General features: G+C 41.1%; 1 pseudogene; it reads left to right on the top strand.

The window, feature by feature from the left end:
• Window positions 1–36,800: 36,800 nt before the first annotated feature.
• Window positions 36,801–36,918, top strand: LOC134913016 (5S ribosomal RNA; annotated as a pseudogene).
• Window positions 36,919–72,089: the final 35,171 nt, after the last annotated feature.

Below are 72,089 nucleotides of genomic sequence, written 5' to 3' on the forward strand. Positions count from 1 at the left end.
ACAGCAGTCTCAAGAGAGGTAAATATAGAAATTGGTGAGTGCAGTTGTTGCAGAGAGATGGAAAGTTGTTAAAATGTAATAGTGTTAGTAGTTTTGCAGGTTAGAGGAGGCTTGCTTGATTTCAGTGTCATACAGTTTGGAGTAATGGAAGACATTGAGAAGGTGAGAAGGTTGTGATAAGAGAAAGGGAAAGGAGTGTTAATGAATACAGAAGCTGAGCAGAGCCTGGTGAGTAGAGGAGTTAGACCATTGTGTGAGGCCAAGAGAGGAGGTTAAAGAAAGGAGTTTGGAGGCATGAGGAGATTGTGGACTGTTAATAGCAATATTGAAATCACCCATGATGATGGTGGAGAGGTCAGATGATAAGAAGTGTGGGGGCCATGCAGAAAAATATTCTAGGAATTGTTGTTTGGGTAGCCCAGGTGGGTGATAGATATCTGCAACATGCAGAGAGAAAGGGGTGGAAATCCTGATAGAGTGAACTTCAAATGATGTGAATGTGAGTGATGGAACCAGTGGTAGAACTGTGTATGTGAAAAATTGGGACAGTAATATTCCAATCCCACCTCCTTTACGGTTAACAATCCTGAAGGTGTGTGTGAACTGGAGACCACTATGTGACAGTGCTGCAGGGGAGGCTTTGTTTGATTGTGTGAGCCATGTTTCTGTTATTGCCAGCAGGTTGAAGTGGTCAGAGATGATATAACTGGAAAGACAGTGACAAGAAGTGGCTGTCCAGAATTAGATATACAGAAATGCTGCATATAATGGAATCTATTTTTGATAATTGTTTAAGTTTACACGTACAGATTTTCATAATGTCACCATCACTATTAAAATGTGTTGTACAGGAGCATAGCGGTGATAATTGAATGAAGACTTGAAACCTTGTCTTCATGCAGTCAGAATTTTGCTTTGGAATACAATTTTGATTTGGTAGTACAGGAAACTACACTTTTCTAGCTAAAGTGCCTACAACTGTTATGCTGTATAATAAAAGGACATGTACAGTTTTAAAAAACAATGCACTCCAGTGACAGGGGTTGCCATTTTTGTGACTGAAGTGCTTGTTTTTTTGTAATATGTGGAAAAGGTATTTCTCATAGAATTTTTAAAATAGCCTCCCACGCCAATAATTTACAAGGTTCACAGCTGTGCTAAAACAATTTTCTAGTATACACTAGGCCACTTATGTAAACTAAAGATAGTATGTACATTTGGCTCCAAATTGTCTTTTTTATTCAAAGATGCTAATTTGTACATTGTTATTATAGTTATCCTTCACCATAAAATTTATGTTTTCTGCATCACATTGAGTTTCTGTAGAGGTGTCAATATATGTGAGCATTTATTTTAAGCCTGAGTAGGTGTAATAATGTTTCACTCTGGTGACTCATCATCATCATCAACAACAGTGAGTCTCTTATTTTCCTGGCAGCAGAATTTGCTGGAGAAACTGAACTAAGATATATAGCTGGCGACTTACTCATAAGGAGATAATTGTATCTTTTAAGATCTGTGCCAGTTGGAAAGAAATTCATTATGTACAAACTAAACCAACAGTAGGATAAGAAATGGTTGTCAACATGTAGTGATCCAATTGCACAATATTGCAAACCCTTAGTCCTGTAGAAGTTTGCAAAGAACTTGATAAATAAGTCCAACATAATTAGCGGAATCATCTAGTTTAATCTCTTCCTTCAGCTTCTCCAGCTGCTTTTACAGTAGTTCAATTAAGAGTATTACATGACTCAGACTGACATTATCTGAAATCAGTTTAATGGTTACAATTTCAAATGGTTTCAGTAGATGGCATAAAACCAAGAGTATTTCCCTGTGTGCTTCATTAAGGTAACACATTCTCCTCTATCCCTATCCCTGCTGCTGTTCCCTCCATCACTCATTACTACCTCTTGCTTTAGTTGGTGACATGGCAAAGGAAACTTTTCTTGAAGCTGCAGCATACTTCTATATGCCACTGCTGAATGCCAAAAATGCCCAGAAAATTTACGGGTCACAGCCAGCATCTCCTGCACAGGACTGTCAATTTAAAGATATTCTGAACACAAAGTTTATTATGTGACCAAAACATGGTATGTGTTGAAATTCACCAAGTCATAATGCTCCTACCATATTACTTGCAGAACTGAAGATGACAACTACTATGGAAAGTCTTAGCAACGTAAGCCATTTTGCAGTCACATCCAACTGATTGAGTCCGGTTTGCTTCTTAGTGAAGCTAGTGATAGAGAGAGTAGCCTGTCTGTGAATGAGCTGACATTGAGTTTTAGACACTGCTGTAGGTGATACACCAACCCAGTTGGCTGTATCAGTCATGTCATTTTTATTTTGACCAGTACCACTTGCCACATGTCTACAGTTAAGTGGCTAGTTGGTACAATGGCATTTTGTAGGCAAAACATATTTATTGTTTAACATCCTGATACTGGTGAGGAACTGCTGTTCTATTAAAATAAATTAAATATGGGATTTGGTAGCATGGACATATGACCTCAACTAATCAGCTTCACCCACATGCATTGATAGTGTTTAGTGATGAAGATCTTATGCTAACATAGCCATCATGGCTTCAGTGATCACAGCACAGTATATAATAAAGACTGTTCTACTGGTTGTATAAAATTATAGTCATTTTTCTGGACCATTTCTGAGATGAAAATTCACCCACAGCAGTAGCAGCAGCAGCAGCAGTACTAGTGTGCATAGATTATTTTTGCAAAATCTAAATAGGGGAGGAGTCTCATAAATCCCCCCACCCATCTGTCCATGCCAGAAAAGTTTGAATATTCACATCACTTCCTGCCCCAGTGGAGCTTATAATCTATATTTCCTGCCACACGCACACACACTCATTCTTGGGTTAATTTTATTGGGAGCCAATTAACATACCAGTATAATTTTGAATTGTGGGAGGAAACAGGAGTACCCAGAGTAAACTCACACAATCACATGAAGGATATACAAACTCCACACAGTTTGGTCCATGGTGGGAATTGAACCCATGACCTCAGTGCTGAGAGATACTGTCCCTTTCCCACATTAGCAAGACTGAGGTTTATACAGGAGAGCCTGATTTAATAGCAGTAATGGGACAGCAACACCATGATCAACTAGTGTGGAGTAAGAGACGAGGAATAAGATACTCCCGGGGACAGCTGCTGCTGTTAGACCCAGGAAGTGTAAGCTGATTACAGCACTCTGGATTTTGTAACACACTCAACCTTATCTAAAATGAATTGTAATGAACAACTGCCTGTGTTTTCATTTTATCCACGGGCTGGCTCCTTCAGCTAAAGCTGCATGACCTAGCATCCTCCTAGTATGATAGTGCATGCACCAGGAGGACGCTGAAGATTTCTGCCATTACCGGCAGTGTTTTCAAGTACCCCTGACCAGTCCACTGCATACCCCCGGGGGTACGCGTACCTTAGGTTGGGAACTGCTGTTCTAGAAGATAATACCTGGAATCTTATTGGTTGCTATGGGCATCATCCCATCTTAAATAGAACTCCCATCTTTGTAAATTTACCCCTTAGTCGCAGACAGATATACAAATGTTGCATATCAAATTAATCAGAACATTCTCCTGGTGCACCTTAGCCAGATTGCATTGTGAATAAGATGTCTTATGCCAGCATAGTCTCGTGGAACCGAGGGCTCTTTTGCGCCACTGCAGCAAAGATGTATGAGGACACATCTGTACCCATAATCATTAATGAGGAGTTTTACAATAAGAGGGTTGAAGGTGGAGATTGTACAGTATGTGCTGGTATTTATCCATGGAGCTGGTAGGTTAACGTGGATTTCTTGATATTATTTTAGATGACTTTCAAGGTTTTGATAAATAATTTGAATGAACTTGCTGCAAATGACATAGCAGAGAGAAGGTTGCCACAAATGGTATAGATGCCTTAACAAATGTTGTCAGGATTTGGATCAACATTTTTTGGTCTTTTGCCCATGCATGAGAATGTACTTCTTGTTATCACTGGCAAGAACTGCTGCCACTGCTGTCTGTTCTACTTTGATACAAGCAACATCAGCCTCATGAATTTTATCAGATTGTTCTTGTCCAACACATTCACCACCAAAATCTTCATTATTGTCAGATACACAAATAAACCCTCATCCAGTTGCACTTCCAAAGTAGCACCCTCAATTTCTATGTATAAACTTTTACTATCACACATCTTCCTTACATTTTCAGAGGGCTCACAAATGGTGGAAGGAGACTTCTCTAGAATTATAGTGTCTGAATAAAAAATGTGAGACTCACACATAGCACTTATAGACAGCCTTATACTCTCCTCAGGAATCTGTGATGTTTGTGAACACCATGTACACAGATGTATCCATTTACATCTAGCCTCCCTGCATGTTAAACAGCCCTTCTAGTCATAAAATGACATATTGTGATGTGGTAGCGCTGAGTTCCTTTCAGGCAACTTTTTCTATTAAAATGTGTCTTATTTGCAAAATGTTGTGAATAGAAAGCACAAGTAGCTTTTGCTGGTTAAAAGGCTATGCAGCATGCCTATATTCTTTGCACATATGCAGCTGTATCTGCATACAAAATGGTAAGTTACAGTGTTTTCCTAGAAAACATTGTAACGTAGCATTTCGCATGCAGATACAGGTACAATTGCACATAGAAAATAGACATGACGCATAACATTTTAATGAGCAGAGTCTGATTGTGTGTCTTATTCACATAGCAATGTGAATAAGATGCATTTTCAGCAAAAAAAAAAACAATGTCTGATGCTAACAGAGTTGCAAGGGACATGTCAGCTTACTCACGACAGTCATCTCCCACTGTTTGGCATATTAAGGCAAGATATATGAGGGGATATAGTTAAAATGACGGCTGTTGGGATCTTGGCATTCAGGTTACCAATGCCAAATCCTGACAGGCGACAATGCCAACAGCCAGAATCCTGGAGCAGTAGGGTTATTCCCCTTCGTGGGTGTCCATGACACCCATAGAGTTGTAATAGATCCTGTGGCAAGTGCAGCGAGCAAGAGGACTCTTATCACTCGCCCCACTGACAGCATTCTGGCAGCCGGGATGCCTCTGTCTGGATATTGACAGCTGGCATCCCGTCCGCCGGTATTATGTATAACATCCTGTATGAGGACACATCTGCATTAATGTGCTTTATGTGCACTGATAAATGTGATTTCTGTGCACTGATTTGACAGTTTTGGAAGTGACACATCTAGACTCTGAGGGGTCCTCTCTAGTAAATACTGTTGAAAAAAACTCATTTAGTGTGTCCGCTATGTCATTATAATTTTTGCTTAAGACTCCCAACTTGTCTTTTAAAGGGCCTATACTCTCCTTCTTTAATCTCTTGCTATTAATGAATTGAAATAATGTTTTGGGATTTGCTTTGCTTTCCTTTGCTACTAGTTTTTCAGTTTCTACTTTAGCCGCTCTTTTTTCCTTTTTGCATATTTTGTTACATTCCTTATAGTGCTGAAATGACTCTGCTTCCCCGTCAGATTTGTATTTTTTAAATGCTCGCCTTTTCTTGCCCATAAATTCCTTAATCTTTTTGTTAAGCCACATCGGTTTATGATTTTTATTCCTTTTTTTGCTGCTCGTAGGAATAAATTTGAGTGTATTTTTACTTAGCTAGCAAGAATTTTAGTACCTCCCATTTCTCCGTAGTATTTTTTCCTAAAAACAAACCTTCCCATTCAATACCCCTGAAAAATACCCTCATCTTATCAAAATTTGCTTTGCTAAAGTTTAGAGTCCTAATTGAGCCAGTATAGGGCTGTTTATGGAAACTAATATTGAATGTGACCATATTGTGGTCGCTGTTTCCTATGGGTTCCCCTACTATAATACCTGATACCAAATCCCCATTGTTTGTTAATACCAGGGGGTAAATTTACTAAGGTGGGAGATTTTTAGAACTGGTGATGTTGCCCATGGCAACCAATCAGATTCTACTTACCATTTATCTAGCTGCTTCTAGCAGATAATAGATACAATCTGATTGGTTGCTATTGGCAACATCAACAGTTTTAAAATTCTCCCACCTTAGTAAATTTACCCCTGAGTGAGAAGGTGATGTATACAAGGTTACAGAAGATGCCTGACTGCCATTATATTGCATGAAAAACAAGTAGCAGGACCACCACTCACAAAGAAAGACAATTGTCTGAGCCTTACCTTGCCACTGCTTGTTGTGTGTGCAGTGGAAAATTTCTCATTAGACAAATAAGCACATGCCTAGGGGTGGTACTTGTTTGGGGGTGGCACTTGGATGCTTATGTTGGTACTGTCAGTCCAAAAAGTAGCAGTAACTGCAAAATAGCATAAATGGGTACGACCTACACATACTGCCCCTGTAAGCTGTCCTACTTAGTAAATATATATACATAATTAAAAATAAAAATTTGTCATAGTTAGTGGTGTTTTTACTATTCTATTAAATTGTCTTTCATCAAATATATAACCAACCAATAAAAGTAATAAAATTAGTCATGCTGGGGGCGGCCATTACTATTGTGCCTAGGGGTGCCCTCAACTCTAAATCTGCCCCTGCATGTGTGCATGTTGGCAATTTTACATTTTCAGCAGTAACTTTTCCCTTTATAGTTAGAGGTGATTCTTTTTAAAATTGAGAACAGTGTTTAGATTTGAGGTGAACTTTCTTTCAGTTTCCCCTTGACCTCTTTTAAAGGTAGATGTCTAAGAAGTACTACAGCATGATGGACAGTGCTAGTATTGGGTGTGGATCACAGGATCAACCACACATAGGTCGACAGTTATTAGGTCAACCACTATTGGTCAACAGTGACTAGGTCGACCCCTGAAATAGGTTGTCACGGTCATTAGGTTGATATGAATAAGGTCAACATGGAAAAAGGTCGACATGATTTTTATTTTTTTGGGTGTTGTTTTCTTCGCAAAGTGTCCAGGAACCCCAATTACTGCACCATGTGCCCTCGAATGGCTTGTTTCATTCACCATGCTTCGGGCAAGGTGCCTCACTTCACTACCACAGTGCTCAGCACAGGTTACTATTCCCAATCGTAGCCCACGTGGATCGTGAAGTATTAAAAAGTTCAAAAAATGATTACAAAATGTGAAAAACTCATGTCGACCATTTTCCATGTCAGCCTAGTGATCATGTCAACCCAATACATGTCGACCAATTGTGGTTGACCTAATGACTGTTAACCCAAGTGTGGTCGACCTAAAAACCGCTAGTACTTGGTTGCTCCTGCTCTTCTATCAATTGATTTGGACAATTGTAAAGCTACTCTAGCTGAAGTGAGCTGCCACCAGACCACGTGAACATACAGTGAGATATTGAAATGAGGGACGGTTACACTTACCATGCAGTTTTATTAAAAGACTGGAGATTTTGTTTTTTGACACCAGTCTTTTTTTCACTTACTATTTTTTTGGCACCGCTGATGGAGACACGTCCACACCCAGTAATTACTTTAATAGACGCTGTCTCTCCAACACACACACTCTTGAGAAAATACTATTCAAATTGTAATATAAAAAACTTGTTACTTTTTTTGACACTGCCTAAAAAAATGTTTTTACACTTATAATATTTAGTGTGCAGCTTAAGGGGAAACATCTACAGCATAGTGTATAGTAATACTTGCTTTCTCTCCACAGCACACTCTCCTGAAACAATATAATTTAAATAAAATTATATAAGATTTGAAATGTTTTTTGACAGTGGAAAAAAATTATAATATTTGTTTACTTATTACCTTGGGGTGCAGCTGATGGGGACACATCCAGACCCAATGAGTACAGTAATATATGCTGCTTGTCCAAAACACATATTGAAAACACATACAGTATTTATGAATGAATTATAAAACAATGAAGATAAAAAATGATATTTTTTTGTAACATGAAAAGATGTCTTCTTTGGGATGCAGCTCACTCAAGCACAGGGCAATATGTTTCAGACCAAAAATCTTTAAATCACATTGCTTCTGCCCTTATACACATATTTAAATATATATACATTTATAGATCTACAGTATATCTATCTACAGTATCATCTATCTACATTTAGTTGTATATATATATATATATATATACAGTATACATATATAGGCACTCACTTTCTTTTTCCAGCACACGGCAAAAGTAAAAGTACAGCACTAATGTTTTAATGAAAAAAGAAGTTCTTTTTATTCTTACAGATCCATAGAAGTCTGTATGTCAGCTGCAGATCGACAGCTGTTTCAACCACAACACAATGGTTTTCTTCAGTGTGTTGTGGTTGAAACAGCTGTTGGCTTCAGCTGACATACGGACTTCTATGGATCTGTAAGAATAAAAATAACTTCTTTTTCCATAAAAATATGAGTGCTGTTTTCTTTCTTTTTCTGTGTGCTGGAAAAAGTGAGTGCCTATATTCAACCCCTTCTGGACCCTGCACCATCATACTTAATTTTCATTACAGTGTGCTGTATTGTTTAAAAATAAATAAATATATATATATATATATATATATATATGTAAATATATACTGTATATATATATATATATATATATATATTTACACATGAGCAACTATAGCCTACGCTGTGAAATGGAATGGTGCCTGATTACAAGGAAGGTACTTGGTTGCAATTGAAAACATGCAACATCCGAGATCTCCAGTTAAATTATGTTTTGCCTCATTCTAAGATCCGAACTTGCCAGGAAGACCTGAGCTGGGAATCGGTTTCACATTTAGAAACCTCAAGTTCAGGTGTGTTCAGATTGACGTACTGTAAAACCGAACTGTATAGAAAAACAAGGTAGATAATGTTTCATTGCACAATAAATTCCAGGGATTAGCCAGCAGAGACAAAAAAGGGTTGTGTCACCTGTCTTCCAAAGGAAAGTCTTGCATGCGGTGTAGTGTTATGTCCCCACTCAGGCGCTCCCAAGCATTACCATGTACATTTCATTCTTTATAAATGTAGATGATATCCAGACTATCAACCCATCATATAGATATTTGGAGTGCAGAGATCCTTGGATAAAATGACAATGTAATATCACACAATGCACTCATGTCTTTACTGCATCATATGCTTGTAAATATTGTTATCATGTGAGCGCATTGTGTGATATTAAATTGTTATTTTATCCAAGTATCTCTGAACTACTGGTCTAATTTTCTCTTGTGCCTTTGCTCTACATCCACCTTTAATGGGTGTGGATAGCAGGGTGGCACTTTCTTATTTGAAGGAGAGAGTGAAGGATTACGGAATTCTCCTAATATCTATATGACTGTGATATTATGGATATCATTTACATTTATAAAGATTGATACGTACATGTTAATCCTTGGGAGCACCTGAGTAGGGACATAACAATACACTGTATGTACAGATGGAACCACGCTAGTCGTGACTCTGTCTGTGTCTGGGAATATAATGACGAGAGCGTCTCCTTCCAGGTGGGCGCGCACTCCCGTGACAGAGACTCACCGCATTCACTAGAACGGGAGAGCGTTTCAGTCCGGGGTGCATGCGTGTCCGTGACGGAGATGCTGATGGAGACGCGCCCCATTCTAGTAAATGAGATAGTGTCTCTGTGTACTCCCGGCGGGGCTAGGCGGATGGATTGCTTAGTCATGCCAAGAGGGCACTCCTGTACTGGAGCCACCTCAGATGAGTGCGGCTTCATCTGTAAAACCGATCTGCTCATCTCTATCTAGAACTAGAACATACTTTACCTAATACCTCAGAATAAAAATAGATCTAAAAGGTGTTTTTCCCTTTACTTTCATTTCACTTTTTGTTTATGACTAAGAACAGGCAACAGAATGAACAAAGGATCACATGTTTTTAAGCCTAATAGTGTTTATAAAAAGATTAGTAAAGTATAAATTGATGGTAGTCCTGCACTGTGTAATAGGCTTTGCAGAATTTATATGTTTGAAGTGGAAAATAAAAAAGATATCTTAGAATATTGTTGCAAAAGAGCGAAGGTTTCAATATTTTAGTAGTCCCTCAACTTATTCCTTCTGTAAACTTAAGGTTACGTGGTAGAAATGTTCTCCTACTGGAGATCTTGTTTCTTCATCTCACTGACTTGCAAAGTATTTTTTTTTTGTATAATTGTCTATAATGGAACCACAGGAAAGAGTTCAACAAAAACCTGCCCCAGTTATTACATGGATGAAGGTGGCTGAGCAGGAAAATTGTACCTTGGACTCAACTTTCTCCCATGTTATAGACACACATACAGCGAACACACAACGTTACATAACCTTGATCTCATACTGAGTGACAAATAGCAAATTTTGACCAGAATTTTCTTTGCATGTTTTTGACATCCTTGTTATTTAGACTGTAAATGAAAGGGTTCAATGTGGGGCATAAAATACTAGTAAATAATTCTATATATTTTCCTTGTGTTTTTGAATACTGTGTTGATGACCCAAAGTAGGTTATGATGGTTACGCCAAAGTATAAAGCCACCACAGTGACATGGGAGCTACATGTGGAAAATGCTTTGGATCTTCCCGCTGCTTGAATCTTCATTACCGAGGATATAATACAAACATATGACACAATAATAAGGATAAAAGGCATTAAGACACCTATAAAACACAGCATAAATATCATAATGTCACTGGATTGGATATAATCATCACAAGCCAACTGTATGACAGCTACGACATCGCACATAAAATGATTGACCTGATTCGGGTAACAAAGAGCCATAGGGCTAGCAAATGATGGGACAATGAACATCATGAAACTCAGTATCCATATAAAGGCTGTAAGACGATAGCAAACACTCCATCTCATCAGCACCGGGTAGAGGAGAGGGTGACAGATGGCAGCATATCGATCATACGCCATGAGGGCAAGAAGGTGATATTCCGTACCTGCCACAAGCAGTATGGTGTGGAACTGTGCACTGCAGGCGCTGTATGAAATAGACCTATGGAAAGAAACGAGGTCTGCAAGCATTCTAGGAACAACAGTTGTTACAAAACAGAGGTCCAGAAAGGACAATATGCAGAGAAAAAAGTACATAGGAATGTGTAATTGGGGGTTATTAATGATCATAAATATTATAAACGCGTTAGCATTAGCAGCAATAAGATAAATCAGCAAAAATAGAACAAACAGAACAATGTTAATCTTAAAGTCATTTGAAAATCCCAGCAGTATGAATTCCGTGGCCAGTGTCCGGTTCTTGGTGTCCATCAGAGAGTAGGCTATTTACAAAATAATGACAATGTACAATTCGTTAGACAATTACTTGCAATTATTTAGACTGTAAAAGTTTAAAAAAGAAAGAAAACAGTAGTCCTCTTTATTAAAACCTTAATTTCTAGAATAAGTAACTTCCATCAGAGTGGTTGGGTGAAAGGTTTAGCGTAATTCCATTTTTAAATAATTATTTATAATAATAATAATAATAAGAAGAAGAAGAAGAAGAATAGCAATTTTTTAGTTATTTATTTGAATTACATTTGAGTTAGTTTATCCCTTATTTAATAATAACAGTTATATCATTAATGTGTGTGGCCATGCATATTGTTTTTAAGCCAAACTAAAATTTTAAACCATTTTTCCATCATTGGAGTTATAGTTCTGCTCAGGACTGGTTGCTGCCACAGATATACATACAAAGAGCAAATGCTACCAATCGGGCATCCTAAACCTTTGCCTACAGTGCCAACTTTATGGGGTGCCCAAACACAGAATGAATCACATGATGTCCGTCATACGGCTATATTAATACCTGCACACAGATCACCAGTGACTGACATGGGGAAGATGCAGATGGTAGCTTCTTACCTGTGCAACCGAAGTAGACCTTGATAGACGTGCATAGAAACCTGCGAGGAGGTGTATTTCTTGCTGTCATGGAGAACTGGGATAAAGATACACATGATATTTATGGAGATTTCTCATGCACTTCTTTCTTTTCTCATGATAATGTTATATTATTTACCAGCTGTACATATATATATAGATATATATATATATATATATATATACACATAAACACACACACACACACACACACACATAGGGTTACAATTACATTTGACTATATTACACTATGAGATTTTTTCTCTCCTGAATTTTACGACTGTGTTGGAAATTAAGTCACCCTCTTATTGGGGACTCTATAGTGATTCATAAATATAATTTATAGTACCACGCCATAATATATTTTTCTCCCATATATTGGACAAGTGGAATTTTGCCATTTCCACTTAAACCATGAGGTCTATCCATTATCAAGTAAATACTAATTTTCATTTAAAACAACAAAGGTGACAAATGCAGATGAATGTCCTGCATTATTGTTTATATGCTAGAAAAGTTGCTGGCATTTAAAAAAAAAACATTTCCATCATCGAGAATACTGTCTATATGTAAATACAGTAGGTGAATACAGTAGGGTTTAAATTAACTGAACTTTGGTTTCTAAGCATTTAACCTTGAAAGAAAATGATTCCATGAGATGCTTAGGGAAACAGGAGAAACAGGAAAGGCACAAATGGAATATTTTATCACATTCAAAATAAAAAAATAAAAATAAAATGAATACTATGCTACCACAATTTGTTTTCAGCACTGATGTCAATAGTTATGAAAATGTGTAAAACTAGGAGTGCTTGGAGAGGGCCCCAAAATGCCTGAAAGGCATCTATAGTCATTTATAGTCACCATGGATTATTTAAATTGTTTTTTTTAAAGATTTTGAAAAACATATTTTGTAAGGTCTGTTATTACAAAAATAAAAATCTTAAAATAAAAAAAACTATTTAAATGGGCGCGATAACAAATATTTAGCCCATGTATTTAAAGTGGCAATAATTTAAAAGGCAGAACAAGTTGTTTTTGCCTTTTAAATCTACAGAAAATAGAGATGGGTGTAATATATGGGCAATTAGTCCTACAGTTTAGCCAGTGGAAATAACAATGGAAGCTTTACCATAACTTCCCAGTGATATCCTTTTGTATGTGATGGATGTATTCCAGTGCAGGTATTCTGTCGCATAACATGCAATCCTTCCCAATACTGAGTGATGACTTTAAATAAATCCTCCTCTCTCAACAATATGTGTGTCCGTCTTGAGTTGAGTGAAAGAGAAGTGGAAACTGAGTTTTATTAGCTTCATCTGGATTAAGAAAGACACATAGAATTCTGAGAGAGAAGGATGGTTTTTAAAGACATCACGACACTCAATATAGAAAAGGATTGTAGGTTATCCGACAGAGAAACTCATTGGGAATACATATAATATTCAAAAAATATAAAATTTACAGGCCAGGGCTTATATTTACAAAGAGTCGATTTGAGTCGATTTTGTAGTTCAGGTTCTCAATCCCACATGTACTAACAGATTATTTTTTACATGTTTTTTAAACAATGTCAAAAATACTCCATTCGTAAATGTGTGAGTTATGCCCTGAAACAAAAAAATCAATCACAAATCGACCAAACAGCTACCATAAATCGATCAACATTGACCCAAATCGACTTTTAGTAAATATACCCCCAAATTACCAAAATCGTAGGAGTCCCTTAAACTCACAAGCAGTCTTTCACAAAAGGGGCATTTAATCTAATGATGTTAAAACATAACTATTAAACAGTGTGGTCAATGCCTATTCCTAGTGTAGCAGTACAGTATACAATACATATACCTCATTAAGTAAAAAAAAAAGTGTTTATTGCTTACAAATGGGAGTGTTGCAGAGATACAGAGATAAGCAGAATGTACATATCAGTTATTAAAAGTCACACTTACTCTAGATTAGCCCCATTGTACTTAGGTGTCAATTTTTAATGAATAATGCATTTTCTTTAACTTTGTAATTGGCACAACTACTGATTGCTTGCCATCTTTTTCTGCAAATTTGCACCTGACAAGTAAATAACTTCCAATGTATTTTTATATATTCTCCGAATATTGCAAACCTTTAATAAGATACCATATTTTTGTACATTAAACAGTCTTCTTAAATGCATATGTAAAAGGTACACAGTAAGAACAGCATTCAGTATTGTGTTCTGCAGCTGTCCAAGTGTAACATACCAATGATTTGTCAAAACAGTTCTAGGAAGAGGAGATATATTTACTAAAGTGCGGGATTTCAGAAGTGGAGCTTTTGCCCATAACAGCCAATCAGATTCAAGCTATTATCTTCTAGAACCGGGGTGGGGAACCTTTGGCCCTCCAGCTGTTGTTGAACTACATATACCAGCATGCCCTGCTTCAGGAATCTCTTGCTTAGCTTAAGATAAATGTAATAATGAATTCAGCTTGAAGGGAGAGTTTTTATACTGGGAGGAAAGGGTCAGGATGAAGAGTTTGGCTGTTTGGCAACATCTCCACTACTGAGAACTTGCACTTTTGTAAATATACCCCTAAAAAACTAAGTAACACTGGCCAAAAACAGGGGAACATGTGAAGTAGAGAAGACAGGGAAGACGGGTGAGTGGCAGACATAGGATGCTCAGAAGTCCTATAGTATATAATGGATGTCAGAGAAGAGAGAACATATGATAATTTGTACATAGAATGTTAGTGAATATGGGGGATGTCTGACACTGTATTATCAGCAGCTATAGCAGAATATAAAACTGTGAAAGAGAATGTTCCATAGGAATATAAGTGTCAGCAGCAAACATCAATAAGAAGAGACAAAAGTGGATTGTTCTGAGTACAGACCAGGCATTGGGCTGACTACATGGAACTGTGTTTCCATATTTCATATTCTAGGTGTGTACTTACTGTGCAGGTGTAACTGAGATCACTCACCTGTAATATGGAGACTAGGAAATCACTGAGACACACACCCACATGTCTCTCAATCCTAGGATCAGGTCCATCCACATGCAGCAATTTATCCATGCAAAAAATTTCATGGGACCAAAAGCTCTTGAGATCAATTATTCCTCCACAATTCAGTCAACAGATTTAATAAGAGGTCAGGGATTATTAATGATGTACATTTTATTTATATTTGTTCCTTCATATTCTTTCAATGAAACTTAATTTTATTTTCAAAGTTTATTTGCTCACAGTGTATTTTCCGAATAGCTTAAATTTGGTGGTGATTTTTTGATTTTCTGGTAATTTTAGTTTGACTCTAAAAATTAGATTATATTTTTTAAATAGTGCAATTGTAAGTTACTGTGTGATTTGCTCTTTCAGATCCTTCCTGTCATTTACACCATTACCAGTTAGTAACATTATGGCTTCCAGTGAGCGGGCTGAAAGAAAATGTTACAATAACTTCCTGCAATATTAAATGGGTTTTCTAACAGGTACTAAAAATGAGGTTTACCTCTATATTAAACCCACTGTACTGGGAATGTTTTACCAAAGGCCACATTTCCTACCTCAAGTAGCATCGGGCCTGTTTAGAGTCACACAATAGCAATATTTAAATAAGTGAGGGGTATTTTGTGTGGAAGCCAATAGAAACTCTTATGGTACATGCGAAGTCACTACGGTGAGGTACCAGACATGAAACTCAGGTAGACAAACCATACCTGCGCTGGTGCAAGTATTGATGGTGCAGCTGATTGTGGGTATTGCAGCATGTACTGTACGTATGCTGAAAGGGGGTGTCTCAATCCTAGCACATTATTATGACTGGAAGAACACATAGGAAGGACTCTGTAGTCGCCTTTGAATAAAGTTATCTGTACACCTCTGATCTCATTATCTCTTTCTGCTACAACAAGATGGATTTGGACACAAAGGAAACAGAGTCACAGATCATTCCCTATGAAATCGATGGCATTTTAATAAAAACTGTTTACTACTTATTTGCCCCTTGCACCATATTATGGTCACACAGTAATGCCCCTTGTCCCTTATTATGCCCCACACAGTAATACCCCATGCAACATATTAAGACCCACACAGTGATGCCCATTGCACCGTATTATGTTCCACACAGTAATGCACCCTAGTACCATGCCACACTTAAAATTGGCATTGTACAGGCTTATTGTCAAGGCGTTGTTTCATGTTGCTGGTCATGCCTGATCCCTCTGCTGTCGCAACTGCATCACCGTCACTGCTGTGCCATTTTCTGCCTCCTCCTACACCATACGGGCTCCATCTCTGAGATGTCCCTCCAAAAATGGGCGCTGCCTCCTCTAGCATCTTTAAAATATGTACTTGCTTGGACGGCTGACATTTTGGGAACTACGTTTTTACCGTATTCTATGTGGCCAGCCAGGCCACACATAGTACTGCCACAGTGCCTTCACAATGGCTGTGGGCCAGCACCTGTGCGATTGCATAGCACTGATTATATCCAGCAAACCAGCAACAAATCACTTACATTGAGGCAGCTCTTTAAATCAGTTGGTGCCAATCAATGAGACCATCTGCCCAATATATTGAAGAACACTTAAAAATCATGTGACCGCAAGTGTCTGTGACACACAAAGATGCAGCATCTGGTGAACCTCGCGGCCATCAGTCACAATAGTCACACCGCTCGACCAATGTGCATAAGCCAAAGCTTAATCAGTCTGGCCATTAGAACCGGTCAGCCAGGTCCAGGAAGTTTGTGTCTGATGGTGCAGCCCATTGGCAGAGTACACCTACAAAATAGGGGCAATACACCCCCATTTTGTAAGTTAGACCCAGTCATTTCAATAAGTGGGGAATGCGAGGAATATTGCAAGACCCATTCTGTATAAGTATAGAATGGATCTTGAATATGTGTAGACCACCAGCAATTGGATTTGTATGTAAGCCATTGATATTATGATGAGGAATGTGGTGTAAACATGGAGTGGTATAACAAGCCTAATGAAGAAATGCAGAAATATCTAACACCCTGCAGTTCAGCATTGCGTTTTTCAACAGGGTCCTGCCAGATAAGCGCTGGTACCTGTAGAAGATACACTATTGGATCCCCTCCGATGTTTTTAAACACAGGAGACAAACAAATCTAAATACAAAGGGTCTTTCTCATCACCAAGAGCACTCCCAAATACTGTAGCCCCTTCTGTTTTAGGGGGCAGATTCAACAATTTAGGGGTGCCAATCTGAAAATGTTGTGGCACCGCTGGTTACACTGGCTGTCAGTGGGTATAAATATTATGTGGGCTTCTGCATGTAATATTGTCTGAGTTTTCTGTATCAGTGCAATAACTGCAATCGCAGCTGCAGATTTAAAGCAGCAATGATTTAAAGGGTAAAAGCTGGCTGGGGATCAATGTCCCATGTATACTATAGCTTATCATTGGCTTAATACATTGCAATAAATATTCACTATGCACTACCTTTTATTTCTCCGGCAGGGTCCACAGGTTATCCACAAGATAACATTGAGATATGATGAAGCGACAGCGGATTTGAACCAACTGGTCAAAGCTTTTTGGCCTCCCAGCATGCGACGGGCCCGCCTCCTGGCTCAGGCAAATCAGTTTTTTGTTTGGTGCTGCAGGAGCCGGACCATGGTCAGAGGGCTGCTGGTTTTTAGCAGCCCTAAGCTTTCTTATTTTATTTTTATAGTCTTACTATTTTTTCTTGAGTGATCTTTCTTAAAAGTGTCTTATACGTACCTCAGAAAGAGTCGCACCAACAACTGTGTTGGATATACTAGCAGGTCCAGCAGACGTTACCAGGCTGTGGCCAGGGCACGGGGAGTAGGTAGGGCACAGCCACACTGTTTTGGGAGGAGACTACCAAACAGTTGCTGATGTGGCTGTCACCTCGGGTGCACCAGCGCTAGGCCTTAGGGATCACAAGCTTCAGGAATAGTATGAGGCCGCGATCCCTAGGGTTGATGTCAGCAGTGGTGAGTCAGACTCTCTCCTGGTCACCCCTCCCTCCTGTTCATGACCAGTTTCCTCCGAGTCTCCCGCCATGAACTGTTTTCCTGCTTCCATCTGAGACGCTGTATACGAAGGGGACCCAATCGCAGCATAGGCAGCTGTGTGACTGGTGCGTCTGTATTCACTGAGCATCTGTGTTCACAATAGGTTCATGGAGCGGCAGTGTACACTAGTAGCGTCTGGATCCACTCATCATTAGCAAACGTATTGATCGGTCCTGGAAGCGGGGTGAGTCTTTCTATATCCCACTCTACTGAGTATGGGTAATACAGCACTAAGTCTCTGTCTACCTTTTGAGTTTGAATAGTTAGATACTGTAAGTGCCTATTGCATATGAGTCTGTATACTATTAATGTGGTTTCTTTCGCTATGCGTCTGAATACGTTAGATCTGTTTAAACATGATTCAGTAATATGTTCTCCTACATACTTGAAATGTAGTTGTAGTTGATGATGTGCTCATATTGCTTATTATTCTAATGTATAACAATTGACTGACTGCTTGTGTGATTGCTGTATATTCTGTCAGTTTTTTTCTATTCTGATCCTGAATGCTGGTGCATGGGTAGGGTCAAATTGTATGTCACTTAAAAAAGCTTAAAGTGATAACAGTCACAAATTGTGTAGTACACTGTGGAAGTGTTGATTATCATGTCTAAGAGCGGCAAAGGTGAGGAAGATACACTCACAGCAACACCAACACTCATATCATGTTTGTCTTGCAAAGATGGGTTGACCTCTTAGGATCTGGTTCAGGATGGTTTGTGATCAAATTGTTTTAGCTTTCACCAGGGTCTCTTGAAAAATACAAGGCAGATTCAGGTGCAGGTTGATCCACTTTGGGCTATGTTTGCACAGAAATTATCCAGTATAGCTGAACGGATAATTCCAACTCCTGTACCAGGGATAGGTTACACGATTAACCCTTTCATACAGATTCCCACCTGCAGTTTATCACTTTCAGCGGCAGCCTCTTAAAAGAAACAGGCTGATAAGCCAGTGGTAAGTAAATCTTAATCCACACAGGCTACACATGTTTCAGATGAGGATTCATCGGAGGATGAAAGCTCAATTAACTCTGCTTTGGCATACGAAGAAGAGGAGGAAGGTGCCAGCTCAGTGGATATAGCTGAGTTAATTAAAGCAACCAAAGCCTTTCTATCCTTAAAGGATTCAGCAGAGCCTGTGTTAAAAACCAAGGCACCTGTGTTTAAACATCCCAAAACAGTTAAGACTGAGTTTCCGGTGTCAGATCACTGGCGGAAACCATGAAAGAGGCTTGGGCTATGCCCAATAAGAAGTTTAGAATTCCTAGGAAATGGAATTCCAATTATCCTCTTCCAGCTGGGTATTGTTTAAAAAGGGAGGTGGCTCCTAAGGTAGATACGCATGTGATTCGATTAGTGCAAAAATCTACATTACCTTTTCCTTAAACATCATTAAATGATGTCACAGAAAGGAGAGTGGATGTTTTTAAAAAAAAAAACATTTTTTTCCCCTGTCTGGGGCAGTCATAAGGCCAGCCATGGCTTCAGCTTGGATAGCAAAGGCAGTGGCTGCCTGGGCTGATGCATTGGAGGGGGATTTTTCAAAGGCATCTAGAGAGCAAAAATTCCACATAGTACATATAAAACAGGCTGCAATGTTCTTGGAAGAAACAGCATTGGATATGGGTACTATTGCCTCCAGGGCATCAGCTTCAACAATAGCTGCTCGCAGAGCAGTTTGGCTACGTACGTGGAAAGCTGATTCAGAATCTAAGAAGGTTTTGGAATCTTTGCCTTTTTCTGGAGATATTCTTTTTGGTAAAGAATTGACAGATATTTTGGAGTCAGAAGCAGACTCCAAAAAGGTAAAGTTTCCTTCCATATACAATTTCAAACCTAAAGTCCAAGCTTTTCGGCCATTTCGGTCTCAAAGAAAAGCTAAAGGAAAAAGTGATGGCAGGCAGTCCCAATACAACAACTCTGGTAAGACTAAAAAGCATTGGGCTACCAGAGGACTGGTTGGTAAAACAGATAATAAGCCATCAGCCTGATGGTGCGGGCCTCCACCTGGGGGATCCCAGAGTGGGGGCCTGACTTCTTCAGATTGCACAGGTCTGGCAGCAGTCTACACCAGATGCCTCGGTGCAGGAAGCTGTATATCTAGGTTATGCCTTTGCCTTCAAGAAGCACCCTTCTCAAAGGTTTTTTTTACCAGCACATCTCGAGTAGAGACGAAGTCCTGGGCTTTGCAAGAGGCAGTTCAGAAATTGCTTCAGTCAGGTGTAGTCATTCCAGTTCCTCCTGCACAACGAGGACAGTATTTTTACTCAAACCTGTTTCTAGTTCAGAAAACAAATGGGTCATTCCGGCCCTTTCTCTATCTCAAAGTGCTGAACAAATACATTTGGGTACGTCGGTTTTATATGGAGACTTTATGTTCCATCATGTGGGCCATGGAGCCAGGGGTTTATATGGTATCCCTGGATATTCAGGATGCTTACCTACATGTTCCTATAGCACTGTCCAATCAGTGTTATCTCAGGTTCGCTATCCTCCAACAGCATTTTCAGTTCCCGGCCCTACCTTTTGGGTTAGCCACAGCCCCCATAGTATTTACCAAAATGATGGTGGTAATGACAGCTTATCTCCGCCAGCAGGGGATAAGAATTTTTCCATACTTTGATGATCTTTTAATCCTGGAACAGTCACCAGAATTGCTCCTAGGTCATCTTCAACAGACAATAATGTGTCTGCAAAGGCACGGGTGGCTCATAAATTGGGCAAAATCATCCCTGGTTCCGTCACAGCGGATGACTCACTTGGGGACTGTACTGGATTCAAGCCTTCAGAGAGTAATTTTACCTCTGATTAATATATCCAAGGTTCAGTCAAGGATTCAGGAGTTGCTACACAGTCAAAAGGTATCCATTCATGCAGCAATGCACGTGATGGGTTTGATGGTCAACATTCGACATGGTGGAGTATGCACACTTCTACTTGAGGCCTCTGCAGCATCTGATCCTTGCCAAATGTTTTGGGTTACATCAGACAAAAAAAATGCAGACTATGGTTCTTAAGATGGAAGTAAGAAGGTCATTAGCCTGGTCGCTACAGACATCCCATCTAGACAAGGGGAGACCCTTCTGGATATCAGATTGGGAAATTCTGACAATGGATGCCAGTCTCCAGGGCTGGGGAGCAGTGTCAGGAAGGTTGTGTTTTCAGGGGTAATGGACCAAGGAACAAGGTTGCCTGTCAATAAATATATTGGAACTTTGGGCCATATACATGGGGGTTCACTACGGCTGGCCGGCGGTCGGGCTCCCGGCGACCAGCATCCCGGCGCCGGGAGCCCGACCGCCGGCTTACCGACAGCTTGGCGAGCGCAAATGAGCCCCTTGCGGGCTTGCTGCGCTCGCCACGCTACGGGCACGGTGGCGCGCTACTCGTGCCACACTATTTTATTCTCCCTCTATGGGGGTCGTGGACCCCCACGAGGGAAAATAAGTGTCGGGATGCTGGCTGTCGGGCTCCCGGCGCCGGTATACTGAGCGCCGGGAGCCCGACCGCCGGCAAACAGAAGACCACCCATACATGGCACTGATTCAGGCAAAGGACATTCTTCGGGGAAAACCAGTTCAGATCCACTCGGACAATGCGACGGCTGTAGCGTACATCAACCATCAGGGATGAACTTGCAGCCAAAAAGCGATAATGGAGGTAAGTCACACACTAAAGTGGGCAGAACTTCAGCATCCTGTTCATTCCAGGAGTCCTAAAATGTGAAGCAGATTTTCTCAGTCGACACACCATTCAAGCAAGCTAATGGGCTCTACATCTGGAGATCTTCCAAACTCTACTAGACAAGTGGGGGTTGCCACAGATAGATCTCATGGCGTCCCATCAGAACAACAAAGTTCTCACATATGGGTCAAGAACAAAGGATCCCAGAGCGATCTTTGTGGATGCCCTGTCGGTGAGATGGGACTTTCATCTGGCCTATGTGTTTCCTCCAATCACCCTATTACCCAGGGTGGTGAGAAAAATAAAGCAAGGAAAGTGTGCTATGATACTTATCGCTCTTGCTTGGCCCAGAAGACATTGGTACACAGATCTCCATAAAATGTTGATGGTTGCTCCACTCCTGCTCCCTCAACTGATGCAGGGTCCTTGTTATCACAGACATCTGGATTGACTGTCTTTGATGGTGTGGCTCTTGAATCCTCTATCCTGAAGTCGAGGGGATTCTCACAACAGGTAATTCTAACAATGCTCAGAGCAAGGAAACCTTCCTCAGCTCGCATTTATCACCGAATATGGCAAAACTATATTCATTGGTGCAGTGAATGGAAAATGCAACCTAAGTCTTTCAGGGTATCCAGAGTCTTAGCATTCCTTCAGGCAGGAAGGGATAATGGTTTGAAGGTGGCTTCCTTGAGAGTGCAAGTGTCAGCATTGACTGTATGGTTCCAAAAGAAAATTGCCAACTTACAGGGTGTGCGTACTTTTTTCCAGGGAATGCTGCACATTCTACCTCCTTTTGTTCCTCCTACAGTGCCTTGAGACTTAAATTTAGTCCTAAATGCTCTTCAAGTTGGCCCATTTGAACCACTTAATAAAGTGGATCTTAAATGATTGACAGCTAAAGTTCTCTTTCTACTGGCCATGGCGTCAGCTAGAAGAGTGTCAGATTTAGGGGCATTGACATGTCATTCCTCATTTCAGATTTTTTATCCAGATAAAGCGGTTTTCAGAACTAGATCTGGGTATCTTCCTAAGGTGCTGTCTAAATTCCACCTTAATGAAGAAATTGTAGTTCCAGCTTTCCAGGTATCGGGCCTTTCTGCGGGAAATGCATTGATGGATGTGGTCCGTGCCTTAAGGATGTACGTGGATCGTACCAGTGCCATCAGAAAGACAGATTCTCTCTTCATTCTCTACAGATTTTACAATAGATGATGGCCTGCTGATAAGCAGACCAATGCAAGGTGTCTTCGGATGATGATTTCAGAAGCATATTCTCAGGCTGATCTCCCTGTTCTGGCCAAAGTCTCTGCTCACTCTATTCGTAAGGTAGGTCCATCATGGGCAGCACAACGTGGTGCTTCAGCAGAACTGATATGCAAGGCAACCACATGGTCTTCCATTAACACATTCATTAGACATTATGCCATGGATACCTTTGCCTCTCATGATGCTGAATTCAGGTGAAGGATTCTCCTGTACAATCAGGAGCATCCCCACCACTAAATTGCTTTGGGAAATCCCAATGTTATCCTGTGGATAACCTGTGGACCCTGCAGGAGAAATATATGTTATGGTAAGAACTTACCATTGATAACGGTATTTCTCCTAAGTCCACAGGTTCCACAGGGATCCCACCCTGATGCACCAGATTTGAGGATCTTTTTACTCACTAACCTCTTCCTTCTTGTACGAAAGGGTGTGCATGTGTGTTCTACTCTCCTGATTAAGGCTATCTATGATGCTCCTGCCTTGAGCTTTGGGAATACAACTGGCAGAGCCAGGAGGCAGGGATATATGGACGGGCCCGTTGCATGCTGGGAGGCCGATAAGCTTTGACCGATTGGTGCAAATCCGCTTTTGCTTCATCATATCCCAATGTTATCCTGTGGAACCTGTGAACTAAGAAGAAGTACCATTATCAATGGTAAGTTCTTACCATAATGTATATACCTTTATTCAACCAGTTCAATAGATATTTTGTTCTTATCTTATTCAGTTTCTGCAGTGTGTAGAAACAGATTATAGTAAGAAGGGGGGTGATTGGCAGACCACTTCTGAAACTGTGACAGTCGCTATGACTGTGACAGTCGCTATGTATGCTTAGTCATGCCATTGTCATTGTGTAACAGTCCATCTTTTTTTCAAACACATTTTGAGATCTACTCTATTTGTTTTTATATACCTTGAAGACATTGATGATATCTTCATTTTCTCCAATGCAGTCCTTCAGAAGATATTTAGTGGAAATTCTCATCTGGTTTAGGGGATTATGTATCAAGCAGTGAAAAGTGTAGAGAGATAGATCAGTGTTTCCCCATAGTAGTCAATCAGCTTGTACCTATCACTTTGTACAAGGTACTGGATAAATGCTACCTGGAAGCCCATCATGGCTACATCTTGACGGCATGGGCACTCTTGGTGTGGTTAGGTGCGCCTGCATCTAGCCGCACTGGGATGCATCTTTTGCAGAATCATTTACTTTGAATGGGGCGCATGCAAGTTTAAGTTGTGCATGAGGTCTCAGCAAATGAGACGCATTTGTATCTTGATGTAGCCATGATGAGCATGGCTAAATATGTACATCAACCCCTTAAATCGAACCACCTATTCTGCAAACTGGTATAGATAAATGTGGCATTGGACAGCACTGTATACCGTTCCTTATTAACATTATCTCCAGCACAGGTCTAAAGATTAACTCAAAAACTGCCAGCAACTGTAGATTGAACTACAGTGATTCTCAGGGTTTGCAAATTATTATCATCCTCAATTTACTCAAGGATATTCTGTCCTCTCAAAATAGGTCATGAAACCGCTACCAAACTCCTGGTGCTAAATACTCAAAATTAGAGATGAGCACCGACACCTATTTTTGGTTTTGGTTCTAATTCATAATCTGGTTTTGGTTTTGCCAACACTTCTCTTACTGGTTTTGGTTTTGGATATGTATATTTTTTTTAAAAAATTATAAAAACTGCTAAAATCACATAATTTAGCCATTTTTTTGTTCCTATTAATATTATCCTTAATAACATTAATTTTCCATTCAAGTTTGACCATCTCACAGCTCACGATATTGTTTTCATACAGTTTAGGTCAAAAGGTTGCACTGAGCTAGCTGGCTAAATAAGCTAAATGACAGCAGTGGGTGGCACAAACACATGGCAGTTCAACTTCAAACATGGCACATCTAGTGGCACTGCAGTAGAAGACAGGATGGAACCCCATAGAAAGTAACCAATAAAGTTTTCATTATTCAAGAACTGCTGTAGCTCAGAGACCCAAGGGCAGTACAGGGAAACTGAGGTGGAGTATATAGTGGAAGGAGAGTAAAAGAATGATCAATCAAGTGATTGATTGATTGATTAATTGATTATAAAAAAAATTAGATTTGGATTACAGTATATCGACTTTCTGTTTTGCAGCAAGCTGGGAGAGAAAAGGCCATAAAAGAATACAAGAATAACCAATAGATTGATTAATTAAAATCACCATGTCTGAGGCCTAAATCAAGAGCTGTAACAGTTTTGCAGCAATTGAAATAGAGAAGGCAATAAAAGAAGAATACAAAATGTATCAATTAATTGATTCATTGAATTTTTAAATGTACCCTAGTGTTTGTGTGTGTTCATTAGGTTGGGAATATTATATGCTCCACTGGGGCAAAAACCAATGTGAATGACTAAATATTCTCTGTGAGTCCTACATCAAGAGTTGTACCTGTCATGCAGCAAAAAGAGAAAAGGCAATAAAATAATAAAAAAGTTTGACTGATTAATTGAAATAACATGTGTGGAGCCTACATCAAGAGCTGTACCTGTATTACGAAAGAAAGAAAGAAAGAAAGAAAGAAAGAAAGAAAGAAAGAAAGAAAGAAAGGAAGAATACAAAAATGAATGATTGACAACTATTAATAATTAACCTGTCAATGTTGTAGAGAATATATATATATATATATATATATATATATATATATATATATATATATATATATATATATAAATAAATATAAAGGTGTAAATGGTGCTGCTACCTATTAACCAAGCCTAACAATTTTGTGAATATGTGCAGTAAATTAATGAACCAATAAAACAAATGAATGCATATATGAATCACTTCCTTAATAAGGATGGCTGCTGTGAGAAAGTCCTCTAGGAAAGGACCTTATTTCAAAGTCCAAGTGAAGAGTATACAAAAGTGGTAGGACCCAGCGCCTTCAGTGATGTACGTTGTCCCGTTGTGGATATTAAAATCAATATCAATATGCGTACCGGAAACCAGTGGATTTTTGATTAGTACATAACTGCATCCTAGTACATAACTGCATCCTAGTTATCCGATCTTCCGGAATTTCCAGTGATCCAGTACGCCAAACACAATATAGAAAACAAATATATGGACAATAATAGTGTAGTATTTTTGCTACGTAGAGTAGTAGTGATGATTATATTTGGTGCCATGGATGTGCTTTAAAACATGGAACAATTAGTGCAGGTCCACCCCTCTTGTGAAAATCCAGTGAGAGATTATTGGTATTTTTATCCAAGTGGAAGAGATAATTATATATAATAATACCTTCAATAATGATATAGTTTGCATATATGAATTCTCTCAGAGGTCTTCTCCAGCATTTGCGGTGAATACCTTAAATATGAGACTCCCAGTGGGAGAGAATAATACTCATAGTGTAGTATTTATAAAAAGGTTTAATGGCATATAAAATAAACAAAGTAAAAAGGTGGACTCGTACAATATATAAAAAGATATAATCGCTTATCTGCTTATCCTTGAGGAGGAGTGGAGTGTGGAACCAACGCGTTTCGTCCTTTATGCTTTTTGGCAGGACTTCATCAAGGGGTAAGTAGGTATACACTGTATGTGTAAGCTATATAAAGGAAGGAGTGCAGGGACTTCTGGCGTTGTTAATGCGCTTCAGCGCATGTGCAGGATTTCATTTTACCGCCATGACTAGTGCGGCCGCACGGGATTAATTCTATCCTGTGATGGTAGAAAATAACATTATATCGCTCATGCGCGGGAATGTCTTTGTGCTAGCTCGAGACCATAACCGCGGCTGTGGTTATCCACAGCGGCATTGAACATGACATCAAGTTACTATGGTAACAGAAAAATACTAAACAGGATATGTTACTATGGAGATGAAGATGTAATGACGCATTTAGGAACTATCACGTCACTTCCGGAATAATGATGTAAACATTAAGGTGCCATCTTTATGTAGCCCACGGTCACTTTCCAAGAATGTATTTTTTCAGTAACAGTATATACATATATAAAAACCGTCTGTATAGGATCTAGTCGTATAATCCTATTGTGTGGCATAATATATCATTATACATTACAAACTTTATACAATGTACGGATCTACTTAAACAACTGCAAATCCTACATGATGAATTCAATAAGCTTATTATAAATATAAACACAGTGTGAATTATATGAAAAGATGTTCAAGAAGTATGTACTGCACGGGTACCCGGGAGACTTAGTAAAGATATTTTTTATATAAACGTTTTTGATTTATTGACATGTTTATGGGCATGAAATCACAAGTGATTGTGGTCTCGTGTACTTAGAGATTATAACAGTAGAATTTATATATATTTATAAAGCGCTTAATTATTACGCCTGAGTATTTATTTGGAATAGGCAGGATTCTCATTATAGAAAATGGGCCAATTAGGGATGGTCATTCAGGCCCTTTGGTGTCATGGTGTTGTTTTCATTAGAGAAACGGGGCCAATTCAAAGTAGTCATTCAGGCCCTTAGGTGTCATGGTGTTTAGAGTGTGAATCCAAAACATCTCCCTTCTCGCAAGTTTTTTTATCTAAATCTCCCCCTCGTTCTAGAAGTTGAACGTGTTCGATGGATTTAAAACTTAGTTCTAGAGGATTACAGTTGTGGACTTCACTAAAATGTCTGGGTACTGAATGAGTTAGTACTTTGTTTTTGATGGACCTCACATGTTCCTGTATCCTGATTCGTAGGGGACGTTTGGGTTTTCCCACATACTCCAATCCACATTTACATTCTAAAAGATAGATGACAAAGGTGGTGGAACAGTTCATCATTTCCTTGATTTTATGTGTTTTTGTAGAGTCTGAGTTGGTAAATGATTTGATATCTTTATGGGTGTATTTACATATGCAATAATAGTTACATTTATAAAAGCCTTTGACCATTGTTCGCCAAGTGGGTGTTTTTTGTTTTATTGTCCATTCTTAGCATGCTGGGTGCCAAGATTTCTTTAAGGTTTTTGGCCTTTCTGAATATAACCTTCGGTTTTTCAGGTAATATATCTTTAAGTATATTGTCCATTTTTAGTATATTCCAATGTTTGTTTAGCGTTTTTTTGATAAATTTTCTCCCGCATTGTAGGATGTAATGAAATTTAAATTCTGATCAGCAGTTTTTCGTTTTTCTTTATATGTAAGTAGTTCATTCCTTTTGATGTTGTACGAGTCCACCTTTTTACTTTGTTTATTTTATATGCCATTAAACCTTTTTATAAATACTACACTATGAGTATAATTCTCTCCCACTGGGTGTCTCATATTTAAGGTATTCACCGCAAATGCTGGAGAAGACCTCTGAAAGAATTCATATATGCAAACTATATCATTATTGAAGGTATTATTATATATAATTATCTCTTCCACTTGGATAAGAATACCAATAATCTCTCACTGGATTTTCACAAGAAGGGTGCACCTGCACTAATTGTTGCATGTTTTAAAGCACGTCCATGGCACCAAATATCATCATCACTACTTCTCTACGTAGCCAAAATACTACACTATTATTGTCCATATATTTGTTTTCTATATTGTGGTTGGCGTACTGGATCACTGGAAATTCCGGAAGATCGGATAACTAGGATGCAGAGAGACATTATGTACTAATCGAAAATCCACTGGTTTCCGGTACGCATATTGATATTGATTTTAATATCCACAACGGGACAACATACATCACTGAAGGCGCTGGGTCCTACCACTTTTGTATATATATATATATATATATATATATATTGTATGCTCCATTGGGACAGGTTGTGAATGACTAAATACATTATATTCTCTGTGAGGCCTACTTAAAGAGCTGTACTTGTTCTGCAGCAAGCTAGAAGAGAGAATGTAATAAAAGAAGATTACAAAAGTGATTGATTAAATAAAATCACAATAATTAAAAATAATTTTGTGTTAAAATGTTTTGCAGATTAGAACAGATTTTAGAGCAATAACCAAACCAATAAAAACATTTCTCTCTGCAAAAGAGACCATCACTAATGCCCCCAAACAGCCCATAATAAAGTGTTGCAACTTGCAAGATGGACTTGTCATAGTGCTCTCCCACCCACCCTTGCACATTATGTTGCATATTAAAAAGGACATTCACAGTTTAACAAACCAAGCACTTCAGCAACAGAGATTGCCACTTGTGTGGATGAATTGCTTGGTTTGTTTGGGTCCCCACAAAACAAGCTAGCAAGTATCTTAAGACGGCTAAGTTAACAGTTCTGTCATTGATCTATACTATACAGTGGCAACATCTCATCTTCATCATTATCATCTTCATCCTCACTCTCATCAGTGTGTACATCATCTTCACACAATATAATTTAATCGCAATAGCATTACATAATATAATTTAATCGCACCATTACAAAAGTCTCTTTACTTGACATAATTGCTAGTAAAGGTCTTCTGCATGGAATTTGTAGTTCACTTTAATTACCATCATTTTGTCCACATTTTGAGAAAGTGGCCTCCTACGTCGATCGCTGATAAGGTTCCCAACTGTGCTGAACACTCTCTCTGAGGACACACTGCAGGGTGGGCAGCATAATTGTATTATAAATATGTATTCTAATGACATTCTTATAAAATGTGAATTTTTATATGTTTTATTATGAATAAATGTGAGTGATCATGAGCGATATCATCATGCTACACCTGAGCCCTGACCCTATAGTAAACACCTGTTGATGGTCATAATTACCGGAAGACAAGGATAAAAAGAACCTGGATAGGCTCAGGACATGTACTCTGCCTCTTGACAAAGCTGCCCGCTGTGCAGAGAAACGCATTCAAGATATAGAGGAGAGATCCCTGGAGACACCGCTGTGTGAAAGAGAAGCCGGCTGACCATATCAATTGTTATTTTCATCTCTTCTATTCAATGGTCCCCTGCATTACTGCACCTGCTGCAAAACATCCAGAGGCAGTGTCGGACTGTGGCATGAAGGGTCTACCGGGGGAATGCAGTGGTAGGGGCCCATGCATAGCGGTGTGGCCAACCACCACATTGGTTTACCGACACATTAGAGACTGCATGGGCTGGGGCCCTTGATATATATACTACAGTCAATATTGCCAGTGCATGTATGATAATGTAGAAGATTAATAGCAGCAATGCATGATAGAAAATACACCATAGTCCTGTGCATTATAATGAAACATATGCATAATGTAAATTCAAGTGCACAGTCTGGGACCTCTTCCCTAGAGGAGGAGGTGGGGAGGGGCAGGCAGTAGTGCCCACCGGGGGATTCCCCTGTACCCCTGTGGGCCAGTCCGACCCTGTCCAGTGGCTATACCTAACAGCTCCCGCCACTTACTGTATGCTATCCAGTGACCGCATTTTGTGGCTCTCCACAGTACTAGAATAGTCACTTAATATCCAGTGATTACGGAGCACCCGCTGAGTGGGTTCAATCTCAATCCAGGGCTGGATTAAGCCTTGGGGGTGCCCGGGGCACTAAAGACAGGGGAGCCCCGGTGGAAGGTGGAGGTGTATATTAGATTGTGCATACCTCCCAACATGTCCCAATCCAGGAGGGACAAAATGCCCTCTACCTGGACTTCCAAATTAATATATGATTAGCGTCACCTGTGTTGAACTATTTAATTGATAAGAAAGGTATTTCAACACAGATGATTAAATGAAGAAAGAAGTCCAGGTAGAGAGCATGTTGTGCCTCCTGGACTGGGTCATGGTGGGAGGTATGGATTGTGTATATTAAATTTAAACCAATGGTGTATATACAGTACGTTTTAAACTAATAGTTTAATAATGGCTGGGTACTGTTTATAGCTCCACCTAATTGAAAGACAACTATTACTGTATATAACATTTTCAGACAACTTAACCTTACAATACACATAGAAAAATAAAATAATTTATCTCGTCACATGCAAGAATAGCAGCAGCCTCTGTACTACTTACACACTGGGACAGGAGTTAGGAGGATTCTATGTGTATTTCTCTATCTCTAGACCAAAATGGTTTAGTTACATAACAGTTTACACAAGACTCAGGCACCCAAGCAGGGAAGAAGAGAAGCTGGGATCCCTGTGTCACTTTACAGCTCTCTCCACCCTCCTATATCTCCTCTGGTTGGAAAGCTCTATTGGTAGCTCATGAAACATGATACTCCTGTGCCTCTGCCTTCACCGCATACTGTTCTGCTCACATTCTGGCTGCTGGTTCTGCTGCTGCTTAACAGGGAAAGCTAGTGATGTCAGTGTGCTCTGTCTGGGGGGGCCTTCTTACAAGGGGGTCCTGGGGTACAGTGTGCCCTGCATCCCCCCCTTAATCTGTCTATGTCTCAATCACTGCTGCTCCTTCGCTTGTGAGCTATGAGACGGTGGATGGAGCTATTGTTATAGGATATGTGCAGTATGTATGCAGACTGGCAACTTATCACCATTCTATACACACAACAAAAACTAATCCCGCACCAGTAACCATTTTCTATACAAGTTGTTCTATTTCCCTTTTTCCCTATTCTATAGCCTCAAATAGGCAACAATATAGCCGATTAGGGAGTGCCACCCAAAGCTTAGATAATATGACACAAACTCACAGAAAAAGCAAGAGCTCTATTCTGGGTGCACTGAGAACCTCACAATTACATTTAAAACTTAACTTTTATTAGTATATACTTATGCAAAAATTATTGATCACCCAGTATGAAATATTAAAAAGATTGTGTGATGATAGAAAAGAAAAAGTGTTTAAAACAAATCTTTTATTATTTAAAAACAGAGACTGTTACGAATCTAGGGAATTCCCTATATAAAGGCTATATAGCCCACCACTGTAGTATTATGTATAATCCTTCTGTCCTCTAAGTGTTACTTTCTGTAGTTGCATTGATTCACATAAGTTGAAGAACTAGATATATTCAACTATCTTGCTTTTTAGATTGTGTTGATACAAATAGAAGAAAAAGGCTGTCACATTTAAATTATACTCATTTCATAATGTATCCTAGTGACAGTCTGTAATAAAGTATCCTATTACAGGTTGAGTATCCCATATCCAAATATTCCGAAATACGAAATATTCCGAAATACGGACTTTTTTGAGTGAGAGAGAGATAGTGAAACCTTTGTTTTTTGATGGCTCAATGTACACAAACTTTGTTTAATACACAGAGTTATTAAAAATATTGTATTAAATGACCTTCAGGCTGTGTGCATAAGGTGTATATGAAACATAAATGAATTGTGTGAATGTAGACACACTTTGTTTAATGCACAAAGTTATAAAAAATATTGGTTAAAATGACCTTCAGGCTGTGTGTATAAGGTGTATATGAAACATAAATGCCTTCTGTGTTTAGATTTAGGTCCCATCACCATGATATCCGATTATGGTATGCAATTATTCCAAAATACGGGAAAATCCCATATCCAAAATACCTCTGGTCCCAAGCATTTTGGATAAGGGAGACTCAACCTGTAGTTGCTTCTGTTCTTCAATTCGTTACATATTACAGAGGTCAGGTAATGTGTTATCAACATTCTGTATTATCATTTTAAAAGCTACTTTATTTAGACAGAATTTAACCAGTCATCGCACCCATGTTCTTTGTATTCTAACTAATCCGTATGCTCTCCAGCACCCCGTCTCTGACTCTGAGTGCTGATTAGTCTGGCGCTGACTAATTGCCTGTATTAATTTTCAGTGTTTGTCTGTTACTATTGTGTCCCAAAAATAAAAGAGTCCTTTTTAGGTACAATTCATTGTTTCCTTATAGCCTGCGTTTTAGTAGGTTAATGGCACCAGTAAGGAAAGATTGACAGATCCCTGAATTTCACTTGTGCCTATTGGCCTTTACTAGGTTTTAATAATGGGCACACTCTTATTATTTTAAATACGTTGCCTCTATACCTCTTACTGTGCCTACTTGCCTCCTGTCTCTAGTATGAATCACATACAACTCCCCTTTGACACAAATGTATCTAGACAAATGATATTGTACACTGTGTAACAAGCTTAGAAGCAGCTATTGATTAGATCCTGCTGCATGTGAACCACAGCCGTCTGTGTGCTAACCGCCGCTTGTTGGTGATTGTAAGTAGCTGACCACGTGTGGCCGCCCTGCTGCTGTGAGCAGTGTGCGGCTCGTTCTCCCTCCGGCGTTCGTACCGCCGTAGCCCACTCACTACCACACAGTGACACTAAGGTGGTCCACATAAAATTGGTGTAACACTATACTTGGTACAATCATGCACATTAATCTACACCGGTTCTGATCTCGTAACAGCCTCTGTAAACGCCTACGTACGTTTCACAGAAGGCTGCTTCATCAGGGCATCAACCCGTTTGTCTTCATTAACGGGCCTATATACCCCTCCCTCCTCTCTGATTGGACAACTGTCTGTTTTTAAAAATCATGTCTCCTCTTATCTATAACCTTTACAGAATCGTCTTCTGGCGTGAATTACTATCCCACCTGTTTGTGCTTATTATATCAGTCAAAATGTATCCAGGGTATCGGAGTAATTCCCTTCCTTTCGTAACTTAAATACACACATTCATTTATTTTAGTCTATTTATCTTTTTAAGGCACCTCGTAATATAGGATTCCCAGACTTTATAATGGATCTCGCATTTTGTCTATATTTTTTATTACGAGTTGTATTTTTAGAATAACCTTTCTAATGAGGGGTTCAAAGTATTATATATCATAGTTATTATAATGTAAATTACATGTATTATTGTAGGATGAAATTTAGCTAAGTATTTGTACATACATTTAAAAAAAAATTAAATTATTAAATAAATAATTTATTCCTTTGATATATTCTCAGTTCATATATTAGTTATAGGTTACTCAGGATCCAGTTCTCATTAGTTGTACCATGCATCTGTAATTTGTGTAATCTAAATTATATAACATGATATAATTAATTCATATCAATGAGAATAATTATGAGAATAATTTAGTAAAGAACTTGAGCCGTCTCTCTGGAGGAGGACAACCAGCTACCAAAGGAAGAAGGGAATACTGGAAGACTGTCCCTAGGAAACCTAGAGGCACTGGAACCACCACTAATGAGACCCAGGAACCGCAAAAAATCAAAACCACCAACAGATTCACAGCACTACAGAGACTTGACTCAAATGTTGAGGAGCCTTTTTTATCACCAGGCACGAACCACCACCTCCAAGCTACAATGAAAACCCCCGCAAGAACAAAAAATGCATCGCCTCGCAAAAGGAGATTCGAAGACGAAGAGGATGTCGTGGGGGTAGGAGGGAAAAGACTTTACAAAAGACAAAATCTCGTATAGAACCACCTGTACCTAAGGGCATCTTCAATCTTTCCAGTCACAGCTTGACAAATCACGAGACCACACTTCTCAACAAAGACCTTTCATTCGCACCGACAAAGGGCATGAATAAATTTGATGTCTTCATCGATCTAAACAAATTCGTAAGGAAAATAACTCTCAAACGCCATTTTTTAAAGAAAGAGAATGCGGTGATACAGAACTACGAACAATCGAAGTCTGGCTTAAAACCCACCTCTAAGTTTTACCCCTTGGAATCAAAGGGCCATAATGTGGGTCTTTTTTATGAGCTAGTGAAAAAGGATTTGTGTGATGCTAATATTCCATCTATAAAGGAAAAGAACCTATCTAACAGGGAGACGGAAGCAATTAAACAATTACAAGAAAATAACAATACTGTTATAAAACCTGCTGATAAAGGGGGGGGGGGGTTGGTCATCATGGATAGAGAAGCCTATGTCACGGAAGCACTCAGACTACTAGGAGATCGGTCCTCGTATGTGCCAATGCCCAGTAACCCGAAAGAACCATTTGTGGAAGATCTGAGACAAATGCTCTTAAAGGCTTTCAGAAAGGAGATACTCGCGAAGGATGAATACCAGTACCTCCTAAATTCCAACCCCACTACCCCCATTTTTTACTTTCTCCCCAAAGTACATAAGTCTTTGGATAAACCTCCTGGCAGGCCCATAGTGGCAGGCATTGATTCTCTTACCTCACACCTGTCAGAATATGTGGACATATTCCTGAGGAAATCTGTGATGGAACTGCCAGCTTTCCTTAAGGATACCACATCGGTCGTGAACCTTTTGGAATCAATACAATGGAAGGATACCTACAGGTGGGCCACAATTGATGTGCAATCTTTATATACCTGTATAGAGCATGAGAAGGGTATCATGGCATGCAATAACTTTCTATCTTCGGACCCTCAAATTACAGAAGACCACAGACTGTTTTTATGTGAACTTATGAATTTTATACTTAAACACAATTATTTTACATTTTTAGATGGATTTTATCTCCAAATTTGCGGAACAGCTATGGGCACAATCTTTGCACCTAGCTTTGCTAACCTATTTATGGGACAATGGGAGAAAGAATACATTTTTTGCAATCATCCATACCAACAAAATATCATTTTCTATAAACGTTATATAGATGACATCATATTAATATGAGAAGGAGACCAGCTGAGTTTTAAAGGATTTTTAACATGTATCTCGGACAACACCATGAACCTCAAGTTTACGGCCATTGAGAACACAGAACGAATCGAGTTCCTGGACCTTGTTCTTACACACACAGGGGAGGAAATCATTACAAGTAACTACATAAAGAAGGTGGATATGAATAGTTATGTGCACTACAGGAGCAACCACCGGCAACAATGGGAAGACAATACCCCCCTTTCCCAATTTACTAGAATAGCACGAAATTGTAAGAAGACAGAGGATAGAGATCAACAACTAGAAGTGTACAAAGAAAGATTTAAGGAAAAGGGATACCCGACCCGACTCCTAGAAGAAGCCACTACCAAGACTCAAGCTATGGAAAGAAAGGAACTTTTAAAATACAAACCTAAGGATAACAAGGAGGACACAGTCAAATTTATTACCACATACAGCAGGCATGAGAACCTTATTAAGGATGTGCTCAAGAAACATTGGAATATACTTCTTATGGACCCCATACTGAAAAACTACCTCACTACGGAACCCAAAATGGTCTTTCGCAAATCCCGGAGTCTAAAAGACATAGTAGCCCCAAGTATGTTGAGAAATCCAGAAGCCAGAAGTATTATGCCCAAATGTGTAGGAAGCTTCAAATGTGGTCGGTGTAATATCTGTAGACACATCCATCCGAATAGGAAATCATTCCTCAATACAAAAACTCAAAGGGAATACCGGATCAAACAATTCATCAATTGTAACACCTCATCAGTGATTTATCTTCAGGAATGTCCATGTAAATTAAAGTACATTGGGAAAACCAAGAGACCCCTTAAAATACGCATCCAAGAACACGTCAGAAATATCAAGAACAATGTCCTCACCCATGCAGTATCCAAACATATTCATCTTTGCCACAACTCAGATCCAGAGATGCTAACATACAAAGGCATTGAACTAGTAGTGCTAGGAGACAGAGGAGGAGACCTTTCGAACCTTCTTTCCTGGAGGGAGATGTATTGGATATACGAACTCAACACGCTTCATCCTGGCGGCTTTAACGAAGGATACGAGATAGCACCTTTCCTGTGATGTAAGCTACCTCTACCCTCACGCTCTACTCCTGCCTCTCTCCACTCTTTTTCCAACACCAATGTCACCCTTTTTCACGTGGATTGAATTAGGTCTTAGACTCGATTTGGTCAGTACCTGGATGGGGGACCCCCAGGGAACACCAGTCGCACAGTAAATATGGTGGGACCTGCCTTATTCATCCTTCACATGCTTAAAGTAGAAATTTTCATATCGATAGCCTGTATACTTCGCTAAAATCCTCCCACTACTGCTTCTCTCCAGGCTCTTGTCATCCTTAGTGTCATACATTGAATTGAGAGAACCCGTCTCTAACCCAGCTCCAAAACAGAAAACATTACAACCATACCTCCTTGGGACGCCCGACACCGTCCGATCTTGGAAGCTAAGCAAGGCCGGGCCCGGCCAGTACAAGGATGGGAGACCTCCTTGGGATACCGGGTGTTGTAAATCTAAAGGCAATAGGGGAGCGGATCGGGACTTCTCAGTAAATCATGTATGATGTCCGTTCCATAGCACTCACGGACCTATTTCTACCACGTTCACTTAAACACGACTAATCGCTCTCATGTTCTTTTTAAGTTATTTTTTCCTAGTCCCGTACAGCTCAAAATAACCCTTCACTGTGTTTGTATATTCATTCACTTTTACGTATATCCTCTGTGTACATTTTGTACATATACATTTTAATTCTATATAACTTCCACAGTACTTTCTGGTGGCAATTTCCTTTTATTTAATTACCAGTATAGAATTTTGATTAATGTCTATATTGCCGGTTTTAATATATAATATTTTATTATTATTCTCAATTTTTTGGTGTTATGAAACGTATTATTACTGGTATACTATCCCCATCCGTGTCTTTTTTCCTTTTTCCTTTTTTTATATATTCCTTGGGGAGCTGTATTACCCGTATGCAAGACCTATGAACGCATCCTCAACAGTTGCAGTGCACACCCGAATAGCTGTTTCATACAGAACACAGCATAAGAACTCTGAATGTGTCTGTATGCCTCTTTAGATAACCAAAAAGATGGCCGCCGCATCTCTAACTGTCATTATGTTGTTTTGGACAACCAAAAAGATGGCCGCCGCATCTCTCACTGTGTATTTATCCTTGTTTTGAACAACCGAAAAGATGGCCGCCGCATCTCCAACTATGTGATTATGCTTCTTGGACAACCAAAAAGATGGCCGCCGCACCAGAGAATAACATCAACAAAACATCCTCACCGCATCGTGGCACATGCGCAGAATAGATGTGACGTCACCGGAAGCGGGGCGGAAGTGGGGCGGACGTGGGGCGGAAGTGACGCTCCTGCCCAGTCCGGACCGGAAGTAGACGAATCTACCCAGTTTTTGTGGTTTTCAGCACAATCACATCTCGTTTTTTCATTTAGTCACTCACTAACAGCTCTCCCCATTACACCAGATCATACTTATCTATATATATGTATTTTGAATGTATATAAACATTACACCAATTAACCAACAGGAAGTGATGTCCTCAACACTTCCCCCAGATATTAGGTATAAATATGTTCGGTCTCTAGCTACTACCCCTTGATGAAGTCCATGAGGGACGAAACGCGTTGGGTGCTACTCTGATTTTACCTCAACCTCTTAAAAGATAAACTTTTTCATGTTTTATCCTGTGTATTTTATATCGTATTTTTCCTATGCCCGTGTGTACCTTTTATGAATTTTAGGCATATGTAGCTTTGATTTTATCAACCTAGCTTCTTGCTCTTTTTTATACAACAGTTTTTTTTACTAGGCTGCATTGGTCTAGTTTTATTGTTTCAGTTATTACCAACCTTTTTTAGTGCCCGTCCTTTTTGAAATAATTTTTTTTTTTTATCAGTACCTGTTTTTTTACATTATTTATTTGACACCTTTGGTCGCTTGTAACAACCTCATCCCCCTGCACTAATATATATATATATATATATATATATATAAAAGTATTATTTATCCGGTAACCATAGAAAACTATTTATAGTGCATGTTTAAGTAACATTTATTTTGTGATAGTGGTATGTCTATAGAATTTGCTCAGTTAAAAAAGTGCATCCTAGTATAAATTATAAATTATATAATTCTATTTTGATATCTGTGTAGTGTATACATGTACGTGACAATTGGTGCAAATGGTGAATAAAAAGGAAAACAGAAAAGGGGAAAAACCTCCACTCGTGTGACTACACTACAAATCACTCATTCACTCTGTGAAAAGTGAGGAAGAAAAAAAGAAGAAAAAAGAGAAAAGGAGAAGAAAGAAAATTTCTAGATTTAATACATTGATTGAATTAATATGTATAGGACTGTTATGCCTGCTTTTGATGTTAGTATTCATTAAAAATGTTTTGGACCATAAACCTTTATCTCAGGTCTACTTGTCGCTCATCACTACGTTGTATCTACATTTCATGCTCTACTGGTCCTCAGTATATCTTAAACCCCCCCATTTTCCCTGATGATGCTTTCATTGATGTCTTGAGGTAAGTATTACGGTAAGTATTATTGTCAGTATGTTCTCATAGGTTGTTTTCTCTCATCTATGGCTTCCCTTTACATATGCCCTTTATGGGTCCTTCTCTAGTGCATAACTGGTAACCTCTCCCAGATTTATTTATTTGTAATTTGTTGATGGTCAGAGTTACCTAACCCTACCTCGTCCCTGTCCATTATTACAATACATATCTAATAGTTATCACAATTGATGTGAGCGTATCCTTTTTATCTCCACATCAATTATCGATTGAAATGGACAATTTGGTAGAGAGACTTATATAGAGAAATATAATAATTTTTCCCTCATCACTTAGTTGTACCTTATGTTCACTTATCTAGAACATCCATAAAGTCAGGCAAGAGTCTACCCCCTTAATATAATCATGCAGAAAATCAGGTCCTGAGTTACTCTATGTCCTTCTGCTGATTGCTGGGTAATACTATTGGATTTATTACTCATAATAATTATTGTATATTGATTACTTGGTGCCTTATAGATAGATGTATGTTCGAAAAATTGCCCCAATTTGCTATGTGAGAAGATTCTGTATATATTTTAATTGTCAGTATCCATTCTCTAAACCTGTCCTCAATATGTAGTTTGTTTTAATGAGGATATAAGGTCCATTTTTCACGATCCCAGTTACTGACAAAAAATTCACACAAATTAAATATACACAGATTAAATGTAACCCTTCTGGATGTCATTCTAAAAAGGAAGAAAATTGATTATATTCATGAAGTCCTTCTGGATATAAGCTGTTCATCAACAATATCCATTTTGTTTCTTTTTTCATGAGTTCTCTAATTATGTCACCTCCTCGGATTCCTAATTGTATTTTTTCCAATCCTTTGATCTTGAGACTTTCAGGATTTCCTCTATGTTTTTTCAAAAAGTGTCTTGCCACACTGGTAAGGTTTTTGAACCTCAGTTGATCCTGTTCCGCATTTCTAACATTCCTGATGTGTTCCACCAGCCTCATTCTCATCTACCTGCTGGTTAGGCCTATGTATCTCAAACCGCATCCGCATGTTAAACAGTATATGACCCCAACTGTTTTGCAGTTTATAATTAATTGACGAGGTGTGTTCTCCCATATCTGTCTTCAACACTTCTACATTGCTCAACATACCTGCAAGTATTGCAGTTGCCACATTGAAAACAGCCTTTGATCTTCTTCTCACTCCTTTTCTGGTTCTCATAATGGCTATGTACAAGTTTCTCCCTTATACTAGGGGATTTCCTCCAGCTTGTGTTCACCTTTTTGCCTAATTTTGTCCCCATGGTCTTGTCATTGGTCAGGACATCCCAGTGCTTTTGAAGAATTTTCTGAATTACATCCCATTCGTTGCAAAAGGTCCCAATGAACCTAATAGTGGGATCAATATCTCTGTTCTTATTCTTTGGGCAAATCAAAGAGCTTCTGTCTCTAGTAGCTGCAGCTTTATAACCCTTTTTGATCATCGTTTTGCTGTAGCCTCTTATAACCATTCTATCTATATACCATTGGTCAGCTATATGAATTTAGCATAGAGACTGACTGAACACAAACTGATAGTCTCCGCTTGCTACTACTGACAGGGGAAAATATACTTGAACATCTATTGATGATTTGACCATCTACTTTTTAAACTCCAGGGATACCCTTGTTGTGCATATTAACCATTTACCATTTGTATGAGTCTAGAATATATTCTGTGACTCAATTGATCTTGATCATCTAAAATTCATTGTTCTTTTTATTGTCATTGTTATTGATTTACTATATGTATTGCATTGTATTTTTTAATGATTGCCTCTGTAGTATCGAGCGCCTACTTAGTATACTCTATATCTTTGGATTGTTTGACATGCCTATTTGTACGCTGTCACTACAATAATTCTCAACCATTCTTTGGATGGTGACCATATCAGATGGAGTTAGGGTAGAGGTGTCACTAGTTTTATGCAATTCTTTTAGGTCGACAAGATGTCAAAATGTTGTGTTGACTCATTTGCATCACCAGCCAGACTTTTGGGAAAGCACAGTTTTTTTCCTGTCAGCAGGATCAGATCTGGGTCTGTTGGAAAGAAAGACACAGTATACAACTTATACTTTGGATCAAGCAAGGTCACCAAAATGTGATCAATTTCAAGAAATTGACAACACTTGGACTTACACAAACAACATTCTCCTCATCAACATCCTCATTCGCGCCGTCATCAGCTACACAATATCCTCCTCATCCTGTTGCACTTCCACAGTAGCATCCTCAATTTTCATGTCAGCATGTTTACTTCTACTGCTCATCCTCACATTTGCAAAGGGTGCAGAAATGGTAGAAGGAAGCTTCTCTGTGATTACAGTATCAGAAAGGTCAGGCTCACACATAGAACATGGACAGTGACACACTAATACTGCTTTCACAGAAGCTAAGCACGATTGGCCTGGTCAGTACTTGGATGGGAGACCACTTGGGAATACTAGGTACTGTGGGTAATTCATTGAGGTGAATGTTATATTGAATTTTATCCTATCATTACTCCATATTATGTCTCAGTTTGCCTACTGGTATCACAGAGTGGACTGAACAGCATCCTATTCTCTCAGTGCTAAAATCGGATTCCTTAATTTGTTTAGGAACCTTATATTCTTAATTATATTTTCACCAGTTTATCACATCTTGAACCCTATTTGTTAACAGGTCAACTCTTGTTTGGTATTAAAATAATATTTATTTTTATATAGGTACCCAATAAAAGTTATGTTTAATATTCTTTTTCATTTGTACTACTCATTAATATTAGTGCTCACAAAAAAAGTATTTTTGTCTCTCAAACCCAATTGCAGTCTAATTTACAAAAACATTTGGGAGCACCACTAATTAAATACTGTTTTATACTGATGTCAACAGTCTTTATATTGGTCTATTAATTATTACATGATATTTAATACGATTGGTGCGGACCTTAATTTTTTTTCTTTGATCACTATAGAGCGGTGACCCTGCATCAGCCATGTGTGGATGGGCACAGCAGCACAATGACAAAAGATGCAAATATAACTCTGACTTCCCAGGCAGTGTAGGGGACACAATGTCTGTTTACTCTCACATATTCATAGCAGGCAGAGTGTTTTGTAGGGCGGACAGACATATGCCCCAGTATGGACTGGATATGGTTAATAAACCACCTGTCGGGATCCCAGTAGTAAGGATAATGATGCCAGAATCCCAACAGTGGATGGAAAATTCTGGGGGTCTGTATTCCTCCATGCCACCACCCGAGTAGGTATATAACCTGTGTCGAGTGAGTTGAAGCTCAACATCGGGCCTGCTATCAGTACAGTGGCAGTTGGCACACTGTCTGTGGTCTCCCGTATGTGTTCTGCATGGACAGGTAAGCAGGTGCTCATTACAAATGATCTCCTCTCTCAGTGTTAGTCCAAATAACAGTGCAGGGACAAATCATAGGGAAATGTGGAGGTGGCAGGTCACATTGGAGAGGGGGGAATTGGCAGGAGCTCCTAGGACTCTAGTCTGCTCTCTCTCTTACCCCGGCCAGAGTATAGAACCAGACAGCTGTATTATTGTGAAACTTGTCACATAGAATCATAGAATTTGACAGCAGATAAGAATCACTTGGCCCACCTAGTCTGCCAATGTACATACACACACGAGGGTTCATTTTTGTCAGGAGCCAATTAACCTGCCAGTAGAGGTGAATACCTGGAGGAAACCCATGCAAGCACGGCGAGAATATACAAACTCCACACAGTTAGAGCCATGGTGGGAATTGAACCCATGGCCTCAATGCTTTGAGGCAGTAATGCTATCCATTACACCATTCACACTAAAGGGAGTATGCAAGTCACTTTATTCAATGGACACTAACATGCTGTACATAATATTATAGCTTCTGCAAAACTCTGGTCTTTCTTTTGTGATTTTTTGTAAGTACAGATGTAGCCTACATACATGACCTTCACAAGGGTGAGCGAGTGGGGCTGCCCCAGACCCCCACTTATCCACAGAGCTGGAGGGCAGTGCAGCCAGCTGGTGAAGCTCTAACTCAGGTGCACTGGGGTTGGTGGGGCTACTTGTATGTACTGAAACTTTAAATGGGATTCGGTAATAGGGTTAGGATGCGAGGGGGGAGGGTTAGGTTAAGGCTGTGGGAAGGGGGGTTGGGGTTAGGCTGTGGGAAGGGAGGGTTAGATTTAGGCTGCGAAGGAAGGGTTAGGGTAAGGCTGCAGGAGGGGAGGGTTAGGGTGTGGCAGGAGGGTTATGGTTAGGCTTCAGGGAGTGTTAGGATTAGTATGCAGGAGGAGGGTTAGGCTGCTGGTTAAGGAGGGTTAGGATTAGGCTGTGGGAAGGGAGGGTTAGGATGGAGGAAGGGAGGGTTAGGGATAGGCTGCGGGAGGAGGACTAGAGATAGGCTGCTGGAAGGGAGGGGGAGGGTTTGGCTGCTGGAGGAGAAGGATTAGGGTAAGGCTGCAGGAGGGGAGGGTTAGGGTGTGGGAGGAGGGTTATGGTTAGGCTTCAGGGAGGGTTAGGGTTCGGATGCAGGAGGAGAGTTAGGCTGCTGCTTAAGGAGGGTTAGAATTAGGCTGTGGGAAGGGAGGGTTAGGCTGGAGGAAGGGAGGGTTAGGGATAGGCTGCGGGAGGAGGACTAGATATATGCTGCTGGAAGGGAGGGGGAGGGTTAGGCTGTGGGAAGAGAGGTGGAGGGTTAGGCTTCTGGAGGAGAAGGGTTAGGTTTAGGCTGCTGTAGTGGTAGGGTTAGGTTTTGACTGCAGGAGGGTTATGTTTAGGCTGTGGGGAGGGAGGGTGAGGCCTCCCCTGGGAGGGTTAGGCTGTAGGGAGGTGGAATTAGGCACCAACGGGAGGGTTAGGGTTAGACTGTGGGGGGGAGGGAATGTTAGGTTTAGGCTGTGGGGGGAGGGATAGAGTTAGGCTGTGTAAAGGGAGGGTTAGGATTAGGCTGCAGGAGAGGGTTAAGGCTAGGCTGCAGGAGGGGGAGGGTTAGGTTTAGGCTGCAGGGAAGGAGGGTTAGGCACCCATGGGGAGGGTTATGGTTAGGCTGGGGGAGAGGTAGGAATAAGTTTAGGCACATCCTAGGAAGGTGGTTAGGCTGCGGTGGGAGGGAGGTAGAGGTCAATCTGCGAGAAAGAAGGGTTAGGGGGTTTATGGATTATGCTTAGCTTTAGTAATTACTCACTGTTGGTATTTTCATACCCAAGATGCCGCTGTCAGTGTTTTGACAGCCGGCATCCCAGCCGTCAGGATCCTGATACCAACCCTATTAAACAACACCATTTGCATATGCAGAGCAGAGTCAGCCATGTTGTGGGCTGTACAAATATTTCATACAACCTGTATACTCACCAGGAAACAGGAAAATAACCAAAGCAGCACTATTTAATTAATAAACAAGAGACCTAGTATATATGCATTTACAGTATATTTATGAGGACCTCACAGTAGATGTATAAGCTGTGCCCCCCCTTACAGTAAAGGTACATTGTATAAACTACTTCCATTCTCCTGCTCCTCCGATACTTTTGCCAGTCGGTGAAGCTCTTCCTCTGGCACACTGGGGGTGATTACTGGTATGATAGGCGCACTAGGGGTGACTGATGCCATGCGCATGCTGTAGTCAATGGTGTTGGGCTGCTAATTCTCTGATGATTGCTCCATACTGTCCAAGTAGCTTGGATAGAGCAAACATTTGCAATAATGTCAAATAGCCGCTAGATGGGGGTGTTACCTCACTTGAATAGTATTGGGCGATAATCAAATGTTTTTGCACCGGCAGCCACTAGATGGCACCCACAGGAGCAATTTAATTGTTGTTCCGTTCAGGCGCGTTGACTGCTGGCACTGGTATTTCAGGGATGGAGAGCTGAAATGCACAAAAAGTGACCCATTTCAGCACTCAGACGGGACATTTCGTGTTGCGCCAATTAGTTTGGTTGGGTTTAGCCTCTTTCACCATCCACAATTCTTCACATGGGCTCAGTCATTGGTGGTCAGTGTGCTTGCTAAAACAGCGGGTCACCAGCTCTCTGTCTCTCACTGCTGCAGCTAACTGGAACTACCACTCAGCCCGCTCAGATGCCGCTAGAGAGTGTCACCGGTGGCCTGGTTGCCTTGTGTGCTCCTTTGCCCTCAGCCCCTGGCCACCTCAGAAAGGTAAGACCAGGACTTCCTTACCAGTGGCACTCTACCCCACTTACAAGCTGCTTCTGTTTACAGCTCACTGTTTACAGCTTTTGAACGGCGACGGCAGCCAGGAGGTGCGCTCTAGAAGGGAACGAACAGCAGTCTATCGCTGCTGTGGCAGCGCTCCCTTTTATACCCTTATCTATATGGCCACACCTTTCCAACTGTCAGCACGTCTACCCGCCCCTATCTTGGGCTGTTTAATTGACAGTTTGTGGCATAAGGGCTTCCAGAGCCTTCTCTAGCTCACTGGCCAACATTGTATATGCATTACATTTAAGATTATTTATATTAATAAATAGATTTTTGACCCCTAACCCACCAATGTATACATATGTGAACTATTACTAAAGGTTTAACTTCACAAAATAAAAATACATACTGTATAGATAGTAATATAATTTTATAAAATATTATCCCTATCTACATATATGTAATTGTAAACATATATCAAACCTGTCATGGCGTTACACTAATAAAAACATGCCACAATGTAGGGAGCACAGAGTTATCAAGGACATCTCTCTACTTCTCAGAGGTAATGTGGCCATGTATTACATCTAGTGGACCCATACCCAACCAGCAGAAACAGCGCCACAGCATAACGTCACCATCTCCATGCTTTACTGTAGGTACAGTACTGTACACTCTGGCATCAGATAATCTCCTGGCAATCGCCAAACAAGTGAAATCTGAAAAGTGTAAACTGTGATTTATCACTCCATAACTCTCACCTCCATTTTTCCTCCAGAAAGTTTTTGCGCTGTATACACCATCGTAAGCACTGGGCAGCATTTGTCTTTGTGATTAGAGATTTATAAGCAGCTGCTCGCCCATAATATCAAAGTGCATGGGCCTCCATACCAAGTGTTCTTGTTGAAATCCAAGCAATTTCATTAGCAAATGATCTAATCAGTGCCCCCTAACCATTTTAAACCTACATGACCACATGTCTGTTTCCAATCACTTTAGTCTACATAGTTTATTACTTTTATTGCTTTCAATTTTCAAAGTAGAGTATTACATGGGCCAATATCATAGAGACAAGAAGATACTTGCCAATTCTTACTGGCAGCCCTATACTGTACTGTATCTCATATCCATCTGTGTCATGTCTATAATGATATTTAGAGAAGGATCTGGATCCAATTTAGTCAGTGTTGGCTTGACACTGCTAAAGGGGCTACAGAGAGCATCTGCCTTTTGGTGCTTGAAACCTGGCTCAAAGGAGAAACTAAGGTCAAACTGTGAGACTATAAGTGATAGCTGACCTAGTATACATTTGACACTGAGCTCTGTGAAGATAGTATTGGTTTCGGTCTGTATAGATCATTATAGGGAAGCTGGATATTTCCAATCTTCATTCCTCTAGAGCCAGTCACAGAGCCACAAGTTCTTTATATCTGTTTGCATAGTTCTCAGCAAGTATTTTTTTTTTATTTATTTTAGAAATAAATTTTTACTGATGTAATTTCCCTTTTGACTTTCTTTGGGAAAGAACTGCACCAAACTGTGGATAACATGGTAGAGACATGTGAGATATCCTCAGTATACGGTCTCTGGAAGGCTCTCACAGCTTAGGACCTCCATAATTTGTTACTGGACTGTTTATTAGGTGAGGGAGGTAATAGGAGAAATCAGGGATGAGTGCCACTAAATCTATTGTTGGTGGTTGTTGGAAAATCTGAGGGTTGTTGTCAATTCAGAATAGCTTCCACCTTTTCATGGTTCCCTATCTGCTTCCACTTTTTCATGGATCCCTATCTGCTTCTACCTTTTCATGGTTCCCTATCTGCTTCCACTTTTTCATGGTTCCCTATCTGCTTCCACTTTTTCATGGATCCCTATCTGCTTCCACCTTTTCATGGTTCCCTATCTGCTTCCACTTTTTCATGGTTCCCTATCTGGAACACATTGAACATACTAGAAAAGAGTAGCCAAAGCAAAAAGAAGAGCTGTATTCTAGAACATAGCCAGGGATTTCAGAGTCTGGAAGTACTCAAACAGGGCCCAAATCAAGTCTATGGAAAATAAAAGACAGCAGGAGCAGCAGCAGCTATAGTAAGGGTTGCGACTAGAGATGAGCGGGTTCGGTTCCTCGGGATCCAAACCTCCCGAACTTTACCCATTTTACATGGTTCCGAGGCAGCCTCGGATCTTCCTGCCTTGCTCGGTTAACCAGAACGCGTCCGAACGTCATCGTCCCGCTGTCGGATTCTCGCTAGATTCGTATTCTATATAAGGAGCCGCGCATCGCTGCCATTTTCACTCATGCATTGGAGACTGAACGAAGAGGACGTGGCAGCGTTCTCTCCCTGAAAAGGTCCGTAATCTGTGCTCAGTGTGCTGCAAATATCTGTGCTCAGTGTGCTGCAAATAATCTGTGCTCAGTGTGCTGAAAATATCTACGTTCTCTGCCTGAAAACACTCCATATCTGTGCTCAGTGTGCTGCAAATATCTGATCAGTGTGCTGCATTGTGGGGACTGGGGACCACCAGTATAAGTATATACATGATGTGGTCATTCACTGGTACCTGGTGACAGAACGTATACTGGATTCCCCCACAATGTAACTTTATATCTGTCATCTATATACATGATGTGGTCATTCACTGGTACCGGGTGACAGAACGTATACTGGATTCCCCCACAATGTAACTTTATATCTGTCATCTATATACATGATGTGGTCATTCACTGGTACCGGGTGACAGAACGTATACTGGATTCCCCCACAATGTAACTTTATATCTGTCACCTATATACATGATGTGGTCATTCACTGGTACCTGGTGACATAACGTATTCTGGATTCCCCCACAATGTAACTTTATATCTGTCATCTGTATTATAATTATAGTAGTACAGTACAGTAGGCCATTGCTGTATCTTGCAGCTCTGTGTCACTGCAAGCATCCATTCCATATCTGTGCAGCATTTTTGTGAGCAGTATATATAGTATTACAGTGCAGCATTTTGGTGACTAACAGTATATAGTTGTAAAGTAGGCCATTGCTGTATCTTGCAGCTCTGTGTCATTGCAAGTATCCATTCCATATCTGTGCTGCATTTTTGTGAGCAGTATATATAGTATTACAGTGCAGCATTTTGGTGACTAACAGTATATAGTTGTACAGTAGGCCATTGCTGTATCTTGCAGCATTGTGTCACTGCAAGTATCCATTCCACATCTGTGCGGCATTTTTGTGAGCAGTATATATAGTATTACAGTGCAGCATTTTGGTGACCAACAGTATATAAGCACATGAGGGAAGAGGGCCCTGCTTGTGAGAGCTTACAATCTAAAGGGGAGGGGTAGACAGACATGGGTGACACAGATGGGGTACATAGAGAACGTGGAACAGAGGGTTGGGAATCAGGATGAGATTTGGCTGGGTTTGGTGAAGAAGTGGAACCCCAGAACGCACAAGTCAATACTTAACATTGCAACATTTTACTGGGCTATGCAGGAGAAAATTATAAATAGAGGGGGGATGGGGGGGGGGGGGAATTGATAACTTCTACCGCTTTCAAAAAGGTCAATGGAAGCTGAAATAATGGACAACTACCTCATGGAAGCCAGATACAGTATACCAAACAGTACTTAGCAGAGTAAGGAATGAGTGCTTATGAAATATAGTAACATTTTGTCATAATATTTCAGAAACTGCATGGCTGGTCTCTTGCACTCTTTTGCTCTAATACACCACCTGCTTTAGGATTTATATTCAAAAACATTATGTCTCCATAATCCCAAAAACGTCAGTCTTCTTGGAAAGTGGTTTGTTCCTTTGTAAGAGAAAGAGAACAAACGTTCTCAAACAACGGTTTCTCAATTTCTTTTTCCTCTGGGAAGGGATTGTGGATTCGCAGGAATATCTGAGCATTTCTGTAATTACGAATAATTCCAGTGATTTTGTCATTTTCTTCCAGTAATTTGGAACAATAATACCATTGATTAGAACAAATAATTCCAGTGATTTTGTCATTTTCTTCCAGTGATTTGGACCAATAATACCATTGATTAGAACGAATAATTCCAGTGATATTGAGGTGTTTGTGTCGCTTAACTTAGCCGTCCAGCGACCACAGTGCACCTCTTTTTATCTTTTCTTTGTATTATGTGCTGTTTGGGGCAAATTTTTTTAAGTGCCATCCTGTCTGACACTGCAGTGCCACTCCTAGATGGGCCAGGTGTTTGTGCTGCCCTCTTGGGTCGCTTAGCTTAGTCATCCAGCGACCTCGGTGCAAATTTTAGGACTAATAATAGTATTGTGAGGTGTGAGGTGTTCAGAATAGACTGGAAATGAGTGGAAATTGTGGTTACTGAGGTTAATAATACTATAGGATCAAAATTACCCCCAAATTCTATGATTTATGCTGTTTTTGAGGGGTTTTTGAAAAAAAACACCCGAATCCAAAACACACCCGAATCCGACAAAAAATTTTCAGGGAGGTTTTGCCAAAATGCGTCCGAATCCAAAACACGGCCGCGGAACCGAATCCAAAACCAAAACACAAAACCCGAAAAATGTCCGGTGCACATCTCTAGTTTCGACACAATAATCAGGCACACTTAATTCCTAATTACAAAAAAAACACAATAGTAAAAATCGACCCACATCAAATTTAATTTTGAAATTGGCTTCAAAATCGAATGTTAGAATATGAGGGTGAGTGGATTTCAACTGATTTAAATTGACTTTGAAATTGACTACAAAATCGACATTTATTAAATACAATATACCCCCTTATTCATTCCTCTTACGGACTTACACCAAGCCGTGAATCCTACCTTTTTTGGTAGGGTACTGCTGCTACCTATGCCGGAGCTGAGAGGAGAGAGCCGGTCCCACACCTGTGCAATGGATCTGGCAGGAGCCGAGACCAGCGCGTGCACACAAGCTGTGGCTTGTGTGCACATGTGCAAGGCCCTGGCTTCTATGGACTGCATCGGCTGCAGAATATAGAAGCCGGCTAGGGCTGACAATCATGTAGGGTCTACCTATAGGAAGCCAGCTCTCTGCTAATCACAGCCTGGTCTGGCAGTCCCAGAGGGAGGAAACACCTCCCAATGGGACTGCCTGTCCTGTAGGTGATTGGCAGGTATGACTTCCAATCAGGGTTGGACTGGCCCACAGGGGTACAGGGGAAACCACCGGTGGGCCCTACTGCCTGGGGGACCACCCCCTCCTCTAGGGATCAGGTTCCAGACTGTGCTGTTACTAATCTAGTACATTATCATGCATGCACTACAGTATTTACTGTATATATTTATCTAGGGGACCAACCCATGCAAAATAGTTAGGCACACCAATGTGGCAGCTGGGCACAACCCCTCTAGAAACTGCCCACACCCCTAAACATGGGCCTCTACCACTGTATTCCCCCGGTGGGCCCTATATGCCCCAGTCTGACACTGCTTCCAATAGGAAGTCATTGCCAGTCACAGTGAATCCACTGAGCCAATGCAGTCAGCTTACAACTGTTTGGTTCTTTTTGTATAACTGACTATACTGGAACCACAGAATGATGTTCTACAATAAAATAAGCCTGCACCAGCTAGTACATGGGTAAAGCTGCTAGAATAGTACTTTGTACTCCACGTTCTTATGTTTTATAGAGACACATACAGTGCACATACAGAATCTTCATCTCCTACTGTGTGAACATTTTAATTTTAACCAGATCTTTCTTTGCATCATTTTAATGCTCCTGTTATTTAGACTGTAAATGAAAGGGTTCAGTGTTGGACATATAATACAAGAAAATAAAGTGATATATTTTCCCTGGTTTGTTGAGTACTGGCTTGTTGGCCCAAAGTACATGACCATCGCTGTGCCGTAGTATAAAAATACCACCATAAAATGGGAGGTACATGTAGAGAAAGCTTTAGCTCTTCCTGTTGAGTGAATCTTCATTATCGAGGATATAATAAGAACATATGACACAATAATGAACACAAAAGGAATGAGGAGAGCTACAAAACATGTAATAACTAATATAATTTCACTCTGCAGGATATTATTACAGACCAACTGAATGACTGCTAGGGCCTCGCACATGAAATGATTGATCTGATTCGGGTAACATAGAGCCACAGGGTTTGCAAGTGGTGGGACAATGAATATGATAAAGCTCATTAACCACATAATGGCTGTTAGACGATAGCAAGTGCTCCATCTCATCAGCACCAGGTAGAGAAGGGGACGGCAGATGGCAACATATCGATCATAAGCCATGAGGGCAAGAAGGAGATATTCCGTACCGGCCATAAGCAATATAGTGTAGAACTGTGCAGCGCAGGCGCTGTACGAAATAAAGCCATGAAGAGAAACGAGGTCTGCAAGTAATCTAGGGACAGCAGTTGATATAAAACCTAGGTCCAGAAAGGACAACATGCAGAGAAAAAAGTACATTGGAATGTGTAACTGCGGGTTATTAGCGATGATAAATATTGTAAGAGCATTAGCATTGGCAGCTACAAGGTAGATCAGCAAAAAGAGAACAAACAGAACATTGTTAATCTTAAAGTTATTGGAAAATCCCATCAGTATGAATTCTGTGGCCAGTGTCCGGTTCTTGGTGTCCATAACAGTGTACTGTGTAATTACAATGTACAATAAGTTGGACACTAAATTATGTTTTTTAAAAAAAGATTAAAAAATGTCAGTACTTGTTTTTCAAACCTTAATTTCTAGAATATTTAACATGGGTAAATTCCATCAGAGTATATGGGGAAATGTTTAGATTAGCGTAATTTCATGTTTAAATAAGTTATTTAGTATAATAATAATAATAATAATAATATTGCAGTCCAATAAGGTGGAAAGTCAAGACTTAATTTTTCCTTATCATACATCTCACTCTAACCCATTTAATCTTTTTATACAGCACCACAGTGTATCATCTACATATATAAAAGCCATATACCACTGACTGACCCACTGACTCATCATAACATCTCTGGAACCATGAGGACTAGGAACTTGAAATTTGGACACTAGCTTCGTTTTGTGACGTAAGCGCCCAGTAGAAGAGTTTTGTCAAAATTCCATCCCCCATAGGGGTGAAAAGGGGTGAAATGTATCTTTTTTAATAAATACTTCATTATCTCTTAAGCCAGATAAGATTAACATTTGCATTTTGCATACAAATGTTACCAAATTAAGTGTCTAAGTACCTGTTGTGCCGCATGGGACATGTGGTGACAAGTTCAAGGCATGCCTCAAGTCAGCCTACATATGGCCTAGAGTCCATGTCCTTTCCTTGATGGTCACCATGCGAGTGCACCTTAAAGGCATCTTAAAAACAGAGGAGTTTTCTGAATTACACCTGATTTGAACGCTCTGACTGAGAGGATCTACCCGGCCCTGAATGAGAATGGAGGTAAAAGCATCTCTTGGCTGAGGGAGAGGGCTATTCTCACTCCAACAAACGACTCAGCAGTTAACATCAACAACACTCTGTTGCTGGCTACTAATATGGGGGTAATTCCAAGTTGATCGCATCAGAGAGATTTAGATTTGGGTTGGGTGTGTTCAATCTGCAATCTAATTTGCAGTGTAAAAATAAAGCAACCAGTATTTACCCTGCACAGAAATAAAATAACCCACCCAAATTTAACTCTCTCTGCACATGTTAAATCTGCCTCCCCTGCAGTGTCACTTGATTACGTGGTGGAGGACACCATTCATTACTCTGTAGAGTTTCTTCATACTCTGAACCCACATGGTATACTACCTCATTTACTTTATCTCTAGGTCGGCGGCCCCATAATGCTTTTACACAACCTCAATCCACCCAAACTGTGCAATGATACCAGGCTGCAGCAGGTAAAGACTCTGCACATATATGTAATTCAAGTGACAATTATTCACAGACATTGGCCAGGGAGAAATTGTCTTTTTTCTGAGAATTCCTCTGATCCCATCAGACTACTATTTCCAGTTCAAATGGCTGCAGTTCTCGGTAAAGGTCTGCAACGTCATGACCAGTAACAAAGCTCAGGGGCCGAGTGTGAAAGTGTCTGCTGTGGATCTGAGGCATTACTGCTTCTCCAATGGGCAATTGTATGTTGCCTGTTCCAGAGTCTGCTCCTCTGACAGCCCGGCCATTCTCCAGCCTGAAGGAAAGACTACAAATGTATTTACCAGGAAGTCCTTCAAAATTAAAGCTACATGCATGGAAATACTTTAAATTCGGTAACAAAGCATGGGTATTCAGCTAGTTTTTTTTATATGTTCTACATCTACTGTATGTGCAAAGGCAGCAATATGTAACCCTGTAGGCTGCAGTATTTCTTTTTACTACATCTGTTAACAGCTATTGTTTAATTTTATATTGATTCTATATTAACTCTTGTTGCAAAATAATATTTTTCATTTAATTTTTTAACTTCATATAAAAACAAAGATGTTGAATGCAGATTTTTTAATGTCCTTCATTATTATTTTTAAGCTAGAAAAAGTTAAAGTTACTGACATTTAAAAAAATATATATATACAGTATGTTTTCCATCATACAGAATAATGTGTGTCTATGTGTAACTTCAGACAATGTATACAGTAGAATTTAAATCAAATGAACTTGTAAGTATGTAACCATGACAGAAAATGAAGCTGAGAGCTGCTTACCTTCTAAACAGGGAGCCCCGGCTTCCATTGGCCAAGAGCGTATTACTCCTGTTTGTCCAGTACTCCTAAGATGCAGGACAGTGGAAGGTGAAGGGTCTACAAACAGACCATCTACTCAGGAAGTTGCCGGGTAACACCGGTAAACTTGCAGAATGGTTCATCCACTATGCCCGAAACATCCAATGTACTGAACATATAAAATACTGAGGGCATTATATTAAGAACCTCTCTGATTGTTTTTCAGGTTCCACTGTATCAGTCATATTTAACATCATCTGGGGGTGATAATATCCACATTAAGTGGCATTAAAAAGTGAAACTAATAAACTTCTATAATGAAGTAACAATGGACACCAGAAACTATACATATTTAAGTGCAGTTTACTTTTCTGTTAAACCCATTTCCAATAATCTTCATTACTTTATGGACATTATGCTGGACTAATGTCTTTTTTCATTGCATGGAGAATATTGAAGCTATTCATAGTAAATTATTTCTGGTCTGCGGTTTATATATAAAATGGTACTGACTGAATATATTGCTTGCCCGCTTTCTATGTGTCATCACTTTGTATGTGTAATATGCTTGTTTTAATAAATACTTTCAGATTTTATGGACATTTGAGACTTTAACAAATGTATTTTATTGGTGGATTGCTGCGCAGTCTTTGTGTTTGTACCTGATTATGGTTAAAAAAAAATCTTTATTGCGTACAAATGTGAGAGTTGCAGAACATTCTCAATGCACAATAGAGGTAAGGGGCCAAATGTAGTAGTTTATATATAGAGTGAGAGTTCCAGAAAGTGAGAGATATGGTAAGGTTTTTCATTTTTTTAAAGTGGCAATCATTTACACTGCAAAACCAGGTTGATCTTGCCGTGTAAATGATGGCCACTTTAAAAAAAAAACTACAAAACCTTACCAAATCTCTCACTTTTTCAAACTCTCACTCTATTACATTTGGCCCATGCACAATATACATATTAGGTGATCAGTGTCGGACTTGGGCAGGAAGGGCCCATCAGTGGAATGCAGTGGTAGGGGCCCATGTTTAGGGGTGTGGCCAGACTCTAGATGGGGTGTGGCCAACCAATGCAGAGGTTGGGATAACCATTAGAGAGTACACAGTCTGGGCCCCTTTATAAATATATATAGTAAATACAGCTAGTGCATATACGATAATGTACCACGTTAATAACTGCAATGTACTGTAGAAAATACACCATAGCCCTATGCAGTATAAGGTAACATATGCATAATGTATAATTCAAGTGCACAGTTTGGAACCTGTTTCCTAGAGGAGTTGGGCCCCCAGGCAGTGTACTTTAAAGAATTTGAAAGGATTCTGGGGCAGAGCACAAGAAACACACAATGATAATGTAGTGTTACAATCTGCATGGCCCATTTATCGTATAAGATGAATAAGATTGTGCTACATTGTGACGTAATTTTAAATGGGGGTACTATTGTGTGGCCATGCCCCTTAGTTGTGAGACCACACCACTTTTCCCGATGCACAACCAAGGAATATGGGCGGGCACAAAATTCATAGTTTGCAGGGGGGCGCCGAACACCCTAGCACCGGCCCTGGCCACCAGTAGCAAAAGTACACCACGGCCACTGACACTATCTGCAGGGAGGGGAACAGCGCTGATATGGAGGGTACTTGCAGGCAGCGAGTCGCCGCCCGCAGCTCCTCTCCCACCTACACACCATACCTGCCGCCTGACACCCACACCCCAGGGAGAGGGCGCTAGCTCAGGCACCGCTAGATCAGCATCTGCAGCATACAGACAAGGGCTGCCATGCTCAGCGGCAAGCGGTGCGGAGCATGTGCAGCGGGACAGCGCCAGGACGGGACACGCAATAATCAACATTGCTGCTGGGCCGGAGCTCCCTCCGTGTGCAGCCTAAGGACGCGCGCCGCACCTCTCCAGGGAAACACCATGCCTGCCCGCCCACAGAACTCCGGACGCTTACCTATGCTCGGCGATCACAGCAGCTGACGCTGCCATGCAGGATGGAGGAATGACGCCCGTCAGATGGGGCGGACAGTGTGCGGCGGAATGGGGCCAGGAAGGAATGCTGACCACGACCCATTGCTGCTGGGTCTGAGCTCCCTCCCTCTGCAGTCACCATCTCACAGCAGCAGCCTGGAGGTTAGTGGCCAACACGACCCGCACATCCTTACCTCACACATACCTCACACATACCTCACATATACCTCACATACCTCACACATGAGAGCAAAGGTACACACACTGTGACATCACACCTGTAGCCCACCCCTATATCTGCTAAGTACTCCCCGTCACTATGCCCTGTCACCCTCATCCTGCTCTCTAACTGCCTGTCGTTGTACTGGCCTTCACCCCTCTCACACCATCACCAACCCTCACTAACTACCACAGAGACTATGTGCACTGATATCTGCCCCTCCACCACCTGCAGCGCCCCTGGACCCCTCCCCATCCCCCGCAAACCCCCGCACCTGCCCCTCCACCACCCGTGGCACCCCCACCCACTGCGCCTTCGTACCCCCTACCCCACACGCAGTGTCTTCCAAACACCTCCCCCATCTGCAGCAGCCCCTCCCCCATCCGCCACACCCCGCATCTGGCTCTCCCCCGCCCGCTGCACCTTTGGATCCCCTACCCCACCCACGCAGCAGGCCCTTCCCAATCCGCATCGCCTTCACACCATTCGCAACAGCACCGCACCTGCCACTCCCCCACCCACGTTACCCCCGCATCCATCCCTCCCCCACCCACCACGCCCCATGGACACCTCCCCCATCCACTGCACATTCGCACCCACCCCTTCCCCATCTGCAGCGCCTTCGGAACCCCTCCTCCATCCGCAACAGCCCTGCAGCTGCCATCCCCCACCTGCGACACCCCTGCTCCTACCCCACCCACAGCGCCTTCATACCCCCTCCCCCATCCGCGGTCCCCACTCCCCAAACCCCTTCCTTTTGCAAGGGACTACGCCCCCTTCACCATCGGACGCCCTATCATTGTGCAATATTCAAACACTAACAAAATTAGGAATGCAGGTAATACTCCATATATTGAACCCCAGAAAGGCGTGCAGGGGTTAACGGGGCGTAGCCCCTTCCGATGGTGTGAAGAGCGCCCGTAGGGCGCGATGAAGCACCTAGTATATATATATATATATATATATACACACACACACACACTTAGTGTTCACTCTAGGATTTTTTTAGGGCAGGGTGCTGAGCTTGGGGAGGGCACATTTTTGATTCGGGAGGGCACATTTTAATTTAGAAGGGCAAAATGATGTACATATTGTAATATGTATGCAGATGTCTTAAACTGGCAGCACATTGTATCTTATGAACCATCCTGGGACACCTTCGCTTCAATCTGACAGCAAATTAAATTTAAATGTGCCGTCAGTTTGCGATCGGATAGTCGCCCAGCTAGAGTGAATATCTGCCCCGTGCAAGTCTGCGTACACCGTGCAAAAAGCTTTGTAAATGCCGGTCACCTGCAAATCTGTTCGCAGCTCACTCACCGTTGAATGGTGCATAGCCCAGGACATACTCCTACAGTGCGAAAAAAACAGCCTGATTGGGGCCGGAGCTGACGTCACACACCCTCCCTGAAAACGCTTGGGACCGTCAGCATTTCTCCTGACACTCCCAGAAAATGTGCAGTTACCACTCACAAATGCCCGCTTCCTGTCAATCAACCTGCGTTCACCTAGCGATCAAAAAAGATGCTGATTTCATTCCCAGTTTGTGCACATTACGATCTGTACACATGCGCAGTCATTCGATAATAACAATCAGGTCTGAATTAGGCCTTTAGTACACAATCACCAGCTTAATGCGTTTCGGACCAAAACGTCCTTCATCAGAAGCATGAGTGACTGTGAACACTGATGGGGTTTAAGCACCCTTCCCAATAAAACAATCATACTGATAATTAACATAAATCTACCCCCAGGTGCTTCTCCCTGGCTTCGACTATGGACTTCTGAGTTGGACTTAGCTGGGAGACACATGGAAGATGCTGCGTGGTCACTCTGTTGTAGTTATAACACATATGGAGTGGCCATGGAGCTGCCTGTCTCCCGTCCAAAGCATGTGGAACACTAGGCAGTTGCAGCCAACCAGTGGCCCTGAACAGTAAAATATGGCAGCCTGGGGGGCAGGTGGCACCCTGCCCCTTGCCCAGCCCACCATTGATAGCAAATAATCCTCATCATACCTTTGTATATCCTCATAATATATAGGGTGATTCAAAAGTCACAGTACACCGTTTTGTTTCAAAAACTGTGCAGGAAATGGGAAAACTGACTTAGATTCAAGATGGCGCCCATGTTCGGTACTTACCATGAAAAGATAGCCCACCTCACCCATACCTTACTGGAATATTCAGTTTTCCCATTTCCTGTACAGTTTTTGAAACAGAAGGGTGTACTGCAACTTTTGAATCACCCTGTATTACAAACCTTCAGTAAGATTTGCAAATGCAGATAAATTGACTAAAGCAGAGGTTCCCAAACCCTGCCCTCAAGGCATCCTAGCAGTCCAGGTTTTACAGATATCCATGGCTCAGCACACATGGTTAAATGAAACCGATTGAGGTGCTTATTAAGTCACCTGTGGTGAAGCATGGATATACATAAAACCTGGACCATTTCCTGTGCCTTGAGGATCGAGATTGGAAACCTCTGGACTAATCGTTTCCAAAATTAAACTAAGAGTTTACATAGAAACAGTGATGAATTAAATAAAATATTATTGCTTTAATTCATAGGGATTTGGAAAAATGAAATCTGAGGAGAAAGCTGCTGGACTGGTGCACACAAGCCTATCACTCATGGTCCTGCATAGGGAGACCTTGGTGCATCACAATCCCCATCACATTATGTTGCTGTTGTTGTTGTTGTTGCTGTTGTTGTTGTTGTTGTTGTTGTTGTTGTTTTAATACCATATTTTTGCACTTTAAATATGTTAGGCGCCGAGGGTCCGCCCGTCAGTGCGGCCCGGCGCCTAGCAACTAGGGAAGCCGCAGGCAGACAGCCGCCGGCTCCCTAGCAACGCTAGACGCCGGGCGCACAGAGCCGCTCTGACCCTAGCAACGGGGACGCCACTGTCGGACCGCGTTCCCCGTTGCTGGGTCTAAATAAATCAGTTAATTGGTAGCCTGGCCGTGCAGCATGCAGCTGCACGGCATGATTGATCATTACCCTGTCTGGATCCTGATTGGAGGGCTCCCAATTAAAAGCACTCCCAGGACTTCTCACAGACGCCGGTGATAGCTTCCTGTTTGCTGTGTCAGTTACAGAGAGTTTCCAGTCCTGCTCAACCCGGTTGTTCCTGTCCTCAGTGATCCAGTACTCGGAATTTGTCATCTATTCCTGGAGTCCGACCGAGCACCTTTAACATCCTGTGGTGTTCGTGAGTCGCGGCGTAGCCGTGTGTTGCGGCTTGACCGCTTATTATTTATTATTTAGTTTATTGTGTTCTGGAGCTTTTGCGGAGGATTCCGCTCCCACAAATCCACTCTGGTATCCAGCGGTGCTGGATAGGAGTAACGGATCTGTGGATCTTTGGTTGTCCTTTTCCCTGGCGGTTTGTCCGCACATACTTTTGGTTTAAGTTAGATAGCTTGTAACCCCTGGCCAGGTTGCTTAGTCAGAGGGCCCCTTGTTATCACCCTGTCTCGGATTTCCCTTTGTCTCCCATTAAGACCTGAGGGGGCATCGGGGTTGGGCAGACATAATCCGCCCTTCGAACGCGGCTGCCATGGGCTCAAGCAACTATAGTCTCGCAGGGGATTTCTGATAACACGGGTGAGACAACGGAGTTAGGGCGCCAGGGGTTACTAGGCTTTCCTGCTCCCGTACCAGCATATCTTTTCAGTACTCAGACCTCTGCCATAAAGATCTCCTCTGGTCTGGAGTACGGGAATCATAACATTATCACCGGCCAGACTAAAATTTAAAATTAAACAGGAGTTAATTTTTTCCCTTATTCTGTTGGGAGATTAGTCAGCCTCATGAATCCCTCCGGTGTTGGGCCAAATCCTGGCCAGTTTTTAGTTAGCCAGATTCAAGAGCTTACTCAGATGGTTCAAGATCTGTCCCTTCGGGTGAAGTCACAGGAAGATCTGTTACGGACTTCCCCGAGGGTCATTCCTGAACCAAAAATGCATCTGCCTGACCGTTTTTCTGGGGATAGAAAGCAGTTTTTTAATTTTAAAGAGTCTTGTAAACTGTATTTTCGTTTAAGACCAGTCTCCTCAGGTACGGAATCTCAGCGGGTAGGAATTATTATTTCTTTGCTACAGGGGGATCCTCAGACCTGGGCTTTTGGCTTAAAGACAGACAATCCGGCTTTATTGTCTGTAGACGCCTTTCTGGGATCTTTAGGGCTATTGTATGACGACCCTGATAGAGAGGCATCCGCTGAGAGTCAGTTGCGTGCTCTCAGTCAGGGTAGGAATCCCGCAGAGATGTATTGTACGGAGTTTCGCCGTTGGTCGAACGACTGTGGATGGAATGACCCAGCCCTGCGCAGTCAGTTTCGCCTCGGCTTATCCGAGTCTATAAAAGACAGTCTCCTTCAGTATCCCGCTCCTGAGACTCTCGATAAACTCATGGAGCTTTCTATTAAGATTGATCGTCGTCTCAGAGAGCGGAGGGTTGAAAAAGGAGCATCTGTCGGGTCTTCTCCTTGTGTTTTTTCCATTCCTGTGGACATAGAGGAGCCCATGCAGATAGGCCTCTCCAAACTGTCTCCTGAAGAAAGAACCAGAAGGCAAAATTCTGGTCTTTGTTTATACTGTGGGGGTAAGGGACATTTTGCCCGTAGTTGTCCGAACAAGTCGGGAAACGCCTCGACCAAGTGAGTTGTGAGGGGGTTCACTTTGGTCTGCAGCTTATCTCCTCAAATAATTCACTGTTGGTTCCAGCTAAAGTTTCCTTTGGCAGCCTCTGTTCCTCGGTCTCGGCTTTTGTGGACAGTGGAGCTGCAGGGAACTTTATGGATTTAACATGGGCTAAGGCCTTAGGTATTCCTCAGGTAGCCTTGGGTAGGCATATCACCATGCATGGTTTAGATGGGAGTCCCTTGTCCAATGGGGTCATTTCTCTCTGTACCCCTCCTGTTCTACTTTCAGTAGGAGCTCTGCATTCTGAAAAGATTGAGTTTTTCCTTACCCATTGCCCAGCAGTTCCTGTGGTTCTGGGTCACCCTTGGCTGGCCTTTCATAATCCCATCATTGACTGGCAGTCGGGGGAGATCTTACAATGGGGTACCATCTGTAATAAGGAATGTATTACGCTTCCCATCAGAATAGCTGCTGTCATTCCCGCACCCATTCCTGTGGAATACCAGGATTTTGTTGATGTATTTTCCAAGGGCAATGCGGATATTCTGCCTCCCCATAGGCCTTATGATTGTGCTATCGAGTTAATTCCTGGTGCAACTTTGCCTAAGGGAAGGTTATATGCATTGTCCGGACCTGAAACTGTGGCCATGAATGAGTATGTTAAAGAAAGCCTAGGGAAAGGATTTATCAGGCCATCTAAATCCCCTTTAAGTGCAGGCTTCTTCTTCGTGGAGAAGAAGGATGGATCACTCAGACCTTGCATTGACTTTAGAGCCTTGAATAAAATCTCAGTGAAGAATACTTACCCTTTGCCGCTGATTTCTGTCCTCTTTGATCAGCTACGTTCGGCTGTGATTTTTTCTAAGATTGACCTGAGAGGAGCATATAACCTCATCAGAATCAAGTCAGGGGATGAGTGGAAAACGGCATTCAGTACTCAATCAGGCCACTATGAGTATCTGGTTATGCCATTCGGCCTGTCCAACGCTCCGGCAGTTTTCCAGGATCTCATTAACGATGTGCTCCGTGAATTTCTTGGAAGATTCGTTGTAGTCTACTTAGACGATATTTTGATATATTCTGACTCCATTGAACAACATGTTTCCCAGGTGCGTCAGGTTCTAGAAAAATTACGTGAAAATCACCTATATGCCAAGCTGGAGAAGTGTGAATTTCATGTCACGGAGGTATCCTTTTTAGGGTACATTATTTCCCCTCGGGGATTCTGTATGGAACCAAAGAAGCTCCAAGCCATCCTTAGTTGGGCGCAACCCACCAATTTAAAAGCAATTCAGCGCTTTTTAGGGTTTGCGAATTACTATAGAAGATTTATTCACTCTTTCTCTGACCTAGTTGCTCCCATTGTGGCACTGACTAAAAAGGGAGCAGATCCTACCAACTGGTCACGTGAAGCGGAGTTATCTTTTCAGGCCTTGAAACAAGCCTTTGTCTCAGCCCCGGTCCTCAGACATCCCAACCCAGAATTGCCTTTCATTGTTGAGGTTGATGCCTCGGAGGTTGGAGTAGGGGCTATCCTATCTCAGAAGGATCCGGATTCCCTGGAATTACATCCTTGTGCCTTTATGTCCAGGAAATTCTCATCTGCTGAATCCAACTACGATGTTGGTAACCGGGAATTACTGGCTATTAAATGGGCTTTCGAGGAGTGGAGGCATTGGCTTGAAGGAGCCACTCATACCATTTCAGTTTTGACTGACCACAAAAATCTTCAATACATTGAATCAGCTAAACGGCTGAATGCCCGGCAAGCTCGGTGGGCTTTATTTTTTACTCGTTTCAAGTTCATTATCACTTTCAGGCCAGGTTCCAAGAATACCAAGGCAGATGCCCTGTCACGCAGTTTTCTTCCAGTTCAAGACAACAGTCCTGTTACCCCCATACTTCCGTCTTCAGTCATTCGGGCAGGTCTCACACAAGATTTATTTACCCAGTTAAAGCAGCTTCAACATCAAGCTCCTGGAAATACTCCTGCTGGTCGTCTTTATGTCCCCGAGTTTTTGAGAGCAACGGTTTTGACGGAGTTTCATGATTTCAAGGTTGCCGGGCATCCGGGGATTGCTAAAACTTTTGAATTAGTTTCCCGCTCGGTATGGTGGCCTGGTCTTTCCAAAGACATTAAGGAGTTTGTTTTTTCTTGTCAGGTCTGTGCACAGCATAAGGTTCCCCGTTCCTTGCCTATCGGTCAACTTATGCCCTTGAATGTTCCTCTTAGGCCATGGTCTCATATTTCCATGGATTTTGTGGTGGACCTCCCTCTGTCAGCCGGATGCCGAGTCATATGGGTGGTAGTGGACCGTTTTAGCAAGATGGCCCATTTCATTGCTCTTCCCAGATTGCCATCTGCCCAGGGATTGGCAGTCTTGTTCCTCCGCCATGTTTTCAGACTCCATGGGTTACCCACTGATATTGTTTCTGATCGGGGTCCACAATTCATTGCACAGTTTTGGAAGTCTTTTTGTGCCTCATTAAAGATGAAATTATCTTTAACGTCTGGCTACCATCCCCAATCCAACGGGCAGACTGAGCGAGTTAATCAATCATTAAAACAATATTTGCGTTTGTACTCGGCCAAACTCCAAAATGACTGGTCTGAGTTTCTTCCGTTTGCAGAGTTTGCTTACAACAATGCCTGTCATTCCTCCACCAATGTATCTCCATTTTTTACAGTTTTTGGTTTTCACCCCAGAGCTAATTCCTTTTTTCAACATTCCTCTGTCTCCTCGCTGACCTTGACCTCTCATCTCAAACTCATTTGGAGAAAAGTGCACCTGGCTCTCAGAAAAGCGGCATTTCGGGAGAAAAATTTTTCTGACCGGCTCCGGCGGCCGTGCACTTTTAAAGTTGGAGATAGGGTATGGTTGTCGACTCGCAACATTAAACTTCGACAAACCTCAGCCAGATTGGGTCCTAAATTTATTGGACCATTTCATATTATCAAAAAAGTCAATCCAGTGGCTTTCCGGTTACGTTTACCAAAAACTTTACGGATCGGAAATACCTTCCATTGCTCCTTGTTAAAACCCTATGTTTCGTCCAGTAGATTTCCTCGCAAGATCTCTCAGGGGAAATCACCAATAGATGTACAGGGTCAGCAGGAGTTCTTGGTGGAGAAGGTTCTTGATTCCAGGTTGTCTCGGGGTCGACTTTATTTTTTGGTACATTGGAAAGGTTATGGTCCAGAGGAAAGGTCCTGGGTCCTGGATGAGGATCTCCATGCCCCGAGGCTCAAAAAGGCATTTTTTCGGGAATTTCCTCTGAAACCTGGCCTTAGGGGTTCCTTGACCCCTCCTCAAGGGGGGGGTACTGTTGGGCGCCGAGGGTCCGCCCGTCAGTGCGGCCCGGCGCCTAGCAACTAGGGAAGCCGCAGGCAGACAGCCGCCGGCTCCCTAGCAACGCTAGACGCCGGGCGCACAGAGCCGCTCTGACCCTAGCAACGGGGACGCCACTGTCGGACCGCGTTCCCCGTTGCTGGGTCTAAATAAATCAGTTAATTGGTAGCCTGGCCGTGCAGCATGCAGCTGCACGGCATGATTGATCATTACCCTGTCTGGATCCTGATTGGAGGGCTCCCAATTAAAAGCACTCCCAGGACTTCTCACAGACGCCGGTGATAGCTTCCTGTTTGCTGTGTCAGTTACAGAGAGTTTCCAGTCCTGCTCAACCCGGTTGTTCCTGTCCTCAGTGATCCAGTACTCGGAATTTGTCATCTATTCCTGGAGTCCGACCGAGCACCTTTAACATCCTGTGGTGTTCGTGAGTCGCGGCGTAGCCGTGTGTTGCGGCTTGACCGCTTATTATTTATTATTTAGTTTATTGTGTTCTGGAGCTTTTGCGGAGGATTCCGCTCCCACAAATCCACTCTGGTATCCAGCGATGCTGGATAGGAGTAACGGATCTGTGGATCTTTGGTTGTCCTTTTCCCTGGCGGTTTGTCCGCACATACTTTTGGTTTAAGTTAGATAGCTTGTAACCCCTGGCCTGGTTGCTTAGTCAGAGGGCCCCTTGTTATCACCCTGTCTCGGATTTCCCTTTGTCTCCCATTAAGACCTGAGGGGGCATCGGGGTTGGGCAGACATAATCCGCCCTTCGAACGCGGCTGCCATGGGCTCAAGCAACCATAGTCTCGCAGGGAATTTCTGATAACACGGGCGAGACAACGGAGTTAGGGCGCCAGGGGTTACTAGGCTTTCCTGCTCCCGTACCAGCATATCTTTCCAGTACTCAGACCTCTGTCATAAAGATCTCCTCTGGTCTGGAGTACGGGAATCATAACAAAATATTCCTATGAAATGTATATGATAAAGGCCCATTGTAAGAACTGCATTCAGTATTATGCTGTGCAACATAGCAATACTTTCTCAAATCAGTTCTAGGAAGAAGTCTTTAAAACCTGAAAGTATTCCTGTAATTAAAGGTTTAACCAGATAAAACCTCCCAACATTTCCCCCTTCACCAAAATTCTTTGTTCCGAAATCTCTCACTTAACAATAGATAACTGTAATAATTTATTCACCTTAATAAATATACCCCTAAACAACTAAGTAACATTGGCCAATAACAGGGGAACTTGTGAAGTAGAGAAGACAGGGAAAACGGGTGAGTGGCAGACAGGATGCTCAGAAGTCCTGTAGAATATAATGGATGGCAGGGAAGAGAGAGAACGTATGGTCATTTACACAATGTTTGTACATAGAATGTTAGTGAATATGGGGGATGTCTGACACTATATTCTCAGCAGCTATAGTAGAATATAAACCTGTTAAAGAGAATGTTCCATAGGAAAATAAGTGTCAGCAGCAAACATCAATAAGAAGAGACAATAGTGGATTGTTCTGAGTACAGACCAGACACTGAGCAGAATACATGGAACTGTGTTTCCATATCTTATATTCTAGTTGTGTACTTACTGTGCAGGTTTAACTGAGATCACTCAGCTGTAATATGGAGACTAGGAAATCACTGAGACACAGACCCACACGTCTCTCATTCCAAGGATCAGGTCCATCCACATGCAGCAATTTATCCATGCAAAAAATGTCATGGGACCAAAAACTCTTGAGATCAATTATTCTTTTACAATTCAGACAACAGATTTAATAATTGGTCAGGAATTATTAATTATATACAATGTATTTATATTTAATTCTTCATATGCATACAGGTACATTCATTGAAATTTACTTTTTTTGAAGTTAATTTGCTCACAAGGAATTATCTTACTGGCTTAAACCCATGGTGGTGATGTTTTGATATGCTGCCAATTTTAGTTTGAGTCTAAAAATGTGATTTTTTTTTTTAAATGGTGTAATTGTAAGTTACTGTGTGATTTGCTCTTACAGAGGCCTTCATGTCATTTACACCATACCTCCCAACTGTCCTGATTTTAGCGGGACAGTCCAGTTTTTTTGGGACTGTCCCGCTGTCCCACCCAAGGGCCGCAGTGTCCCGCGGTGGGATGGGGGCAGTTGGGAGGCTCCTGCACTCGCTGCTCTGCTTAGGGAGCATCTATTCAGTGGAGACAGGAGGAGAGGGGGCATGCCAGCAGCTCACAGAGCGCTGGGCATGCCCCCTCAGTGATGAAAACGGGGGGGGGGGGTGGCTAGCGATTGCGGGCCCTCCCGTGTAGCCACCCCCCCTTTTACATAGGCCATGCCCCCTTTTCGGGCGGGCGCACGCAGATGTCCCTCATTACAGTAGACAAAAGTTGGGAGGTATGCCATTACCAGTTAGTAACATTATGGCAAAATGTTACAGTAACTTCCTGCAATATTAAATGGAATTTGTAACAGGTACTAAAAATTAGGTTTACCTCATTATTAAACCCACTGTACTGGGAATACATAGTAACATAGTAACATAGTAATTGAGGTTGATTCGAGGCAAAATGCCCATTGTGTTCAACCTGTATTCTGTAATAAGTTGAGTTGATTATAATGTACCTGCTGAAGTAATGTTTTATGACTAGTTAACAACTATAAATCATGTTACACCCGGATTATCAACGTCAATATTTTAAATGTTATAACCTTGGATATCATTTTCAATCAGAAATTTATCCAATCCATTTTTAAATGCATTTACAGAGTCCGCCATTACCACCTTCCCTGGCAGGGAATTCCAGATCCTTATTGCCCTAATAGTAAAGAACCCTTTCCTCCGTTGCGTAAGGAATTTTCTCTCCTCCAGCCTCAGCGAGTGCCCACGTGTCCTAAACAGAGTTCTTTTAATAAACAATTCCTCTGATAACTCTTTGTAATGTCCCTTTATATATTTGAAGATATTAATAATGTGTCCTCTTAGACGCCTCTTTTCCAGTGTATACATATTCATCTTAGTAAGCCTTTCCTCGTAATCCAGTCCCTCTAGCCCTTTAATCAATTTACTAGCTCGCCTTTGAACCCTTTCGAGTTAACCGATATCTTTTTTATACAGTGGTGCCCAAAATTGAACACAATAATCCAGGTGCGGACGTACCAATGATTTGTACAGCGGCAGGATTACATCTTCGTCCCTTGTCTCAATTCCCCTTTTTATGCACGCTAGCACCTTACTTGCTTTCTTTACTGCACTTTGACATTGTATACGGTTATTAAGCCTATTATCAATGAGTACCCCCCAAATCTTTTTCCAATACTGTTACCCCTAGACTTTCCCCATTTAATATGTAGGATAAAGTTTGTTTTTAGTCCCGAAATGCATAACCTTACATTTTTCTATATTGAACCTCATTCCCCATTTAGACACCCAGATTTCAAGTTTAGATAAATCATTCTGCAGAGACTCCACATCTATTTCCAAATTAATTACCCTACACAGTTTAGTATCATCTGCAAAGATTGACACTGTGCTTTCCAGGCCTATTTCTAGGTCATTGATAAATATGTTGAACAGTAGTGGCCCGAGTATGGACCCTTGTTGTATTCCGCTGACTACTGGTGTCCAGCTTGAGGACTTCCTGTTGACTACTACTCGCTGTACCCTGTTATCCAGCCAGTTACTTATCCATGTACAAACAGTTTTTCCTAGGCCACGCTCCTTTCATTTACATAGTAACATAGTAACAAGGTATCTGAGGTTGAAAAAAGACAATTGTCCATCGAGTTCAACCTATTTGCGGTCTCCTATGCATGATGATTTGACTAAAATTTCTGACTGATGCTGCTGTCAGCCGTTACATTTTATACCTATTTATAATAACTATAATGCATGACTATGCACCATTCCCCTGGATATCCTTATCCATTAGGAATTTATCTAACCCATTCTTAAAGGTGTTGACAGATTCCGCCATTACAACTCCCTCGGGCAGGGAATTCCAAACATGTATTGTCCTTACCGTGAAAAATCCTTTACGCCGTATTGTGCGGAATCTCCTCTCCTCTAACCTGAGCGAGTGTCCATGAGTCCTCTGTGTTGATCTAACCAAAAACAGGTCCCGCGCAAGCTCTGTGTATTGTCCCCTTATATATTTGTAGATGTTGATCATATCCCCTCTTAGTCTCCGCTTTTCCAATGTAAACATGCCTAGTCTTTCAAGTCTTTCCTTGTATTCCATCGTCTCCATGCCCTTAATTAGTTTGGTCGCCCTCCTCTGTACCTTTTCAAGCTCCAGGATATCCTTTTTGTAGTACGGAGTATCTACAGCCCGCTAAGATTATTAGCAAGAACCAGCATAGGTTTGTGAGGGACAGATCATGTCAACCTAATTTAGGGTGTAATTCAGAGTTAATCGCAGCAGCAATTATGTAAGCAGTTGGGCAAAACCATGTGCACTGCAGGGGGGGCAGATATAACATGTGCAGAGAGAGTTATATTTGGGTGGGGTGTGTTCAAACTGAAATCTAAATTGCAGTGTAAAAATAAAGCAGCCAGTATTTACCCTGGACAGAAACAAAATAACCCACCCAAATCTAACTCTCTCTGCAAATGTTATATCTGCCCCTACCTGAAGTGCACATGGTTTTGCCCAACTGCTAACAAATTTGCTGCTGCGATTAACTCTGAATTACCCCCTAAGTTAGTTTTGACATGATCTGTCCCTCACAAACCTCTGCTGGTTCTTGCTAATAATCTTAGCGGGCTGTAGATACTCCTGTATGCTATCCCTTAGAATTCCTTCCAATATTTTCCCAACTATAGACGTCAAACTAACCAGTCTGTAGTTACCTGGATGATTTTTGGATCCCTTTTTAAATAATGGCACTACCTCAGCTATACTACAATCCTTCGGTACCATGCCTGATCTAATTGAACTATTGAAAATCAAGTATAGGGGTCTTGCTAGTTGTGACCTAAGCTCCATAAGAACCCTCGGTGAAGTCCATCAGGACCGGGCGATTTATTAATCTTAATTTTGCTTAGTCTCTCCTGGACTACTTCTTCACTTAAACAAGTATCTAACCATTGTCAAAGTCGAAAAATATTGTAATACATGCCCCATGTACTAACCCCATGCACATGCCTGCTGCGCGTGCACTCAGTCTGGTCCGCAATTTGCATAACGTAGCTCCCCACGGCCATGCGCCTTAGAGCTTGGTATGCGCGTTTACGGTAGAGTTTGTGAACGCATAGAGGGTTATTAGAACATTACATATTTTAACCCAAATAGTGTACATTTTAGATATAGCTCCCTTGTACCACATCAACAAGTCCAGAACAAAGGGATTCACCTTTGCAGGATAAGAGGGGACAGACTAAGGCTATAAGGTGATGTTTGGTATCCAGCTGTAGGGTATTTTAAGGGAAACATTCTGGTGTTGGTTAGAGAAAGATTGCATGTTCCTGCGTATAGTTATGTGCAGAAGTAGAATATAGATATAAATTGTATTTAATATATATTATGAATGTGGAGGGAACGAGAATGAAACCCAGTCACACATAAATTAAATCTCCCACAGACTGAGATACAATGGCCTTATTTACACTAAGCTTTGAGATTCTATGAAGAGGGCAAACACCTTTGTTTACTAAGATGGCCAGGTTTCTATGAGTGCTGAGTTGTCATTGTCTCACCTGAAAGGAAGGGACAAACAAAGGGTGAACAATGCCCAGGAGCCGAGGCTGTTTGGAAGATCAGAAACAATAGACACCACATCTCAAGTCCTAGCCATCGCCCACTTCTTGAACTGACCAATGGTCCCCGGTGCACAGGACATGTCCCACCCCCTAACCAATGGAAGAAGAGCACACAGTGTCTATTGTATTATGTTTTGGATGAAGTGAATAAAGAGAGCTTGCAGCAGGCTTGATCACACAAGACTCTGAATGCTATCTGTATGACCAGCGGAGGACCGGCCGGGTTGCGTTTGCGAACATTCTCACGTTTGTACATTCTCTGTAGCCATTATTCTGTTTAGACTTATCTTGTTAGCCTGTAGTGTATAACTTGTATTGTTTTGCCTTTTGGAATTAATCCACAGTGGCCTTAGAACCCTGTGGTTTCAACATCAAACCGGTGTAGTGTCCTCACTTTCCTGCAGGGTTTTAAAGTGTATTTATCTGTATAAGGTGTATAAGTTTTGATAAGGTGTACGCACTGCGGGTACTTTATACCGTCAGCGCTACTTAAGGTTTAAGGTATAACATCGTTGCAGTACTTGGCTGTTAAAGGTTTAAAGTATAATCAAATCATTACATTGTATCATTAACAAGGTTTTAAGGTTATCAATTGTGTGTGCGTGTGCTGTGCGTACTCTGTACTATCAGCGCAGCGTGGGTACGCCAAGTACGTACCACGTACGGGACATTGGTACGCAAATAGCGTACAGAGTGCATAGCACGTGTATTAAGTCTAGCGGCCATAGCGGCTCAACGGTAAAAGTGTATCAAGAGGTATAGCTTTGTGTTTTAAGATAATATAGACATTATCACCATGAATCATTACTGTCACTATCGTTATGCCACTCCCGCCATCAGTTCTTCTCTGGTGAATACTGATGAAAAAAAATGTGTTCAATATTTCTGCTTTTATTTCGTCATCATTTAGCAATACTCCAAATTCATCTTTTATTGGACCTATGTTCTCCTTTTTTAACCTTTTGCTGTTTATGTATTTAAAAAACTTTTAGGATTGGTTTTACTCTCTGTAGCGATTTGATTTTCAGTTTCCATTTTAGCTGCTCTTATTGCTTTATTGCATTTTTTATTGCATTCCTTGTAATACTGGAATGACTCCTACTTTCCATTAGATTTAAATGCTTTGAAAGCACGCTTCTTTTTATCCATTTCTGTCTCGATCTTCTTGTTAAGCCACATCGGAATGTTTTACCGAAGACATTTCCTACCTCAAGTAGCATTGGGCTTGTTTTGTATGTTTTTATTATAAAATTGCATCAAAATATACATATATATATTTTTACAATAAATAAATAAAAAATAAAAATACACAATCAACAAAGAAAATCTTGCAATGAAGTCATAGATAATTATCTCTTTTGACCAATGAAACTTCTCCATTTATTTCTGTGGGCCTGTTTAGAGTCACACACAATGGCAATATTTATGTAGCTGAGGGATATTTGTATGGAAATCCATAGAAACCCCTATGGTGCATGCATTGCACAGAGTGTACACACAAAGGGGTATATTTACTAAGATTCGTATTTCTGCTGATTTCAGTTGAAATAGAAGTCGACTGATATCGGCCGTGCAAAATTGCAACTTTTTTAATTTGAATTCGGTAATTTACTAAGCTACCGTGTTTGTTGAAATCGTATTTTTCGATGTCAATGTCATTCGTATTTCAGGTATGTGTTTTGCGGCCGTATGTGTTTGTGTTCGGCCGAACATGGATATTTGGATGCATGATTCGGATTTTTTAAGTGCGGCAGTGGTTTGTGGACAGTGTGTTTTTTACATTTACTTTCAATTTTGAAGGTGATGCGTGATTGGCTGTGTAGAATACATGGGAGTGTCAAAGTGCAGCCATATAAATATGCCCCAAACCTTCCGCACCTCGTGGGTTTAGGTAGTGGAGAGGTGAGAGATTGTGGTCTGAGGAGTTGGCGAGTGTAGTGCTTTTCTATTTTTAGAATTCTGATTTCTGTATTGTGTTGTAAAGTTGGCTTGTCTTTATTGTTGTATTGTTAGTTATTAATTTGTCATATTTTCTAACTTTTTTCATTTAGTCTCTTGTTAGTGTTTCTGTGTGTGTGTGTGTGTGTGTGTGTGTGTGTGTGTGTGTGTGTGTGTGTTTGTTGTGCTGTGTAGAGGTAGAGGAGGAGTGTGTTTTGTTCATCTTTATTTTTGATTGTTCTGTGTTGTTTGTCTTAAGTATGTCACATGCAGAGGTTAGCGAGGTGGAGGAGGTGAGTGAGGGAGGTGAGTTGGAGGAGGTGAGTGAGAGAGGTGAGGGTGGAGGAAGTGAGGGAGGGAGGTGA

This window comes from Pseudophryne corroboree, chromosome 4 (genome assembly GCF_028390025.1).
Source record: "Pseudophryne corroboree isolate aPseCor3 chromosome 4, aPseCor3.hap2, whole genome shotgun sequence".
Lineage (NCBI taxonomy): Eukaryota > Metazoa > Chordata > Amphibia > Anura > Myobatrachidae > Pseudophryne > Pseudophryne corroboree.